Source organism: Cervus canadensis, chromosome 23, assembly GCF_019320065.1.
Source record: "Cervus canadensis isolate Bull #8, Minnesota chromosome 23, ASM1932006v1, whole genome shotgun sequence".
NCBI lineage: Eukaryota > Metazoa > Chordata > Mammalia > Artiodactyla > Cervidae > Cervus > Cervus canadensis.
Window position 1 is genome coordinate 55,544,744 of NC_057408.1, and position 71,806 is coordinate 55,616,549.

Sequence of the window (71,806 nt, forward strand, 5' to 3'; positions counted from 1 at the left end):
CACTCCAGCTAGACTCCTTGATGCCTGTCCCACTCCCATCCCACTCCACATCAATGCTTACCAGCAAATTTGACCTTCCAAAGCCCACCCAGCCCACTTCATCCCCATCCGGTCCATCCCTTCACCTGGACCAATTCTCTGACTGCTCCCCCCAGGTTCCCTCCTGCATCATCCGCTCCCACCACAGCCTCCAGAGCATCCAGAATAATCTTTGACAGGAGTATCTCAGGTCCCGCCATATTCCTGCCCAAGTTCCGCCTGTAACTCTCTGTTCTCCTTGGGAAAAGGGACAATGGTCCCATTTCTCTTAACCAGCTTCAGAGGCCTCTGTGGTCTCTGGCCCTCCCTGCCTCCTGACCTCCCACTGCCCTCCCTGTGGGAGCCTCCTTCTTGTTCTTAGCTGTCCCCAGCTTGCCCTCCCTGGGTCTGGACCACAGCATAGCTGCCTCTGCCGCTGAAGTTGTTCCCTCCAAGACCATGCCCTGCCATATCATCTGAATCATCTTTAAATTATTTTCCATAATAATAAAAAAGTTAAAAGCAACCTAACATCCACCAGTAAGAGATAACATAGAATTGTGAAATACAGGCAGACCTCAAAAATTATATTGTAGAAAAACACTTCACACTGAGAAAGTGTTCACTATTTAGACAGATTTTTTTAAACAAAAATTTAAAAAGGGAAAGTTTACAAAACAAGAGCTCATTTCTGAATATACATATGTATATTTAAGAAAAAAATACTTAAGAGCATGTAGCCAAATTTTAGCCTTAATTATGATTCAATCATGGTATCAAAGGTGAAATTAATATTTTTTGTGCTTACTTTTCTCTCTTTTTCCTTTTTTTTTGGTTAAAAAATCCACAACAATGAACATTATATATTATTTTTCCAGTAAGGAAAAAGATAGCGATAGAGAGCCTCCATGTATGTACGTGTGTGTGTATATATATATATATATGTTTTTGTTTTTTTTTTTAAGACCCTTAATGGTGAAGGACCAGCATCCCAGCTGAGGTCCCCCAGGAACCCTTGTGGAGGCAGAAACGGGGGAAACGGGACTAGAGGCTGGACAGGCCCAGGACTGGGGGCACCTGTGGTTTCCTATTACCTAGGGACAGGCAGCTGAGATGGTTAGTGAGAACCTCTTGGTTAGAACTTCTTCCAGTCCCTTTGCCAGGATGCCTTGGGGAGCCCATTACACTTAATCAAAGTACTGAAGCAATTACCATGTGGTGAGCACGGCTTTTGGGTTTTCAGCAGGCAAGAAGTGGCTCCAGCTAGAGAACCACATGAGCCAGCTGGGTAGACTGGATCTCAGATGCAAGCCGCTGCAACAAAGAGCATAAAGCTAGTGCTGAAGCAGACAGCTGACGGCCGTTCTCATGATGGGATGAGAATTGATTTAGGATCTCAGTGCTTCGATCTTGTGTCAACATCCTGGGAAGGTAAAGCACGGTGACTTCATCTGGCCTGGTCTCTTAAGTTGCTGAGAGCATGGGTTGACAAGCAGAGACCTGGGTGCCCTTATTAGCTCTGAGACTCAGACACGTTCTTAACCTCTGCGTGTTCAGTTTGTGCTTCCATAAAGTGGCGCAATGGTGCTTCAGAGTTGTTGGGATGCTGGCAGTAAATGAGGTGGCTCCTGTGATGTGCTCATGGCTTTATTCCTGGAGCATTACACAGCAGTGATGACAATAGCATGGCCACCTGGGATCGCCTCCAGGGGCCCGGCTCCAATCACAGTCTGCGCTCAACCAGGGCCCCAGTGGCCAGTGTCTTGGGGTTTGAACCCAGTAACTTCAACCGCCAGGAGCCAGGAAGGTCCATGTGGCCCAGGTCAGAGTCACTTTGCTCTTGATCTCTGGAGGGAGGGCAGGCAGTGACCGACCTCTGTCTCACAGGGCAGCAGGGCCCCGGTCTGGCTGGGATAGAGCAGGAAACCCCACCCTCTCGCTGGCTTGGCCTGATTACAGGCCAGCTGACGTCAGTCTGGGCTGCCTTCCGGTGGGTCCCGGCGGTCTGTTTCTCCTGTGAATTACAGCCTCTCCCTGCTCCTCCTGCCTGTGTCCCTGGCTCAGCCATGCTGCTGTGACCCCGCCCCACCGGGGCCTCTTGGGACCCCAGCTGTGTGCTTACAGGGCTCCCAGCCTCCTGTCTCTTTGTATCCCAGGCCACTCACCTGGTCACAATGTTAGCTGGGGGGAGGGGGGGCGGGGGGGGGCCTAGGATCTTCTGCCAAGTTAAATCCTGTCCATACTATCTTTTACACCTTCTTTTCCATTATCTGTGACCTTCTAGGGTTCCATTCACCTGGAATTTTGATGTTTAGTTCCCTGGGCTGGATTTGAACCCAGGCCCGGCTGTGTGACTCAAGCTGTGACCATCACTTAGCCTCCCTCCCTGAGATCCTCTCCTTCAGAGTGGTGGAACAGTACCTGTCACAGGGGCTGCCAAGGGGGTTTAATGAGGCATAGGGACTCACCAGGTGTGATGTCTAGTATACAGCAGGTGCTTAATAAATGCTCTTTGCTTCCTAGTTAGCTTTACAGCCCCCCCCCCTTTTTAATATTTATTTATTTGACTGCTCCAGGTCTTAGTTGCAGCATGGAGGATCTTTAGTTGCAGCATGTGAGATTCAGTTCCCTGACCAGGGATCGAACCCCAACCCCCTGCATTGGGAGTGTAGAGTCTTAACCACTGGACCACCTGGAGTCTCACAAGCCCCTTTAAACTTTCCATGCAGGCTTTTACCTCAGGTGCCATCGGTCAGGGTGTATTAGTTGCAGAGCCAGGCTGGTGCAGGAAGAGACACGAGCCTGGGCTAAGCTCATGCTGCCCCTTCCTTCCCCCTTCCCGGGGAGGGGGTGGTGGGTGACATCCCAACACCATGCTGCAGGCCCTGGAGGACCTGGTGACCTTGGCTCTTTGCACTAGCTGGGAGGACTCCTCCCTTCTCAGTCCAGGGGCAGCCTCATCAGGGGGACAACCTCCAGGACGCAGGCAGAATGATGGGGATGATCTTGAGTAGCTGTCTCCAACGGAAGGGGTTTCTAATACACTTTCCATCAGCACTCGCTGAAGTGTGCTCCGTAGACCCTCAGTGGGTGACTAAAACGAGAGCCCCATGGAGGGAGGAGGATGGAGCAGATTCCAATTATGCGGGACGTCCTGGGAGGAGGGCAGGCTGGGCGGGTGCCCTGGTTCAGGCCTTTCTGGGGACCCTGCCGATCTCTCAGTGGGAAATAGCTGCAGTCTGCCCTATGCACAGTTGACTGCAGAACTCCTTTTCACACTTTGTAGAAATAGGATCCTGCTGAGAAATATTGCTGGAAACATTGCTTCTTTTATACAACCTTATTGAAGCATATTTTACAGATCATATAATTCACTCATTTCAAGTATACAATTCAATGCTGTTTAGAAAGTGGAAGCGGTGTGATCATACATCAGTTTTAGAGCATTTCTGTCTCCCGCTACCCCCACCAAATTCTCCTGCCCATTGACTGCTGATCCCTGTTCCTAGCCCCCTGCCCCAGGCAACCACTAATCTACTGCCTGTCTCTATAAGTTTCCTTAAGAACCTTTGATTTGTTGTTACCATGGTAGAATAAATTGATACATATTGAAATTTACCTTTTTTTTTTCTTTAATTTGGCTGTGCTGGGTCTTACTTGCAGCACATGGGATGCTTAGTTGCAGCATGCAGGCTGTAGTTCCCCGACCAGGGATCAAACCTGGGCCTCCTGCATTGGGAGCCCAGAGTCTCCACCAGCCTAATGAGTGTGAAGTGGTAGGTCATTGTGGTTTTGATTTGCATTTTCCTTAAGATGAGTGATGTTGAACATCTTTTCATGTGTTCATAGGCCATCTGTATATTTTCTTTGGAGGAATGTCTATTTGTTTCTTTGTCTATTTCCAAATTGGTTTGCTTGGTTTTATGTTGTTGAGTTGTAGGAGTTCTTCACATATTCTGGATATTACTCCCTTGTTAGATACAAGATTTGCAAATAGTTTCTCTCATTCAGATGTTTGTCTTTTCATTTTCTTGATAGTATCCTTTGATGTACAAAATTTGTACTTTTGAAAAAGTCCAATTTACTTATTTTTTTCTTCTGCTATGTGTGATTTTGGTCAAAGAAATACTGCTTTTTAAAATTCAACCAGAAAAACAGAGAGCTTACCTTGAAATTAAACAAAGAGGAAATCTCCTGCTATGATAAAAGACATTTTTATCTTTCTTCTAGATATAGTTGGTTTTTTTAAGCTAAAAACTCCTGAATATTATGCTGTTTCAAACTTGTGACTTGGCAGATAGCTAAACAACAGTTGTTGCTGTTATTTAATATTCGTTATGCACCAACAGCTTGTCAGACACCATCAGAGATGAAGATTCAAGCAAGTCTCAGCTCTGGAGCTGTCTTAAGTGGGATAAGAAGCATATTTATTAGTAAAAACTTTCAGTTGCAAGTGACAGAAAACCAATTTAAAATAGCTTTGATAGGAGAATTCACCAGAAGAAACTCCTGGAGAAGGAGGAGAAGGACATTCACTGTAACAGTTCATGTCTTAAAAACATAATAATTTGAAGCGAATATGACAAAATGTTAACACCCATGTTCACCTGGAGTCATGAGTAAATAGATGCCTGGTTTTTACAAAGCATTTATTCACTTAAATTAATTTCCCATCTTTAGTGGGACTTTCTGATGTATATCCATTAATTACACATTAATTCTCTAATGACATACCACCATTACATGAAATTTTTAAATTAGAGACAGAAAGGTTTTTAAACTACTTTTCCTTTCCAGGAAAATGAACAGAACTGGCAGGGGGAAAAAAGGCAATTCACTGGCTCATGTTGAAGAATATAGTGGTTTTATCTAAATCCAGAAGCTATGTCTCAATTCTCTCTCTGTCTCTCTTGTTTATTGGCTCTGCTTTTCATCCTCCCTTTATGCATTGGCCTCTTTCCTTCCTATGGTGTATAACTTTCTTTATGCATCTCTGGTAGGGTCATGAACATATGTTACCATTGTATACAATTCTAGTGGTTTAGATAGTAAATCCCAGTGAAGACACTGAAAGAGCCTCATTGGACCTCATGTCCATCTCTGAATCAACCACTGTGGCCAAAGGGAATGGACTACTCTGACTGGCTACCCTGGGTCATGTGCCCAGCCCCCTGGCCTGCAAGGAGGGACTCAGAGATGGTGGACAGCGGTCTCTAAATGGGATGGTCCACGCTGTGACTCTATAGGGATACACAGGAGCACACCTGCTGGGTATTTGCTGGATTCCTTTTAGTGCAATCTTTCTCCCAATTTTTCTCATTTGTTAGGATTTTTGTGGATATGAGTGTGAGCATTATGGTTTTATAAAACTGGGGACTATCCTTTGATCCATGAAAGTTCCAATTGGAAGGAATACTTGAGGGGCTCTTTGGACTAAGGGATAAATCACTTTACAGATAGCAGAAATGTACATGTGAGCAGCACAGCTGAAGGAGTACAACACAGTCAAGTGAGAAGTTAGGGCAGAAAAGCTGAACGATAAAAATTAATCTTTCCAAAAACAAGATTGAGAGAAATAATTGTGAAAGTGGCTAAAAGGAGGAAATGTCAGGATTCTTTAGGTTGTGAGTGACTGACAACTGCTCGAACTGCCTTAGGCCAAAGAAGGCAGTCTTTCATTCCCATAACTGCAAAGTCTGAGGATGCTTTCATGTATAGCTTGATCTAGGACTTACTGTCAGCAGGAGCCATTTCTGAGCTCTGCATCCACTGGCTAGGCACCTTCTCAGGGTCTCACTGAACCTCCAGTGGAGTTCCAGGCACTCCACCTTATGGCTACAGCAGCTCCAAGCCTCCTATCCTTGCACCCCTGAGCCCAAGAACGAAACATGTAGGTTCCCCAAAGTGGGCCTGAATTCTCTGTGATCAGGCAAGCTGAGACTGTGGGCCACCCCTGGGTGAGTCAGCATGACAGGGGGACCTCTTGGCCCCTCCTCGAGCTACATCCCTGGCACTGGGATCTAGTAGGGGGCAGGAATACTCAAATTGACCCCTAGACTGGAAGATGGAGTCAGGCCCACTCAAACCCCATGGCTGAGAACAGAGGAAGGGCTGGTTTTAAATACCCAAACAAAACAAATGAAAACTTGATCCTCATCAGGCGGGGTGGGGGTGGGGGGAGCAGGGGGCGGCGGGGTGGGGGGAAGGTTCTGGCAGCAAACAGGTGTCCGCTACAGGGACCATAATCTGATTATTGAAGATGAAGGTAACAACAGAAGACGAAACTAAAGGACCAGGCAGCTCAGTGTTGAGTAACAAGGCACTACCGGGGGCTAATTGCAAGGTCAGTCCAAGTTCCAGGGATTGAAAATGTCATCCATGCCTGGCTTTGAGGAGGGTCAGATGAAAAGAGAGACTTGTATGGCTCGAGGTCCTGAGGATGAAATCCCCCCAGGCACCCCCACCATGGACACCAGGCCAGCGCTGGGTGGGCCAGGATGACCAGGCCGAGCCCATCGACATCATCAGGAGGTGGAAGCTGCTGGTGGGAAGGAAGCCCAAGATCTTGTCTGTGTCGGTGCTCTTGTGTTCTCCTCGGTGATGGCATGGTGCCACATGAGCGAGACGAGTGTCTTAAGCAGAGCAGCTTGGAGCAGAGCCACGGGCCGTGTGGGAGGGGATGTGGCCCAGAGCAGGTGTGCAAGGCGTCGTGTGGAGAGCTTCTAATACATCATCCAGTTGGGGTACCAGCCCAGGCATCTGGCTAATTGATGGACTGAGGTTGTTCTGAAGTACCAGCACAGACCCCATTTCCCAAAACTGGTCCTCTCTTCCTTCATTGGCTTCCCATTTTGATTGAAGACCTGTGCCTTTGATGCCAAAGACATATTCCTAACACAGTTTTCCTGGAGCATGTGATTTATTCTGTTATTTTAAAAATCCAGTCCATCTCATCATCTATTATTGTTGTCATCATATATATTTAAACACATTGCTTCAGTGGATTTAAAATGCTTTTATTTTATTCCCTTAATAAATATTCATTTCAAGGTGACAGCCAGATGGGCTTTAAGCAGAAAAAAATAGTTGATCCTTTGAGCAAATGTATTATTGGTGCATTTTCCTCTATGCCGTCATAAAGGCCAATCTCTCACTGCACATTAATTTTATGACTTTATTTGTACCTCACGTCAATGCCAAACTCCAATTCACTTTTCTATTTACTCACAGACCGAATCATTTTATTCTCCCGTGCAGAAAAGAAATATCATATTAGGCATGAATTTATAGCAGGATTAAAACTTAGTTTGCTGAGAGAGCTCTTCCAGGAGGCAATGTCTATTTTTGAAAAAAAAAGATTTCAGCTTCATTGTAGGACAAGAATTTTAGTATTTTTAATCATGGGATTTTCAGTAGAAGCCTTGCTTTGGTGTGCTCCGTCTTTGTTTACTGACTGTGTTGGGACTAATTATGATACCAGGTACCCCCTAATCCTCACTCCTCCGAGTCTCAATAGCTTACGTCCATTTCCTGCCCTCATTCTGCTCCATCTTCTGTGTCGTGATGATGCTGGCCGTGATGAGTGTAGAAGTGATTGGTCCTTGACAGCACAGATGAAGGAGCCATCAGGATCAGGAGGTACCCACCCCCCCCACCCCCCACCCCCTGCACGGCGCTTCCTGAGCACCACAGACTCCACAAGCATCTCTTTGAGGGTTTGCGTCTGCATCTAAAATCAAATTTCGTCTCCTCCTCCTAATCTAATATTTCTTTATTTCACTTATTTTTGGCTCTGCTGGGTCTTTGGTGCTGCGAGGGCTTTACTCTGGTTGCAGCGAGCAGGTGCTCCTCTCCTGTTGTGGAGCGCCGGCTCTAGGGCACAGGCTCAACAGTGGGGCACGGGCTTAGTCGCTCTGAGTCATGCGGGATCCTTCCTGAGCAGAGATCGGGCCCAAGGCTCCTGCATTAGCAGGTGGATTCTTTGCCACTGTGCCACCCACGAAGCCCTCCTGATCTTACTGAACAGTTTCTCCTTTTCTCTGTTCTCCAGCTTCAGATGCTTCCATCCTAGGGGCTGTGATAATTTGTACTACAAAAAATAATATTTACTATTTAAAACGTGATGAAGATTAATGCCATGCAGAGATAAAACTATTGCATTTAACCAGCCTTTTAAAGCTTGGGCTAAATTATTGGCACGCTCTGAGAGAGGGTCGAAGAGCACACATAAACCTTAAATCCACAAGCCTGCTTTTCTGTTCCCCTCCTAGCAGTGCACTAGACCTGACCTCCGATACAGCCCCCCTCCCCAGGCTATAACTGGGAAGATGCTGAAAGGCAGAGTGTCCAAGGACCCCCAGAGTGGGACCCTGCACTCGGCCCAACCTGCTTAGCTATTGGCACTAGGAGTTCCCCCTATAGGGGTTGCATGGGTCCTGTTGTGATGGACTGAGTATATGGATGGTCTGGAAGGAAAGCTATGACAAACCTAGACAGCATAGTAAAAGCAGAAATGTCACTTTGCCAACAAACATCTGTATAGTCAAAGCTGTGGTTTTCCCAGTAGTCATGTATAGATGTGAGGGTTGGACCACAAAGAAGGTTGAGTGCCAAAGAATTGATGCTTTTGAACTGTGGTGCTAAGGAAGACTCTAGAGAGTTCCTTGGACAGCAAGGAGATCAAACCAGTCAATCCTAAAGGAAATCAACCCTTAATATTCATTGGAAGGACTGAAGCTGAAGCTCCAATATTTGGCCCCCTGATGCGAAGAGCCAACTCATTGGAAAAAGCCCTAATGCTGGGAAAGATTGAAGGCAGGAGGAGGAGGAGGCAGGGATGAGACGGTTAGATAGCATCACCAACTCAAGGGACATGAATCTGTGCAAACTGAGGGAGACAGTGAAGGACAGGGGAGCCAGGCATGCTGTAGTCCATCGGGATGCAAAGAGTGGACACTACGGAGCGACTGAAGAACAAGCCCAGAGTTTTATGTTGTTCTCTGCCTCCCACCCACCCAGTGGCTCAGCCATCTCCCCAAAACCATGGATCCAGTCTGAGGCAACAGCCCACATCTGTTTCCCAGTTTCTCATATTTTTCTCCAGTGAATTTTATCTCTAAGTTGATACTCTCTGAGTCTTGTTAAGGAAAGTGTCACTTCTCAACTTCTTACCTTCTGTAGGAGTCTAAGTGATCTTGCCAAGATATTCCTAAAAATCATGGGCAGTGAGCAATCTTGACTGGGTACAATTGCACCCAAAGTCATCTGTAGTACGTGACCATATAAATATATTATGGGCTTCCCTGGTGGTTCAGATAGTAAAGAATCTGCCTGCAGTGCAGAAGACCCGGGTTCGATCCCTGGGTCAGGAAGACCCCCTGGAGAAGCAAATGGCTATCCACCTCAGTATTCTTGCCTGGAGAATCCCATGGATAGAGGAGCCTGGCAGGCTACAGTCTATGGGGTCGCAAAGAGTCAGACACAATTGAGAGTGTCCCTATATATATAGATAGATAGATATAAATATCCCTATATATATAATATATGTATATTATATATATATATATAATATATGTATATTATATATATATATATATATATAATACACATATGGATCCCTTTAAAAAGGATGGGCTTCAACTTCAGTTTTCAGAAATCAATCGCTTTAGTCACGTTCTCAACACTCTGCTTGCAGGTAAGTCCCCCTCTAGTCAAGTTCAGGCAGAAATTGTAGCAGCTGACCTTGATTTCATTGCATCCTTGGATGCTCAGGGTGAAGAGACTCAGGGGTCTGGGTCAGTGTGTGCCCTCTATGCAAGCCCATCTAAGAAAGAATTATTGCCTCCACTGTGCATAAAAACAACATACACAAGCCTTGTAAAGCAACTATACTCCAATTTTTAAAAAAAATAGAGAATACAGTGATGTCACTGAAGGGTTCAGAATCGACTGACTAATGTCACTTGGGATATATTATAATTTCCAAAATAAAATCTTAGGACAATTTTGTAAATGGCGCATAACTTCCAAATTACAGTACTGAGGCTGTTATCCAGTGCTTTGACTGCTAAAAAGTTGGTTGTGATGGAAAACCAGCACATTACTTTTATAGTAAATCAGAAATGATTTAAAAACACACACACACACGTACAGTTAAACTCCCTTCTACTACTTCTAAAATTTTAACTTTTTTTAATGGAAACCAGGAAACAGCGAAAGATGAAGAGCCAGTTGCTCATTGTGCTATGTGTGTTTGTTCCTTTTATCACTTGCCTAAAGCCACTTTGCATTTAGAGGCTTAAATTCTGATGCTTAAATGACCATGTCGAGATCTTCCTAAAACAGTAGCCTTAGCAATGCGTTGTAATTTTCATCTTCATAGTGAACTGAAGCAAGAAATATCTGCTGCCACATTCACACTCTGATTAGCTCTTATTCACTCCTCCCCATGGCGAAGCAGAAAGAGCATTTAAATGAGTGTTAAGACCTGAGTTTTTAATCATAAGTCTGCTCCTTCCTATCTTGGCTTCAAGCATATCACCTGATCATCTCTGCAGGAGATGTATCTTTTCCTTTGTCCACAGCCCACTCCACACCTCCTCCACACAGTTCTGTGTCCCAGGGGCTGACCTGGAAGCCAACATCAACCTCCCTCCCTGTTGTCTGGCTTTGTATTAGGTTCAGCCACAAAAGGGAGGTCACCACAGGTCAGAGGGCCAAGGGGAAGAAGGACAGGTGTGTGTATTTCCACCAAATTGCTCTGCTTGGCTGAGTCCCTGGACACAAAGCTCCCACCAGGCAGCCCTAGTAGCTCAGAGCTGCCTGCTCTGGGTTCTGCTAACTGCCTCCCTTTGCGTCTTCAGATGAAGAGAGGACAGCAAACTTTTCTTGGGAAAATTTCATGAGATGCCAAAATTAGATCACCTACCAATTAAGTGCTTAAGTGAAAGTTGCTCAGTCGTGTGAAAGGAAGGTTGTTTAACTCTAGCTAGTGTAGGTTATTTAACTCCAGCACAAAAATAAACTTCTAACTTTTTAAGCCCCTTTTACTTTATTGTTGCTATTGTATATAGCAACATCTACTCCTAATTGTAGGACCCAGATAAAAGTGAATTTCTCATCAAGCAGGTACATGATATTTCCTTTGCAATACTGAGTTGGCTCACAGCTGTAAGCCATGCTCTTCCTCATATGGGCTTCAGCTGCCGCATACCTTACCATCCTCAAACCTGCCCTCCCATAAAGTGGCACTATCTTTTTAAAAATATTAATTAATTAATTTGGCTGCACCAGATCTTAGTCGCTGCATGCAGAACCTTTCATCTTCATTGTGGCATTCGGGATCTTTAGTTGCAGCATGTGAGATCTAGTTCCCCGATAAGGGATCAAACCCAGGCCCTTGCCTTGGGAGTGCGCAGTCTTAGCCACTGCACCACCAGGAAAGTCCCCGCTTTTTTCCTTAATGTTAACATTTGGCAAGTGATTAAAGTCTGCCACAAGTCCTGGATCCTTCTGGATGCTTCTCACCAGAGCAACTGGCTGGTACATTCTGCTTGGACAGTGTCCTCGTGGCTGGAGCTAAACCTAGACTCCGCTCCCCGGGAGTCTGTGTGGGGAGCGGGGAGGACTTGGCGTGGGGGATCAGGTCTGGCAAACTTAGTGCCAACCTCCAGTGAAAAAAGACCAGGGATAGAGGAATTATCTGTTAAATGGGTAAAAACAGTGATGCAAACAAACACCTTTTCCTGTCTCATGTTACCAGCTGTGCTATTTTAGGACCAGAACACAGACTGTACCATCCTATTTTTAAACAATGGGTTAATGTAATAAAAATGTAGTCTGTCTATAAGGTAATTGAGAGACTGGGTTTTTTCTTTCGAATTAACCAACTGTTAGGTATTATAAGCATGATTACTAAATTGGTCCTGTGAAATAAAAGTAGCTGAGTAACCACGGAGATCACCTACACAGAGACAGACATCAAATCTTGAAGTCTGACAATGTGTCTGTCATTCCAGGACAGTGGTTTTTGGAAATTCATATTTAATGCCTTTTATCAGTTACAGCTCTATTAGAGAAAGGAAAAAGGAAAATGCCTCTTTTCTTCTTCTTGACTAGGCTAATTTAATCTTTATTGTTGTTCAGTTGCTCAGTTGTGTCCCGACTTTTTGCGACCCCATGGATTGCAGTATGCCAGGCTTACCTGTCCTTCACTGTCTTCTGAAGTTTGCTCAAACTCATGTCCATTTAACCTGGGCAATTATAAAAAAATTTTTTTTGCTGTTTTAATGAACTGACAGTGAATATGATCTAGCTATGTAAATCTAAGTAGAATTGCGATATTGTGTTTCAAATGTAGTGTATCAGAAAATGATGCATTTGAAATCAGAGCAAATGCTTATTATTACAAAGATAGTAAGCTGCGTTTGGTGGCTTTTATAGGCAGCTGAACCGTCTTTGAGGTGTTGCATATTAGCATTGATTCCTGAATGGAATTAATTTCTCTTCCCCTTCATATCTGGCTATGGGAGTACCCTGCTGCTTAACTTGAAGTTTATTTTTTTTTTTTCATTTATTTTTATTAGTTGGAGGCTAATTATTTTACAGTATTGTAGTGGTTTTTGCCATACATTGACATGAATCAGCCATGGATTTACATATATTCCCCATCCCGATCCCCCCTCCCACCTCCCTCCCCACCCCATCCCTCTGGGTCTTCCCAGTGCACTAGCCCCGAACACTTATCTCATGCATCCAACCTGGGCTGGTGATCTGTTTCACCCTTGATAGTATACTTGTTTCAATGCTGTTCTCTCAAAACACCCCACCCTCGCCTTCTCCCACAGAGACCAAAAGTCTGTTCTGTACATCTGTGTCTCTTTTTCTGTTTTGCATATAGGGCTATCGTTACCATCTTTTTAAATTCAATGTATATGAATTAGTATACTGTATTGGTCTTTATCTTTCTGGCTTACTTCACTCTGTATAACGGGCTCCAGTTTCATCCATCTCATTAGAACTGATTCAAATGAATTCTTTTTAATGGCTGAGTAATATTCCATGGTGTATATGTACCACAGCTTTCTTATCCATTCGTCTGCTGATGGGCATCTAGGTTGCTTCCATGTCCTGGCTATTATAAACAGTGCTGCGATGAACATTGGGGTGCACGTGTCTCTTTCAGATTGAGATGATCAATTCTCTCCCTTTGCACAGGGCAGGGTCTCAACCTCCAAGGACCCACCAGGGTCAAAGGTAGTGCAGACCCACATAGATCCCCACCTGCTCCTGCTTTCCAACACTATTGTACAATTTGCTGATCTAAATTAAAATGTCCTTTTTAAAATAAGAAACATCTATTTTTCTGTTTCAACGTTTACTTTAACAATTTTTCATAGAAATAATTTTTAACTTAATTCTAGAAATAATCACATCCACTTATAAATTGTTGGAGGCTTTTTTTAAATGGAAGTATAGTTGATTTACAGTGTTGTGTTAATTACTGCTGTATAGCAAAGTTGTTTAGTTATACACATGTATCTATTCTTTTTTAATATTCTCTTCCATTATGGTTTATCATAGAATACTGACTATAGCACCCTGTTGCTATAGGACCTTGTTGCTTATCCACTCTGTGTACAAAAGCTGACACCTGCTAACCCCAACCTCCCACTCCATCCCACCTCTGTACCCCCTCCTCAGCAACCGCAAGGCTGCTCTCTATGTCTGTGAGTCTGTTTCTATTTTACAGATATGTTCATTTGTATCATGTTTTAGATTCCACATATAAATAATATCATATGGTATTTGTCTTTCTCTTTCTGACTTACTTCACTTAGTATGATAATCTCTAGTTGTATCCATTTGTTGCTACAAATGGCATTATTTTATTCTTTTCATAACTGAGTAGTATTCCATTGTACATATGCCCAACATCTACTTTATTCATTCACCTGTGGAAGACATTTGTTGGGGTCCTTTAATGGACCGGAACCTGGTGCGACGGAGTCGACGATAAGAAAGTAAAAGAGAGAAAGAGAGAGAGAGAGACAAAAAAAGACCGGGGACCTAAGCTCTGATGGAGCAAAGGTGCTTTAATGATTTTTCTATGAGTATATATAGGCTGTGGTACAAGAAACTTCTTTCGGGAATGATAGAGATCAGAAAACCAAACGTACAGTAACTGTTACCAAGGGAATAAGGGGTAATGTTCTCCCAAGGTCAGGAGACAATCCATATCTCAAGAAAGGGGAACAAGACTAAGCAGTTTTATCCTAAAGAGAATGTTTACTAAAGGAGACCCAAGCCTGCCTCACACAATTACCTCGGTCCCTGGGAGCAGCGTGCTGTTCCGCTTGAAGAGGGACAGAGGACTCATGAGAGACAGCACGTAGGAACCTCCCGTCAGACATTCCCTGACAGACATTCAAGTTGTTTCCATGTCTTGGCTATTGTGAACAGTGCTGCTATAAACACAGGGGAGCATGTATCTTTTTGAATTATGGTTTTGTCCAGATATATGCCCAGGAGTGGGATTACTGAGTCATATGGTAATTTTATTTTTACTTTTCTGATGAAGCTTCATACTGTTTTCCATAATGGCTGCACCAATTTTCATTTCCACCAGCAATGTAGGAGAATCCCTTATCTCAACGCTGTCTCTAGCATTTGTTACATGAAGACTTTTTGATGATGGCCATTCTGGTCAGAGTGAGGTGATACCTCATTGTAGTTTTGATTTGCATTTCTCTAATAATGAGCAATGTTGAGCATTTTTTTCGTGTGCCTTTTGGCTATCTGTATGTCTTCTTTGGAGAAGTTTCTATGGACATACGTCTTCTGCCCATATTTCAATCCGGTTGTTTGTTTTGTTGTTGTTGAGTAGTGTGAGCTGTTTGTATATTTTGGAAATTAAGGCTTTGTCAGTCACATCATTTGCCCACATTTTCTCCCATTCTGCCAGTTGTCTTTTTGTTTTGTTTATGATTTCCTCTGCTGTGCGAAAGCCTGATAGTTTGATTAGGTCCCATTTGTTTATTTTCGTTTTTATTTCTTTTGCCTTGAGGAACCAACCTAAGAAAACATTGGTACAATTTATTTCAGAGCGCTTTGCCTATCATCTCTTCCATGAGTTTCATGGTGCCCTGTCTTATGGTTAAGTTTTTAAGCCATTTTGAGTTTATTTTTTGTGTCTGCTGTGAGGGGGTGTTCCGACTTCATTGATTTACATATGGCTGTCCTGCTTTCCCAGCACCACTTGCTGAAGAAACTGTCTTTTCCCTATTGTATATTCTTGCCCCCTTTGTCGAAGTTTAATTGAGCTGTTTACCGAGTGTTGGATAGGGTTAGTAACTTGGAACCATGACGCCAGCAGTGACCTCACAGACCTTGTTATCATTCACACAGTGAGAATAAATCATTGCCCAGACTGTCTTCAACTCAGGAACACATCTGATGCTCTCACAAAAGAAATTATTTTGAAAGTGAAATAAACAAGCGAGTGACTGTTCTAAATATGAAAGGTAATGCACACGGAATTCCCTGGTGGTCCAATCATTGGGACTCAGAGCTTCTAATGCAGGGGGGTGCAAGTTCAATCCCGGGTTGAGGACCTAAGCTCCCACATGCCCTTTGGTGCAACCAAAAAACAAAATTTAAAAAATCAATAAAATAATATATAAGTGTAAGCTATATTGTTACTATTTTTTAAAAGATCTAAAAAATAAGAATGTTAAAGTAACAATGATATATGTTAATGTAGAAGTGACTTACAGCTTATAGATATTAACAAAAGTGATGTTACTTGAGAAGCATCATTGCTCTTAAAGTCCATTGGTCATTTCCTTCCAAAGTCCACCTCTAACCCCTTCAGCCAATAGCACCCTTCTGCCCTCCTAACCCTTCCCCATTTCTCCTCTTCGCCACATACCAGGATTCCCAGACTTCATCTGCCAGGAGGAAACTGAAATTTTCTGGTTCCTAGTCATTCAGGGTAATCTACCTGTACCTTAACTCAACCATCTTCTCCCAGGCAAGACAGACACACATGCAAAAAGCAACCTCCTGTCAACGGGCCCATCTTCCCACAATAAGTGCTGAGGGAACCAGAGGGCATGGAGACCGAGGTTAGGCCCTAGTGTCTGCTCTAAGCAGACCTTGGTGGCTCGGGCTGCTGGATGGTCTACTCTGGCTTCCTAAGCTTTGGGTGTCTCTCGGCATCAGGCTTGACATCGTGCTATAGAGGGGTCACACACAGACCACTCTGGCCCCTGCACTGGTGGAGGCAGGCAAAGCAGAGTGTCTGAATGCTCTGATCAGGTATGCGCCTTGTGACCTGAGTCACTCTGCGGAAAGGAGAAGGCCCTCTGACTTGTATATATGAAAGCAGAAGGCATCAATATTTTTTCTTATGATATCTAATAACACGAGGAAGGCTTCCCTGGTGGTTCAGTGATAAAGAATCCGTCTGCCAATGCAGGAGACACAGGTTCGATCCCTGATGCAGGAAGATCCCACATGCCGAGGAGCATCTAAGCCCATGTGCCACAACTACTGAGCCTGGACTTTAAAGCCCTGAAGGTGCAACTACTGAAGGCTGTGCACCCTAGAGTCTATGCTCCAAAGCAAGAGAAGTTACCACGATAAGCAGCTGCACACCGCAACGAAAGAGCAGCTCCCACTTGCCACAACTAGAGAAAAGCTTGTGCAGCAGTGAAGACCAGGCACAACCAAAATAAATACATAAAATTGTTTTTTAAAAAAAGAATAACATGAGAAGAAAATGAAATAATGACACAAAAGAAGGGAAACAGGATGAACAGACAAAAGAGCAGTTGCTTTTTCATAGGGAATTGAAAACATCAGAAAGGTACCCGAGCCCTGTGGAGGAGAAGGTACTGAGCAGTATGGATGGGAGGGAAAGCTACTCTGGAAAGAAAGGAAAAGTCCCAGGGCTGAGGAGCAGAAGCAGAAAGCCTGGATCGTTGCCAGTTTGGGTGGGGGAGGAAGTGGCAGAAGCAGGAGCAAGGCCAGGGGGGTACCTGGAAGGACCAGGAATGACTTGCATTCTTGTGATCACGAAGGTGAGGTCAGCCAAGAGCAGACACAACGGGAGTTTGACTCAGTGAAACACCATGAGTCAGAATCTAAACTGGACCTGGCGAGGGGCCCCTCTCATTATGTAAATGGGCTGTCTCGAGGGGAACCACAGAAGTCCTGGTAAACAGTGATCACAGGCAGGGCTTGGCTGGGCCTGGTTAATCCCACCAGGGGGCCCATCTGGGAAGTTCAGTGGTCACCTGTCCCTCTGGGGAACACGGGGGAGGAAGGATTTGACTACTTTTTTTCCTTAACTGAGGTATAGCTGATTTACAATGCTGTTAGTTTCAGGTGTAAGCAGTAATCCAGGTATACATATTCTTACTTTTGGATTGTTTTCTACTATAGGTACTTACAAGGTATTGATTGTGGTCCCCTATGCTATGCAGGAGGTCCTTGTTGCTTATCTATGTTGTGTTTTTTTTTTTAATGTTTACAGTTTTTTAAATTTATTTATTTTTAATTGAAGGATAATTGCTTTACAGAATTTTGTTGTTTTCTGTCAAACCTCAACAAGAATCAGTCATAGGTAAACATATATCCCCTCCCTTCTGAACCTCCCTCCCATCTCCTGCCCCATCCCACCCCTCTAGGTTGCTACGAGCCCCTGTTTGAGTCTCCTGAGCCATAGAGCAAATTCCTGTAGGCTATCTATTTTACATATGGCGATGTAAGTTTCCATGTTACTTTTTCCATACATTTCACCCTCTCCTCCCCATGTCCATAAGCCCCTTCTCTATGTCTGTTTCTCCACTGCTGTCCTGTAAGTAAATTCTTCAGTACCATTTTTCTAGATTCTGTATATATGCGTCAGAATACGATATTTATCTTTCTCTTTCTGACTCACTTCACTCCGTATAATAGGTTCTAGGTTCATCCACCTCATCAGAACTGACTCAAATGCGTTCCTTTTTATGAAAGAGTAATGTTCCATTGTGTATATGCTCATCTATGTTATATAGAGTACTGTATATCTGTGAATCCTTAATTTACCTTCCCCTCGAGGATGTGGCTTATTGAAGTTGTGCGCCTGAGAGAACCACTGGGTTCCGCTCATGGGCTCTTTGCGGAGCTATGAGCTTCAGGGATACATGTGCCTGTGGTTCCACCTGCTCTCACCATCTCAAGGGAAATGGGCTAAGGCCCCATGCATGCTCCGGGAACCCAGGGGAAGTTGTCAGGGGTCCAAAGCAGTGCAGGCAGCCACAGCCCTCCCTCCATCCCTGCAGGGGGAGAGCTGACCCCAGGACATCTCCCTGCACAGTGGAAGCAGCTGCAAATGACATCATCTTTTTAGTCACATCCTCTTCCTTACAGTTATAGGTCCAGCCCAATCCAGTCTCTCCTTGTAGCCCTGATCGACATTCCAGAAATTCTCTGAACTCCGTGTTCTCCTGTTGAGATGTTCTCTGTAAGGCACTCCAGTTCCTTTGAGTGGAGGTGAAACTGCCTTTCTTGAGCAGGAAAACCTTCTATTTTTCCTAAATTAGAAAAGTATTTACCCCTCATTTAGGGTGAGACAGGCAATCCCACAAAGCAAAGCAATTTTCTACTAAACATTATTTACCATTTTCGGTGAGAATTCTGACGTGCTGGGATAAGCACAATTTAAATTTATTCAGAGACCAGATTTAACGCTAAGCAAATTGAAAAATCTAAAAAGCTCTCTTGAATATTCCTCTCTTCTGTCAACATGTTCCACCTGGCACAGCCACCATTCACAGCTGATTTTGTGTAACTCACAGATTCAGGGCACGCTCGGCAGTCATTGGGATCTGCGGCTTCTCCGCACGTCAGCACCAGCCTCAAGTGGTCAGGATTCTCTGCATACCCACGTTCAAGATGGGTTATAAGGAGCGTTTGTGCCCAGCCTCCGAATAGGTAGGGAGAGTGCGGTTTTGGAAGCATTCAAAAAAGTTAACTTCTGTGGCAGAAAGCCCCAGTTCCACGTTAACAAGCCATTATTCCAGATGAGATGACCAGTCCCCATGGAAAGCAGTGACTTCAGCCTTGGGAAATGAAGGTAAGGCAGCAGTAGAAGCACATGTGGTCTGGGTGACAGAGGGTCCTGCACCCAGCCTTCCTGCAGAAGCCCTGCTGGTCCTTGGGGGCCGCCCCCACCTGGAGAGCAGACAGCCCACACCTCTGACACCAGCAAACACGTGCAGTGTTAACACAGAGCGCTGTCCAGTTTAACCTTCAAGTTCGAATGCTTCCTTTCAAGAAAGGAAAAGAGAAAGCTGATTTTTTTTTTCTTTAAAGTATGAACATCAATACGTACATGTAAAAGAATATTTGAGACAAAGAAGAAAACTATACATAATCTCAATTGAGGTACAGTCTTCCAAAGTTTTAAATCCTTTCTGTACCTTCTCACTTGCTTACTCGCTGGACGCAAAGGGATACATTATTCATAAGGCCATCAGCAGTCCTTTCCTGCCTTCTGACTCTGAACAGCTGCGTGTAGAATAAGCAGTTTTGATGCACTCCTTTTTAAACCCCAGAGTGCAGACATTACAGGCATCCTCCCTTCCAGTTTGAAGCATGACAGGATGCAACCCTCAGCTGTCCTATGTTCAACGATGGATGAACCAACCAACAACAAAGTCGGTTTGCATTTAACATTTTTCTAGATTAAAAGCAGCTTGTAAGGGAGGATCTATATCTACTTTTTAAAGTTAAAGAAATAAAAGGGGGGATTCTGTAACAGCCCAGTGGTTAGGACTCCACACTTTCACTGCCGAGGGCACGGGTTTGATCCCTGGTCAGGGAACTAAGATCCCACAAGCCAGAAGGAAGGAAAGGAAGGAGGGAAGGAAAGAGAAAGAGAGAGAGAAGAAAGAAAGAAAGAAAGAAAAGGGGGGGTCAATTTGAAGTGTGTGTGTGTGCTAAATTGTGTCCGACTCTTTGCAACCCTATGGATTGTAGCCAACCAGGCTCCTCTGTCCATGGGATTTTCCAAGCAAGAACACTGGAGCAGGTTGACATTTTCTACTCCGCAATTTCCAGGGGATCTTCCCAACCCAGGGATGGAACCCATGTCTCCTGAGTCTCCTGCATTGGCAGGAGTATAATACAGTATAAAATTGAGGGTTTGGGCTGAGACCCTAATATGAGAAAGAACACAGGCCAACTTGAGGTTCCAGACAAAGGATGCTGACCTTTAGGGTTGGTGGTGAGAAACTGTCACCCTTTCCCCAGCAGCCTGCTTCCCACCTGCTAGAGAAGAGACACCTCAATGATATCAAGCTTGAGTTTAGAAAACTGCAGGCCACTGGAAATGCTCGTTTCTGTATTGAGATGATTTGCATGACTAAAGTGACTTCCAGAAGTCAGAACACTGCTCAGCTACACCAGCTTTCACTCAGGCACAGAGAAAAGCTAGTTCCACTGAAGAAATTTAAAAGAACAATGACAGAGTTATTTCATGATGGCAATTCATGAGTCATACGTTCTATGCATGATTCGTGTAACTGGTAACACAAGTGACAAGTGTTCAGAAACCTTGGCTGTCTCTTGAAATACCTCTCTTATTTTTAAATATAGGTTATTTTTTTAGATTATAAAAGTGAACTCTTGAGAATTTAGAAAATACACAAAAATGTTTAAAAGGAAAAACTTTAAAATACTCTCATTATCTATCCCTATTTCTTAAAGTATGAATAGAAAGTGCCTTTTCTCAATGAGAAAAAAAATGGCATTCAAATGTTCCAACTATTATCTTTAATGGCGTGATTGTAGGTTTTTCCCCTCTGTGTTGCCTGTTTGTGGAAGCAGAGGGCTGTAATTTTGTCTCCCAAGCTCACCGCCCCCGGCAACTCAACCACCTGTCCGCACTTTCAGAGAAGCAGCCTCCCCATCTGTGAATCACGGCCGCCGGGCTCCTTGGTGATGCCGCGTCTTCTGTGCCTCTTCGTGGTCTAAAGATGGAGCCCCAAGGAGCCAAGACAGTCAAGGGCATCCCTGTGAATTTGGCAACAGAACAAAGAGATGTAAGTTTATACTCTTTCTTTCTGGGAGCAGCAGATAACAGCCCCTTCCTCCTCTGGGAACTGGGAACAGAGCGAGATAAGAGATAAGCCCTGAAACCAACATCCAGAGTGGGGCCTAGGTGAGGTGGGGGGGCCTGACAGCATTGGAGGCCTCCCCAAGGTCCACGTGGCCTTTCTGAGCTTCCCTGCAACTGGCCCACATCCTAAAACTAAATTCCCCTTGTTTACCAAAGCTGGGCAGTTCTGTCATCTGAAAGTCAGTACAGTAGTTAATACTTTACATTGTTTTTAATAACTTGTTATTTCCTTTTCTGAAAAGAAGCACATACATTTGGGCTTCCCAGGTGGCGCTAGTGGTGAAGAACCCACCTGCCAATGCAGGAGACGCAGGAGAACTGGGTTTGATCCCTGGATAGGGAAGATCCCCTGGAGGAGAGCATGGCAACCCATTCCAGTATTCTTGCCTGGAGAATCCCACGGATAGAGGAGCCTGGCGAGCCACGGTCCATGAGGTTGCAGAGTCAGACACATCTGATGCAACTTAGCATACATGCAGGCATGCACACTTGCTTAGGTAAAATTTTCCAAGGACCTAGGACTGTCCCCTATTTACATGTAGGACCTGCATCCACTCTTAGAGGCACAGAAAAAGCACACTGGGGGTTTCCATTCTGCTCCCATGTGTGTGCATTTTATCTGTAAATAAAAGTAAAAATAACGGTACTGTATTTTAAAAGGGAAGAAGAATCACAAAAATGACAACTGAGAGGCTCTGTGTGGGCATGTATGTATGCATTCATGCGTGCCTATGTGTGTGCCTGTGCATACATCTATATGTGTATGTGTGTACACATGTGATTGTGTGTACATGTGTGTGCATGTGTGTGCTTTGGTGTAACCTGTGTACATGTGTGGTTATGTGTACATGTGTGGTTATGTGCCCATGTGTTTTATGTGTATGTGTGTTTTATGTGCATGTGTAAATATGAATAATCCTGTGTCATGTGGTTTCTGTACTGTGTGACTATTTTTTACATGTGTGATATGCATGTGTGTGATTTGTGTACATGTGTGATTGTGCACATGTGTTGCCTCTGTGTACATGTGTGTGGTTGTGTTTATATGTGTGTTGCATTGTGCACATTGTGTACATGTGTGTATTTGTGTGAGGAGCTCAGTCCTGCTGTCTCCCTGGTGATGGTTAAAGTCGTCACCAACTTCTTTTATGACTAGTGGTGTCCAGCTTTGGGGGTAGGCTGCCGGAGCCATGTCCTTTCCATGTCCTTTCCGTGTCCATTTGCCAGCCACAAGGAGGGGGGATGGGAAGTGTGGTCCAGCCCAGAGGGCCATGCCCCGCTGGCCTTGTCTGCCTGGCACCTGAATCTCTGTGGGGTGCTCACTCCCCAGGCTGCCTGCCTTCCCCCTGGGTCTGGGGGTCCCTCCTCGTGGGCATTTCCACTGGATCAGGGGAGGGTCCACAGGGCCCACCCTGAACATGTGACCCTCCTCACCACCAGCCGCAGCTCTTGTTATACCAACTGGACATTGGACCCAGCTGGGTGGGGCAGGTGCCCCCTTTTGGAGACTCCGGATAAGCTGGTTTCAGGCGTGGGAGCTGAGAGTACCGCCCAGAATCAAGCTGGTGAGACCACCTGTGTCACGTGCATATCACAGCAGAGAAAAACACCTGCCTGTGGACACAGAGAATGAAGCAGCTGAGCCAAAGACGTGGAGAGGAGCCTGCGGGCCCCACAGGGCAAGGGCTTTCCAGAATGAGAGGACCAGGAGTGTGACTGCTGCCTCATCTGTGAATTTAAACAGCAACAACTTCCAAGCCACTCTCTGGGTTCTGATTTTGAGCTAAGCCTCACACTTTTTGAAGCATCTTCTTCCAGCTGAAATCTACCTTCGGGCTCCCATCTGAGACGCCAAGCCCAGAATGCTGTCCTGTGCATTCCTGCATCACCAAGGCCACCTGCACAGACTCTTGGAAGTCATGCTGTAGGTCTCAGTTTCTGAATTTTGGGGCCTTGAATGTGCTGTCCTGGTTCGAATTTTTACTTTCTCAAGGAAAAATAGAGGATACATTTTGGACAGCGGTGTGTAAGGCCCAAGAGGTTTCAGGGTTGACCAAGGAAATAGACATGACCACCAGGGGGCACTAGCCCACACAGACTCTGCTTGGGCAGGTCTGCTCCGGGGAAGTCCCTGGGGTTGGGACCACCCTGAGGCTCCTGTGCCGGTGACCACAACTCGGAAGAGGAGGAGGGCGGGGAAACTCCACCAGGGAGACAGGGTTTACATGGTAGGTGACATCTCCAGGCAGAGAACTCCAAAGGGCACAGCAGCTTGGGATCTTTATAGCTGCTGGAAGCTTTATCTTATCTCTAGTGAGAAGATGTTAAGCACAGTTTCTCAGGGTATGCAAAGCAAGTACTCTCTAAATGGCTAAAAATCTGCTTACTGGGGCTATGTTTAAAACAACTGGATGTATAAACATTTGAGTTTGGTTCCAGCAGGTTTCTGAGCTAACACATCTCAGCTGCTGTGAAGAAATGAATAACCTGGGGCCAACATACCAAGGCCTCCTGTGGCTCAGTCCTGTAACAAGGAGGCAGGGGATTCTGCAAAGAAGGAAGAAGGTTGGTGAGTCATACACATTTCATTCTTTTAAAAAGAAAAGCCAGTAATTGGTGAAAAACAAAGTATTATGGAGATTCTAATTAAATGACGGAATGAATTCTGATTCCGGAAACTCCCTAGGTGGAGCTGAACTTCATTATCAATGAACTTTGCTGTTGTTCAGTCATGTCCGACTCTTTGTAACCCCATGGACTACAGCACGCCAGGCTTCCCTGTCCATAACCATCTCCTAGAGTTTGCTCAAACTCATGTCCATCAAGTCGTGATGCTCTCCAACCATCTCATCCTCTGTCGCCCCCTTCTCCTATCATCTATATTTATCTCCTTTGAAGAAAAAAGACTTACATTTAAACGTTTGACCCAAAGATGGTTCCCTTGAAACTCTATACATTAAAAGCATCATGTGTGTGAACACATTTCTTTTCATAATTCAGAGTGTAAGATTTTTATGTAGACTGCACCGTGTCAGTTACTTCCCAGATGTCTAGATTTCCCATCTTTTTGTCGGGAAGGAATAAGACACCATCACCCCACAGATATGCATTCCAAGGGACACTTGCTTGGGCATCATAATTTGCAGTGATGTGTTATCAAGTAATAAAAGGGAAACGAATATTGTTTTGTTGAGCCATTTCACAAAGGTGAGAATATTCAAGTCAAGTGAAAGATAACATTTAAAAGTTTCACCTGAAAATATTGTCATGTGGAAAAAATGGACATTCTGATACAACATAATAAAATATGCAGACAACGTGTCATTAAGAGGGCGGGAGGTGACCTGCAGAAATCCAACAGGGACAGAACTTAAGGATGAAAACACACACTCACTTCCTTCCTCTGATCGCCTCCTGTTGCCTCAAATGGGTCAAACCCACCAGGAAGGGAGCGGGGTTGGGGGTGGGGGAGGAGGGGCTGACACGCCGCCCCGACAGGTCATCTCCCGGGCATGGCAGGGAAGGCTGGAGAAGGCTCTGGGAATGTCTGCCCAGTGACTGGCATGGCCATCTTGTCCGGGATCATGGCCCCCAGACCTTGCACACCAGCAGGCCCACAGCAGGTGCTCGACGTAAGTGTACTGAATAAGTGGGTCGGTCTATCTGCTCTGTAGTGTGTCTCCTCTTCCAAAATTCCCAACCTGCTCCCTGGTCCCAGAACACATGCTGAGTTAGCACTTCCATCTCCGCATCTTGTCGGGGCCTTACTGTCCACTCCGGCTGTTCTTTTCCACATCACTGTGGGGTCAGAGTCAGGGGTCCCAGCCAGGAACCTGGGATGGAGAAACAGGAAACCTGGAGCAGGAGGAAGGTGGGCAGTCATGCAGGCCCGGCCTTTTCAGAGGATGGGCTGGCCAGGGTGGATCTCAGACAGAAAGGACACAGGCGTGGAAGGAGGCTGACCATGAGCTTTGAGTCTGAGGCTGAAACTAATCGGTTGGGGAGTGACCCAACATCCATTCTTCCCTTCTTCCTTGCTGGCAAAGCCCCAATTTTATCTGGGTGTCCAGCCCTCCCCTAGAGATTCATGGAGACTGACCGTGTCCCCTCACTGGTGGACCATTTCTGGCATCAGGACTAGCATTAGAATGTGCATGTGACCTCATTCCAGCCAGAGAGGTGAGTTGAGCCCTGCATCCCTGGGACCACGCCCTCCCATTGCTTCTAGGATTTTGCTCTATCAGTTATTCCCACAATAAATTTCAAACTCTTTCTTGTCAAAATCTTTTACAGAATACCCAAATATGAGACAGATTCTTTTTAGAGTATACATATTTTATACATCCATATTTAAATTATTGAGTCATCTTAATTGAGTAAAGAAGAGGAAAAGAGGAAAAGCTTACTTTGAGGTTGGTTATAAAATTGCGGTCTTCCCTGGTATCTCAGACAGTAAAGAATTTGCCTGCCAATGCAGAAGTTGCAGGAGCTGTGGGTTTGATCTCTGGGTCGAGAAGATCCCCTGAAGAAGGAAATGGCAACCTATTCCACTATTCTTGCCTGGAGAAGCCCATGGATAGAGGATCTTGGCAGGTTACAGTCCATGGGGTTGCAAAGAGTTGGACATGACTGAGCAACTAACACAATAAATTATAAAATTGCAGCACTGGTATTTCTGCAGCTACAGATTTATTGTAAGTCATGAAGCTTAAGCCTCAAGGCCCCTCATCTGCAGGGTGATCTCTTCCTTGAGTCTTTTCTTGAAGTACTTTTTAACCAGATACTCTATTTTCCTGAAGATTTCCCTGAATGTCTCTTTGGCCAGAGATTGGTCATATGTCACTGTGGTGCTGGAGAAGACTCTTGAGAGTCCCTTGGACTGCAAGGAGATCCAACCAGTCCATCCTAAAGGAAATCAGTCCTGAATATTCATTGGAAGAACTGATTTTGACGCTGAAACTCCAATACTTTGGCCACCTGATGCGAACAGCTGACTCATTTGAAAAGACCCTGATGCGGGGAAAGATTAAAGGCGGGAGGAGAAGGGGATGACAGAGGATGAGATAGTTGGATGGCATCACCGACTCAATGGACATGAATTTGAGTAAACTCCAGGAGTTGGTGACGGACAGGGAGGTCTGGCATTCTGCAGTCCATGGGGTCGCAAAGAGTTGGACACAACTGAGCAACTGAACTGAACTGAAGTTACCTACTGACAAGGAGAACAGAATCTGAGTGAGTGACTGAGACAAACCAACATTCCCCCCAGATCCTGATGCTTGGATAAGCTTTACCTGGAACAGATGGGTTCACAAGACAATGTGAGTCCATGGACAAAAATCCACGTTCAGTTAATGGAGAAGAACAACGCAATCTGATTCCCACCCTCACTGTGATGAAAGCTTTTCAAAACAGACAGCCCCTTCTGTGTGATTCTGATAAGCAGGAACTTTGGTTACCTCAATGTAGTTAAATAACTCCACTTATTAAATAGCTGGAGTTATTAAATAACTCCAACACCTACAATTCAAGTTTCTATGACCATGGTATATTAACTACACATGATTGCAAAATGCATGAACTTCACAGCTAGCTCTTCAGGGCACTACATAAGCACCAGGGGTGTACAGTAAGCAGTGACCATCACGTCTGCTGTGGCCACTCCAAGGAACAGGGATGGACTGCACCAGAACGTGGGTTGGATGTCGAGACCAGTGATGCCATGCACACACCAAGAGGGCATGCTTGACGTTGACATAATCAGAACATTCCAGGGAGTACAGGGTGGGTCTTCTAAGCTATATAGTTTGAAAATGACTTGAGAGCAGGGGAAGGAGATGCGCTGGGGGGTTGTTGTACTGGGATAGGGGTCAGGGAGAGTGGCTAGGGTGACATTTCCTACATGTGGCAGGGACTTGCATGGTTTGAATCTCCCACCAGCTCCACAAGAGGGAGGGCCCAGGCTTTCTTATCACTTGCCCGGACATGGGGCACTAGGGCAGGAGGCAGGGGTGAGGCTTAAAAGATGTCAGTAGTCAAACATCAAAAAATGGAGTCAGAGCCTCCTTAACAGTGTCACTTCTTTCAGAGTCTGTTGGTGACTGGTCCCTGTGAGGTTATTCAGTGCCCTACACCGACTCAATGGACGTGAGTTTGAGCAAACTCCAGGAGCTGGTGAAGGCCAGGGAAGCCTGGCGCGCTGCAGCCTGTGGGGTCATCGAGTCGGACACGACTTAGTGACTGAACAACGACAGCCTTCCTTTGACAGCAGAGTGGGTCATCGTATTGCCTCCTTGTCTCCCACGCTAAATCCACATGACATTTCCCAAAAACAGACAGTCGAAAGAGGAAACCAGTCACCAAAAAGGAAGGTGCATATCACAGAAATAAAAAGTGATCATATGGGAAGTGAAACTGAATCTGTATGAGTGGAGTTAGAGAAGAAATGGCTGAAGGGGCTGAGGTAAGGGATAGACGGGGAGTTTGGGATTAGCAGATGCAAACTACACATATAGCATGGATAAACAACAAGGTCCGACTGTATAGCACAGGGAGCTCTTCAATATCTTGTGATAAACCATCATGGAAAAGAATATGAAAAGGAATGTAATATATGTATAACTGAGTCACCTTGCCATAGAGCAGAAATTCACCTAACATTGTAAATCAACTTTATTTCAATAAAAGAAATCTAAAAAGAAACAGCTGACTCTGGATGAGTGACCCTGCCACCTTTCGAGAAGTTTCAGACATGCTGACAGAGGAGCTCAGGGAAGACAGGTTTATCGACACAACAGAGGAAAATGGTTGTGATGAAAAAGATGAAGCCAGCCCAGAGGAAGTAATGCCAGCAAAAAACCTAACATTTAGTGAACTACTGGAGATAATTCATAATGTTGAGCATTCAAAGAACAAAATGCTGGAAGCTGATCCAAGCTTTGGAAGGACTGCAACAATTCACCACACCATGGAAAGACATCCACGGCTTATCCTGAGTCTCATGACAAGAAGATGAGCACTGTTCAAGCTATTCTTGATAAGGTTTCTACAAAGACACAAAGCACTTTAGCAGCATTTCTGATGTGTTCAGTGACACTGTCCTAAATAACACTAGTTTCATTATTTCTTTCATTTCTTTATACTTATAACTGATGATGTTTTTAATATCTCAAGAAAAATGTGTGAAGGTCATGGAACAATCCTAATTTTCCCATTCATTATGAAGATCATTTTGAAGTGTTTGAATCTGCACAATCATCCTTATGGTGCCTCAATGCCACAAAAATTGAGGAGTACCTGTACTAATTTGACGTGACTTGTCTATAAGATTTGATTCTTGTGATCAGTCCTACCTGTGTAAACCACAGCCCTCCCTCCCCAGGACCCACTATCTCCAGAGTCCTCCTGTCCCCACCTTCCCCAGGTTCTTCGGCTTCTCTTCCTTTGCCTGTCTTTTGGGGACTGGTGACCCACTTTCCATGCCCTTCCAGTTCTGGTCCTTTGTAAAAGTTACAGCTTCTCTGGTCTTAGGTGGTGATGATGGCACTAAGCTGGTAGTGAAGGAAGGGGGGTCTTATAAAATGATAGGGAGGAATTTCCAGGGGAAAAGCAGGTGGACAGGGTATCTCCTTTATTTCACAATCTGGATTTAGGACAGCCTACAGAGACCGCTAACTTTATCACTATGAAATGTCCTTCAATCTTTTACAAATAGCTACTGAATTGTACTATGTATCTGGTTCTATGTGCTGGAACATTATGTAATAATAGATAGTGCAAAGCAACACTAAGGATTTTAACTGGGCCCTCTGGGGGTGCTACCCAACTCCCTGCCACTTAACCCATTAAGTATCCCAGTAGATGAAATATTACAGAGTTGCTTCATGAGGAAGATACTATATTACAGGCAAGAGGGTCTTTGGCTACACAACCCACACCACAAAATCTTGCCTATTGGAACAGGAAGTGCTACAAATCAGGATGGACCAAACTAAAAATCTAGAGATTACCTTTGCAGATGTGTCTTGCTTTGTGAAATTGAAATATCTCTGGAAACCCTTGGGTAAATCAGGTTCTTTAATTCCTTACATTAGTGGAGTGAGTTATTGTTTGTAACAAACGCTGCATAGATTGTCAGTAGGTGTTCTCCTGACAACGCTGAATAGCAAGAGGAGTCACTCTCATTCCTATAGAAGGGGAGAGAAATCTACAGCTCAGAGAGACTCATTGACTGTTAGGTGATGCAGCCCTGCTTAAAACGACAGAGATCTGATCATATTTTAAACATTCTAAGTGAAAGTATGTTAGTTGCTCAGTCCTGTCCGACCCTTTGCGACCCCATGGACGGTGACCTGTCAGGCTCCTCTGTCCATGGGATTATTGTGGCAAGAATACTGGAAACACTGAAAAGACTTCTATTGTGATTGCTTTTGGAGAGCTAAGAATGCTCTTATACATGTAAGCTTCCAGTTTACCCTGTGGGCAATGCTGCACTTTCACAAATCAGGTTAGTAGAGTAATGCCCACATGGACTAAGCTGGTACTAAACCTAGTTCTAAATAAAGCTGAAATTTGGTGAGTTACATGATCATGCTGGGCAAATGTGCCAGCTCCTATCATATTTAGAACCCTGTGTTCTGAGGTGCTCAAGTTCACCCTGAGGAATTTGCTAAACAGATCCCTGGCGAGGGATCAGAGCAGTGATTTTCTGAATCCTTAAATCCTTCCAAACAGAAATGGCCAAACACACAGCCCGAGCTTAGAGTCCCTAAACTTCTGGAGTGTCTGTCTTGGAGTTCCTTACTACTGTTTGAACTCACGGGCTTCCCCAAAGGAGCAGGCTATTTATTTTATTTACAAGTTAAACGGAATGAAAACGTATGCACTTTGTATTAGGCAGCAATCAGGACTTAAAAATAACTGATTTCGGCGAGTTTTCTATGGAAAATATGAGACAGACGTGGTCAGTCTGCCTTCCAAGAGGGGTAGGTGGGTCCGGGCCTGAGCCGGGGCGGGGGTGCAGGGGACCCCCCCCCCCCACAGGGGGCGGGGGTCGGCGCGGGGGCCGGTCGGGGATGGTCAGTGCGAGTTTGCAGCGGTGATCTGGAGCAGGGTGGGGAGGGGGACTATCTCAGAGTGCATGCAACAGATTTGGGGGACACGGCTATCGCACGGGCCTAGTATTTGTGGGCTGCGCTCAATGACAGCAGGGACAGGAGGAGGGAAGAAGGAAAGGAGGGGATGCGGATGGAGGGGAGGCAGAAGGTGAAAGTCGCAGAAAGAAAGGCTATAGGGCCAGAGGGCAGCGGAGGCCAAGGAAGGAGCGCCAGCAGGCAGCTAGAGGCGCGCGCGGGGGGTCCTCCAGCCGGCAGGGGGCGCGCGCGAGTCCCTGCCCCGCCCCGCCGCCCGCCCGCCCGTCCGCGCCTGCGCCGTCGCGCCGCCTCGCCCGGGATGCTGCTGCCGCTGCTGCGGAGTAGCTGCTTCCCTTCCTCCTCCCCCGGCGGCAGCGGCGGCGGCGGGGCGGACGCTGGGGGCCGGCCGGCGGCGCAGCTGCAGCGCGGAGCCCGCGAGCCGCCGGGGCCGCTCGAGCGCGCGCTCGCCCAGCCCGGGGCCGAGCCGCGGCGCTTGGCGGAGGCCGAGGGGGCGCGGGGGCGCGGGGGGCCGCATGCGTGCATGGATCCGGGCGCCGCGCTGCACAGGCGGCCCGCGGGCGGCGGCGGGTTGGGCGCGGGCTCCCCGGCGCTGTCGGGCGGCCAGGCCCGCCGGCGCAAGCAGCCCCCCAGGCCGGCCGACTTCAAGCTGCAGGTCATCATCATCGGCTCCCGCGGCGTGGGCAAGACCAGCCTGATGGAGCGCTTCACCGACGACACTTTCTGCGAGGCCTGCAAGTCCACCGTAGGTAAGGCGGGCCGGGGGAGGGCCCCCGGGGGCCCCTGCATCCCCCGGACTGGACGGAGCCCCCGCCCTGGCCGTCTCGAGGCCGGGGATGCACGGGGCCTGTCCGGCCTGGGACGGTGTGAGCATCTCTCCACCGGAGCACACCCCCCCCCCAACTCCTCATTAGGAAGAAGGGGGGCAGGCGAGCAGCGTGGTGGACACGAGCTGTGCCCTGGCTGGATGGCCGGAGTGGTCCCCTCTGGGGAATTGTGATGCTTTAGCTTTGCCTTCCTAGGAGGAGGGGCATTTCCACTGTCCACGCGACTTGTTTTTCTAATTTTGAACTCAATTTTATGTTGTGCTGAAATAATGGGAGTTTTAAATCCCCTGTGGAAGAGGGTCTGTGGATAATATTCGGAGTAAGACTAAGAAGTTTCTTCTTTAAACTATGAGTGTGGGCAAAAGGGCTTCAGCTGTGGTTTTCTGTGACTTCAAATAACCCAGGGGACCCCCAAGTGGGAAGGGCACCTCCCGCCCCCTGCCCCCCGGCGCCTCACTGCCAGTTGGGTGAAGGGGTCAGCCAGGTTATTACAGGAACCGCCTGGGCCTGGAAGTGGCCTGTCCTCAGAATGTAAAATTGAAACTGCAGGGAAGTTTTCTGATGGAGTCACATGTATAGGCCTTGGCTTTGAGGTCTGTCCAGTCACTGTGTAACAGTTGTTTCTCTGGAAAACCCCTTAAAAGCTGTCAAAGGGGAACCCCTCAGATGAGATAGTTGTTTGAGGGGAAGATCAATCACCTTCTGTAATGGGTGGGTGGGTGGATTCCCCTGGGGGGGGGGTCCAAGAAATAATACATAGTATATAATCATGAAATTCAGAACTGAAATATTCATTCCACACACCACTTGTGTATTTAGATAGTTCCAAGGTGATACAATTGGGAGATTAATTGGCCTTGTTGTCATGTTACAGAAGACCCCTCCATTTGAAATGGCTTATTGAAAGACTAATCTTACACTTTTCACATTATCTTTTTGTTTTGTTTGTGAGAACGTGTTTCCTTTCATACTTTTTAATAATAAATCAGTTTGGATGTATTTGTGCTCTCTGTACCCTGTTTGTTGTTAAGATCTTGGCCTTGAAACTATGAGATTAAAGTTCAGTAGTGTAGCTTAGACCTGTTTCAAATATCCAATTTTGGATCATATAAAGTACATGAAGTTATTCAACCATCAGAAGATGGTTTGTGCTGTTAAGTTTTGTACCTGGCATAAGTAAAATAGAACTAAAAGTAATTCAGAATTATCCATCTTTTATGGCTCGATACTTAAAAATATACAAAAATGAAGAATAACACAGTTGTACAATGTGATGTAGAGAAACCAGCACAGGCCTGCTAGGTGGATAATAGGGTTTGGTGCATGGAGAGTGAGACGGAGGGTGAAGATGTGCTGTAGAACAGGGCAGAGGGGAGGTGGGGAGGGGTTTCCTAAGCTGGGGCCACAGTGCAGCAGCACCCCTACAGTCATTAGGGGACATTGGGAATGAATGCTGGAAGACCTGGGCTGCCATGAAGCATGGAGGGCGGACCCTCTGTATCAGCTGGAGCCATAAAGGCCTCTGGGTACAGCCCTGGCAGGGAGACAGTTTCTTCGAGTACTTGGGAATCAGGAGGGGGCCAGGCAGTCAGTTTCTTTGTCCCCTTAACAAACAAACATAAATGCACATGTATACATGCCTCCCCAGCCCCAGCCGCTGGGGTCCCTTGTGCCGTTTGACTTTGTCTTGCTTGTTTTTATTTTCTCCATACATAGCCTGTAGTCCTTGGCTTGCTAAATGTTTATTTGTGGGAAGTTCAAAGAAAGATGATAACTTCTGGTCTGACCCAGACTGTGAGAACACTTTGAGGAAGTTAGCTAAACCTCCCTTCTATCTCTGCCTCTGAGTCGCTTTTCCCTTCCACGTATCAGATCACTTGTTGAGCACCTACTGTGTGCGGGTGCTGTGCTACCCATGGGGGCCTCAGTGGTGAGGAGGACAGTCTCTGTCCAGACTGAGGGGTGGGGAAAGGGGTTCCTGGGGATGCCCCAGAGCGATTAGGGCAATGTGATGTCTGCAGACCTTCTGGGGAGTGCGGGGAAACCCCCCCCCCCCCAGTCCAGGTGGAGTAGGGGCTGGTCAAGACCTTCCGCTGCTCTGGAATGCTGTAGAGATAAGTTCATTCCTTGAGTTCCTTAGAAAAGCAAGTGTACATGCGGCACTGGGTGTGGTGTAGCTGGGGTTGCCTCACCTGAATACCCCCACCTGAGCAGGTGGCTCGCAGGGTCCTACTGAGGAGCATGGTTGAGTTTCGCCTCCACGGACTCCGCACAGATCCTGTTCCGCCGGCCTCACCCCGTCCAGCTGCAGAGTCTGGAAAAGACCACCTACCTTGTGCAGGCGCTGTGGACCCAGGAGGGTCACTTAGGTGACGCCCCCAGCCCACCTCAGACTGGAAGCAGCACCTCCAGTGAGCATTTGATAAAGCCAGGCAGTCTCGCCGGACTTTCTGTAAAGAAGCATAGCAGAAACCCTGAGGGATTTGAGATAATGAACCTATTTTACCAAATTACAACTGAACAAAATGTTGGTTTTGTTATTGTTGTATTACTGATCAAACCAGAAGTTGTTTTGGTTTAAAAGACACGCGGAACTCACCAGGGTATGAAACTGAAAAGACTTTTAATAATTGACCTATTTAGTGAAAATTGTCCAGGTGAAGTATTACTTTCAAATGGGATTTCATATTCATGGAATTGAGTTAGTCTGATGTGGCCAGCATGGTTTGACAGATACAGCTTTTCAAAGTTTGAGAAACAGGAGAAAAAAATAACTGGTTGGCTGTAGAAATTCACAGCTCTCTAAATACCATGTCAACCTGTGTTTCTTATATAACTATTGGAAGCTTGCTGTTCGTTTTGTTTGGATCAAAATGTTTTTACCAGGCAGCACTCCTTACGCCACTCCCAGCAACTTTACATTTCTAGAAAAGCATTCTAAAAAGCCTCAGCTCTTGATTTAAGCTTTTCCATGAACTAGCTTGTGATTTTGGATAAGTAATTTATTTTGTCTTTGTGTGTAAAGGGTTACATACTGTTAGCAGTAGCTACAGTTTCTTGAGCACGTACTGTATACCAGCAAAACTACACTCTTTCTAAATCTCACAACAATCCTGAAGGTTTCCACATTTTACAGATGAGGAAGCAGAGTCCCAGAGGGTAGACAGCTCGCCCACAGTGGCCCAGCAGTGAACAGTGGTCAGGGCCCGGGCTGCAAGTGAGTTCCTTCTGTCTGTCTGTCCCTTAGCTTCCTTTGGGATTTAAGTTCACTTTACTCTGAAAATGTGGATGGGACTCTTTCCTGCTTGTCTAATTTGGCCCCGCGTCAACCCTGTGAAGGTGGTGAGTGATGCCATCAATGGTATCACTGAAACTGATTCTCTTTAACTGTGTCCCCATTATTTGTCACTTTCCTCTGGGAGTGATGCTTTAAAGGGTTCATTTCTAAATATTTAATCATTCAACTATCTGAAACTTTTAAAATATTTACTAAAATACATTTAAATACAGGGAAAGGAGGAGTGAGACCATTTGGACCAGAGTATCAGTTTCCTGAACAGTGAAGTTTCTTCCAGAGTGCCAGAGGCCAACATAGGATTGCCAATTCTTTTATTATTTTGCCATGTAAGGACATTTTTTTAAACAATCCACTGTCACCAACTTTTCAAAAAAAACAAAAAAAAGATAACATGAGGTAGACCCCCAAAATATGAAAGACAGAATATCAGAATTTAAAAGTTCTTTGAACTCAGTTTGAGGTCCTCACGACTGTCAACGTTTTCCTCATTTTGCAGCAGTAACTTAACTTCACAGCCTGGCCCTGAGTATAAGCGGTCTTAGCCGATGAGAGCGCTTGGTGGAGCCCTGTTTGTATTCAGTCATGTGCCGGGGTCTCTGTTCTCAAGCCCACCCCTTCAGGCCCTGTGTTCACTGCTCCCAAGGCAGGGAAGCCTGGCGCTGCAGGTGACTGGGATTCATCCGGCCCCGTAGTAGAGCCAGAAACAGAACCAGCGGGTCCAAGGTGCGGGTGGCCGTGAATCCCGTGCAGGAGTGGCTGTCTGTGGGCTGACCTTGAACGTGAGCGGGCAGGAGGCAGGGGATCCCACCACTAGGGTCTACTCTGCTTTGCCTACACACAGTGAGTGGAACCACTGTCAAGGGAAATCGCTTGTACTTTATTCTGGAAATTTAGGTCAGTGAGTTTTGTTCGGAAACCCAGAATGAACATTTCATACTGGATTAAAATGCTAAGCTGTGCGTTTTGTGTTGCTCCTCTGTGATCCTGGGCAGTCTTTGAAGCCATGGCTGAGCTGCTCGACTATTTCACTTACAAGGGAATTAGGGAGAATTGTCCCGAATTCCCACTCCAGAGCCCAGACCTCCAGCGTCAGCCCCTCCCCTGCTGGGCTGATGTAACAGGATGACTCAGGGAGACGGGAGTGGGCGAGGAGCGCCGGTTTTCATGCCAGCCTGCGCTGTGCGTTATGTGGTTTGGCTTATTTAATGAACTCAGAGCATGCTGATAGGCTTGTGCAGAATGCATTTGTGGAATAAAGTAGCTATCTTCCCCAGAAAGTGTGGAAAGTTGGCGATTGGGTTGTTGGGGCTGATAAAAATCTATTTAAAGACCTGGCTTACGTGCATTCGGCCTTTCTTTCGCCAAGGAGCTCTCTCTGGAGGAGAAAGGTCTGCCTCTGCACGATGAGAGGGACCCAGAACCTTCAAGTCTGCCTCCCCTGCAGCTGTGGGGTGCAGGGACAGCCTTCAGAAGGCAGCCTGAGTTCCTTAGACTGCTGGTAGGGCCAGAGCTTTCTCCAGCCTTGCGTGCCAGGAGCAGCGTTTTAATTAAGCATTTGTTTGAATCTGCAAAGAAAACATAGCCTTGTACACCATTCAGCAAGTGTTTTCTGAGGGGTGGTGTGTACTTGGGTGAGACTCCACCCACCGGCCGTCAGGGGGCTGGAAGCTCACCTGCTCGCCTGGCTGGTCCCTGCAGGAGGGGAAGCGAGTGGTGGAGATGCCGTGATGAAAAGCGGGGCCCATGTGCTCCGTAACCTCGGGGCGCCTCCACCCCCCTGCCCGCCTGTGAAGTTCATGTGCGGCATGTCTGTTCCAGCCGGGTGCAGGACCATCTCCTGTGTGTGTGCAGGTGAGGGACGCGGACGGTCTGTGTTTGCTGGGATACAGACCGCCCAGTCTGGACTGAGGAGGCGGGTCTTGTTAGACTCAGGGCAGATGCTGGAAATCCTCAGGCCTGTGATCGTTGTTTAATGACATGCAATCATTTAAACTATTCTAGTAGCACCTGTTTCTGAGGCGATCCAAGTATTTTACAGTTGCATTACTTCGTTCCATTGAGTTCTCATGGCTCGGCTTAAGTAGGAGAAGCCCCATGATATTAAACTGTGGTTCGGGACCCCCCCGGGGCAGTACAGGAGGGTCGTCTGCCTTGCCTGCCCTTTGTAGGGTGCTTTCCTGGGGGGATGCGTCTGTGCTTTCTCCCAAAAGACAGTGGTCATGTGGAAGGCTGGCCTCATGGTCAAGAAACCGCTTTCTGATAGTAAACGTTCCTCCGTCTGGGTGACCTTGACACATTTCTTAGTTTACTTTCTCACTGTCAACTCAGTGGAAATGCGGGGAAGCCTCCATCAGGGGAAAGATTACGTCCAGGATGGGGTGACACTGTGAAGGATATATATCCTTGGGAGAAAGGCCAGCCTGTGATCCCAAGATAGTTCTTATAAATTGGCAGTAACAGTTAATAACAATTTGTCACCACTGCTTGAACTGAGACTTGATTTCAAAGTGTGAAATCCTACAGCCTCCAGAACCTGTTTTGTTGTTGGTTATTTGCTGAGTGGTGTCCAACTCTTTTGGAACCCCATGGACTGCAGTATCTGAACTGAAGTCAACTAAAATCATACTCTCACACCAACCCCAAGTCCTTGTTGTTGTGGGGGGGGTGGGTGAGGGGGGACGAACACTCAGCTGTATCCCAGGCATGGGCCACTGGGTCATTTCTGCTTTTATTAAACTTTGTGCTGGAAGGGGATGTGAAGAAAGAAACTTCTGTTTATTTTTGCTATTTTCATTTTTGTGACTTTTTATGCCTCAGCAAAAAGTAACACGGTAATGTTCTTTTTGGATATGTTTCGCCTGCTGGGGAGCCTTGAAATCTTACCAGCACTGTGTACAATTCTTTATGCTCTTGCTGAGATTTATGAAACAACAGTGTACAGAGGTGACAGGGCCAGGTGAAGCTCTGTTCTTGAAGAGCTTCAAGAATAGTTACGGTGACCTGGGCCACTTGCAGAAGATTTTCACACTTTCCCTGTTTCCACATGTTTGACTTCTATAACAACCTTTGGTTGTGGACAGTGTTATAAATTTGAACCTAGGTTCTGCCACTCAGCTAGCAGAAGTGATCTGACCTTGGTCTCTCCTCTGTTCTACTAGCATAGCGCCCAGCTTGCTGGGCTCCTGAGGGAGCCCACATGTTGCATGCCGGGCTCAGGGGTCTGATAGACACTGTCATCATTATTAAAGGGAATTAAGATCAAGAAAGACTTGAATAGAATAGTCGTGTCTATACAACAGAAAGATTACAGCCTGTGACCTGTGTCCTTCCTGATGGAAATATTTTTAGGAAGACTTAGACCCCTGTTACCCAGCAGGACATTCTCTTAGTGGGTCACTTCCGGTCTCGATGACTGAGTAAACGGTTCCTGTGATAATCCCCTGGGGGATGGGGGGGGCGTGTTTAGGGAGAGGACCTGGGCATATGAAGACTGCCCCTCCAATAAGGGTGTTCCACCGGAAACAGGAGTTATGAGGGCTCCTCTGGGGGCTCAGTGGTGAAGAATCCACCTGCTGCTTCAGGAGACACGGGTTCAATCCTTGGGTCGGGAAGATCCCCTTGAGGAGGAACTGGCAACCCACTCCAGTATTCTTGCCTGGGAAATCCCGTGGACAGAAGAGCCTGGTGGGCTACAGTCCGTGGGATCACAAGACAGTCAGACACAACGTAGGGGCTAAACAACCACGAGCCGGGATTGTAGGAGAAATGGAATGCTCAGGTTCCAGGGTGATGCGTGTGTGCCAGGCACCCTGAATCCTGCTGCTCTGCCCGCCAGACGGGCTCACGACAGGGCATCCGTACTTCCTTCCTACAATTTAAACACACACCCAGCGTTCGATGGAGAAGAGGGGCGGGTCTCCATCAGATTTACTGGACCGCTGCCCTGTGCCAGGCAGCATTCTAGGCGCCAGAGGTGACTGTCCTGAGAAGGCGCCTGTTCTGTCACCTGGGGGAGACCAGCGGAGCCACGGGGCAGGGCTGGACGGGCAGGACTGGGAGGGAGGGGGGAGGTGAGCCGTAGGGAGGCGCAGAAGGGGACCCCTGAGCCTGAAAAGGCTTCTGGGCAGACGGGGAGGTTCTCCGGGAGAGGAGAGCAGAGAGGGCTCTGTTTCACCAAGTGCCTGTCAGTTTAGGTCTGGATGACTCAGGTCTTCAGGATGGGACTGCCTCTACCACCCAACAGAGTTGTAGCTGCTTGCTTCCCCGGATGGTCAGGACACTGTAGGAAATGGGTTTTCAATAAAAGCTACGACTTTTTTTGGTCCCTTGTCTGTTTATAAACATTGATCCTGGGCCCTCCTGTCCAGTCAGGAGACTCTGTGCTGACTTTTCCCAAAACTAATCCCCTCCTTGAAGTGGTTGGTGACTTTCTACCTTTTATTCAGGATCATTATAATTTCTGTGACCTGCAAATGTTAACAATGGACACTAAGAGATATTTTTTACCTAATGTAAAAAAGCTTTTTAAAAATGTGTAGCTGTATACTTTGATGTAAAGATTTGTTTCTAAGCCATAGACTGGAGTAAGTTTCCAGCCATCAGTAGCTAACCTAGTGGCTCTTATATGGTAAAAGAGACTTCATTTGAGAGCAAGCACTATTTTAATGAGCTTTTTCCTTTCGTGGAATTTTAGATTTAGCCACTGGATATTTTTCTATTGTTGTTAATGTCTTTAATCTACTCACTAAAACTAGGTAGTTTGGACTAAACACGTTCTTCATCCTGTTTGCTGTTTGTTCATCTTTGCTTAGCAGTGTATTTATAATCACATGATAACATTACCACTTATTCCTACTTTTGACTATTAATACCCTTTCCTTTATTTTTATTCATTAAACTTTGTGATTACAAAATATAGTTCAGGACTGCTAAAGTCAGAAAGTTGTTCAAGTTGGTTGAAAAAAAAAGACATGATCAGACTTGAGAGCGGTTCTTAGCAGAGAAAACAGCCTACTCAAAACAAAAATTATTTGTGCTGTTTCTAGAGATTCTTGTCCTTAACTTGAAGCAGAGCTCACAAGAGAAGTTTATCTGCTAGCTCTTTTCAGTAAAATGTGGCAGCCGCTGCAACAAGTTGTAACAAAAGTGGCCAGCTCCCCTAAATAAAACTGGAAAAAAAACCAAACAAACTAGAAACAAAAGTAAAACAGAATAGTGGCCATGATACAGTGTGAATTAGATTTGTAAATCGCCCTCACAGAGTAACAGGGTGAGGCCCTAGCTTTATGCTGATATCAGGAAGAAGGGGTTTTGTCTGAGCTGTGCCTTTTCAAAATCAGACCATAGCACATAGGTGCAGGCTGGTTTCTGTGACTCGTAGAATATCGCGTTAGGCTCTGCGCTTCCCTGTGGTTGAAGCACAAAGGATTCCGCTTGGTCTCTGCTTGAGGATGTTGGTCGTGTACAGACACGCTTCCCGTTCCAAGGCTGTCTGAGAGTCATCTGACTTGGAAAAGCAAAGCTGTTCCAGAACTGAAAGTGAAATTGGCTTCCCCAGCATTTGCATGAGCTTTGAGATCAGGGCTAGGGGAGCGAGTAAGAACCAGGTGCGAGGTGCCGTAGCCTCTTCTCCAGCCATGACTTTTATATTCCTGCCACGTTTCTCTGTTGTACAGACCTCAGTCCCACCCAGGCTTGTAAACACATCTTCTGGTTGCATTGATGTCTGCAGCATGTTGCTAATTATAAAAGTCAGTCACACGCCTTGCCCGTCACCTCAGGAACATCATCTGACTTTGAAGAGCTATGCCGTGCCCCCTTCATCCTCCACCTCGCAGCATCGGGACCCTGGATCCATAAAGCAGCCAAAAAATATTAATAGTTCCCATAGAGATTAGGTTTCCACTTCCCACATTTAGCTGGCGTTATTTTTTTTTAGCTGGTTATTTTTTTTTTCTTAGTTGTGAGAATTGTGTAAAAAATACTGTTTTAGGAGGGGAGGGGAGGGAAAAAGAAAAAAAAATACTGTTTTATATTATTTCACAAATATTGTGAAATTTGTATTTAAAAAATATTGAAGTTTTCTGTAACTGACAAGTAGATAAGGAAATATCCACAGGTGAAAATTTGCTCTAAAAAATTATCTGAAGCCTTAAGGGCTGAACTGGAGAAGGATGGAGGTTTGTCATGGTTTGCTTGCTACTATTTAAGTAATTTTAAAAATAAAATTAATGTGTATGAGTAAAATTTTTCAAAAAGAATTCCTCTTCCACACTATTGGCGATATAATAAAGTCACTTTTGTGAATGCTAAAGAATTTATTACAATAATTTCTTAATTCGGACTGTGGCTGTTTGAAATCAAGATTGAGTTTCCAGTGCTCCACGTTAAGAATTTCCCCCCAAGATAGCATGTGTATAAAGCCATTGTTTGTTTGTGTAATGATTCATTGTGATTTTTAAGTGGATTTTAAGCTGCACCTCCAGTAGTGTTAAACTCGATTACAAATAGCAAGTGCTTCATCTCCAGTTCGGGGTAGAACCTAACATACGCTAATGCGTTGTGCAGAGAAGCACAGAGTGTACTCGACTCGGGAACCAGCAGATTTCTTCTCTCCCATTTTGGAATTCAGTGTGGTCAGTTTTTTGGTTTTTCCAACGGCATACAAATAGTACTGCTTTTCTGACAGATTGCCTTGTTTTTGCTTCATCTTCGTCCGTTTTATTTACAGGTGTTGACTTTAAGATCAAAACCGTAGAGCTAAGAGGAAAGAAAATTAGGCTACAGATCTGGTAAGTGGGGCCCTGCACCCGGTTATCACCGTGTGTGTTCAGCAGTCCACACGCTTGTCTAATACAATTAACCGTCGGAGCTGGTCTGTCTCTCCTGCATTTCCTCTCCTCCGCTCTCCTTCAAGGGAAGTGAACAGAGCTTCCTTCTAGAGAGCATTCAGGAAAGAGCCTATGTAGCTCAGCCCCGATTGCCACGGGGGTCGTGGAGAGACTGTTGTGATACTTCCACGGTGTCTGGCTTGGAGCCTTTAGTCTCTAGTTTGACGTCATCCGACAAACCGTGATCGCTGAGCCGGTCCCTCCAGTGCTCGTCTACACGTGTTCAGAGTTACTTACTCTGCAAGCACCCGGAGAAAGGCCAGCGTGCTCCCTCCCGCCCGGCCCCCACATCTTGGGCATGTCCCCCTCGGGCGTGTCCTCGGTGGGACACGCGTGCCCTGAGCTCCTCTGTGCCCCGTGCGGGGAGCCCAGAGCCCCCTCCCTGCACCCCAGGAGCGTGTGAAAGACTAACCCAGCCGTGCGGGGGCCGCTCAGCCACCCTTCCTTGGGGACCCGGGAGGAGCCCCTCTGGAGCAGGGAGTGGCATCTGGGCCGCCCTTGTTGCTAACACCGTCTCGCCGCAGCGTCTCAGCCACTAACTCCTCTCGCAGGTCGACCTCAGCTCTGTCTGTCCGCCGTGTGTGTGTCGCTTCCATCGCGTTCATTGCTGCCGCGCCGGCGGCTCCATCGCCACCTAGTGCTTCCGTGTTAGTGCCATGTCTCACCCCCACCCGCGCCCCTGAGTGGGGTGCCCGCCGGCTGTCAGGTAACGTCCCGTGGGTCATCGCTGACTGTTCCACCTGCCTGAAGGACTGGGGGTGACGGGGGTTGCTTTTTTGTCTTGTGTTTTTGTTTTTCGTGTCTTTGGGAAGTTCCTTGATCATCTGTGGTTAGAAAAAGGACCATTTTCCCATCTCTGCTTGAAGTGTGTCTACGTGTATGTATATAGAACTTGGTGTAAGTATAGCTAAAATAAGACGTCAACCCGAATGTAGATTCATGAATTTACATCCACATGGTGGCTCAGTGGTAAAGAATCCGCCTGCCAGTGCGGGAGACGTGGGTTCGATCCCTGGGTCGGGAAGATCCCCTGCAGAAGGAAAGGAAGGAAAGAAGGAAATAGCACCCCACTTTAGTATTCTTGCCTGGGAAATCCCGTGGACAAGGAGCCTGGCAGGCTATAGTCCTTGGGGTCACAAAGAGTCAGACACAGTTGAGTGACCTAACAGCAGCAGCAGCACCTATCCTGGAAATTACTCACAGAGGCTTCCAGCTGTTGTGTTGAGATGGACTTGAAGCTGAGAAGCTGGCCTCCTGCGTCAAGACGAACACATAATTAAGATGCTCCGTATGGGGGACTTCCTTGGCAGTCCAGTGGAAGTTCCCCCTTCCACTGCCAAGCCCCTGCGGAGCATCCAATGCAGGGGGTGTGGGTTTGATCCCTGGTTGGGAAGCTAAAATCCCACGTGCTGCATGGCATGCCCCCCACCCCCAAAAAAAAGGTGCTCCATAGGAAGGTCTCCTGTTCGGTCCAGTGCTCACTGTTGGCGAATTTGGTTTCCACTGGAGTCCCTGTGTTGACATCAAGCTTGTTTCCTTTCATTCTCTGCTTGAAGAGGTGGAACTTTCATACACTGACATTGATTCCTGCAAATTAAGAATTGTGTCATTTCACCAAATAGAGTAAGTACAGAAAAATGATGGTTTTTTCAAAGCATGGTTGTAGTACCAAACTGGGGGAAAAGGATGGCAGGAAGTTTTCAATTTGCCCCCAAAGCAGAGAGAGACATAATAATAATAATATCATATTCCACCCACAATAAATGATGATTTGGCTGATGGTAATAAACTGTAAATCTCTGAAAGTCAACTCTCGGTCATTACAGTGGAAACTAAGGTTCTTTGAGATAAAGGTGGGAATGTGAGGATTCTACATCTCGTTGGATAGATAAAAGCCCGACCGGGGCATTGGTATTGTATTACTGTCCAGCTGTGTGAGACGTGGAGACTGGGGTGGAATTTTTGCGGTCCTGGCTCAGAGTAGGAATTTAATAAATACTTGCTGAACTGAATTGGATTCTATTTACCTTGCTCTCTGACCATCTGTGAGAGCAGATAATTCAGTGGGGAAATGATCAAATAAAGGAGCCTTGGAGAGGAATAGAAAATTAAAACTCTGGCAACCCAGATATTTTGGAAATATGGATTATTCTCTTCAGTGGAGATGCTTTTCTGCCTCACACAGTCAAGAACTGGTCACAGAGATGGAGTTTAGGGAATGGCCTTGATGTTTCCTCGCTGGCGTCTTGTACGCTAACCGTTTGTTGTTGTTGAGTCGCTTCAGTTGTGTCCGACTCTTTGCAACCCCCTGGACAGGACTAGCCCCCTGCCAGGCTTCTCTGTCCATGGGACTTCCCAGGTAAGAATACTGGACTGGGCTGCCGTTTGATTTTCCACGGAATCTTAATATCAGAAATGCCTATTACTATCCCAACTCTTTGATTGTTGGGTTTTTATTAAAACCTCTCCCAGGGATCTGCTGTGCAATGTCATGCTTGTGGGTAGCGGAGCTATGTTGTTCCTGCTTCTGAGGTCAGACCTCATGTTAAGTGTTCTTACCACAGCAGCCTCGAAATGATTTTCCAAAAGCTTGTATTATGTCTAATGTCTCTGTTCTTCAGCCCCCAATTTCTGAATCCTAACTGAATGTTTAGAGAAACAAATGTGAAACTGATTTACGCTAAAAGCCATCATAAAACTACTTAACCATCTATACTCACGAGAGCACATAATTCCCCAAATGCTTGGTGAAGACTTTATACCCAGTTGCTGTTTTAAATTTGTGCTGCAGCTATAATGTGCTAACCCCAGACTTCAGAGTGGAAAAACATGTTATTTTTGCTTTTTAAAGAAGTGAGAGCTGTGTTATCAAACCCTAACTTGAACAAGCCAGCACTGTGATAGGAAGAGAAACCACAGTCAGGAAGATACTTTTTTTTGAAAGTATTAATTATGCCCCTAAATGCCTAGGGTCCTGGGAATAATTTTATTCACTGATTCCTCCTGTGAATGAAGCAGTATCTGAGTCAGTTCCTTCTCACCTGATTGGAAGGTGCCTTTTAGTGTCTGCAAGTTGGTTTTATTTTGTCCTGAATTCTTCAGGAATCCAGTTTGGGGGCAGTTTTGAGTCAAAAAATATTGCCTTGAATTGGCATCCACTTTCTGTATTTTGGACATGTAGCCTTTTGTTTTGCCTTTTGTTTTGCATATGTAGATGGAGGGCCTGTGGTAGGCCAGGCCCCCTGGACCCTGGTGGACAAAGCAGACCAGCCTAAGCCCCTGGGCCTTCCAGCCTTGGAAGAGCACAGGGGAGTCTTCAATCCCCTGGGGCAAAGTGTCCGCGTTGCTTTATGTGAAAAGGAATTTGCCGACAGGCTTCATTGTTTGGCATGATGACACATCCCTAAGGGGAGCTAATTTGGTGGCGAGTCTAGCCTGGAACAAAGGCGTAAACTATAGTACCTTTGCGATGTGTGTGTTAGGGACATTAGGGACACGACCCCACAAGGTTCACCCCATCCAGTGCACTTGGAAGAGGTTTCAGTGTCTCCCCCTTTCGGAAGCTCAGCGCTGTCCTGTGAGAGTCTGTGAGCATCTTGCAAGGAAGAACCTCGTTTTCTGTGTCCCCCGCTGCCCCTTGCTTTCTCCACCACAAGCCACCTGTGTCACGGGGCTCCCGGAGTGTGCTGAGAGTTAGGGTTCTTTGGGAAAAGCTAAATTACAGATCAGCTTAAAAGAAATCATTTTACTGGTCAGAAGGCCTGCTCTCTTGAGCCTCATTTGTACATTTGTGATAGTTCTCACGCAGTTCTCAGCTTCCTAGGTGGAGAAAGTGGGTCCCGGCCAGCTTGTGTGCACTGTTAATACATGTATGTCTTCCTGTGGAAACGTCAGCTTTTCCTGGAGAAGAGAGAAAGCTTTAGATATCAAGGTCACGGTCAGAGAGTAGTCAACCTGACTGTGTTTGCAAAGTTTGGGGGTCCTCTTCCTCCTTTACCTGTTTGAAGGACCAAGAAAATGACAAGACCATAGCACTTTTCGTTAGTGGGGACTGTTGGTCGTCTTATCAGCAAAATCAGATAAGATACTCACCATTGAGGTTGGTTAATAGAGATTGCTAGGCTTAAATTGTTTAAATTAAATGTCACCCGTACATTTTGTCATTGATAACCATCAAGTTATGGGGTGTTGCACTTTCCACTGTTATACACGACATTTACTTCTTTTCAGAATCTTGGTGTGGGAGAAATTGGGACTTCCTTATGATTTTTGAACGCACCTAGCTCAGAGAAGCTGCCCCCAGTAATACCGAACGTGCACAGACCTGTGGGGAGTTGTCACGGTTGGGCTGAGTCTTCCCTGTGCGCCCTGTTCGGGGACTGACTTTTGCTGCTGTTTCTCAGGGACACGGCAGGTCAGGAGAGATTCAACAGCATTACCTCAGCTTATTACAGAAGTGCCAAGGGGATCATATTAGTCTACGACATCACTAAGAAGGAGACATTCGATGATTTGCCAAAATGGATGAAGATGATCGATAAGGTAGGTGTTGGCGTTTCTCTCCCAGATGTGAACTCTCCGCTGTGGGTGTTAATAGTGACAACAGGAAGAAGGGAAACAGTTGTGGAGCGTGCTTTTCCATCCCGAACGTCACTTAATCCAGACTGCATTCAAAGTAGGTGCATAGTCCTGCATCACAGGTGAGGCAGAGAAGAGCTGGAATGTCTTCAGGATCAGCTTGTACATGAGGAAGCCTGGATTGGTGTTCTGGTCCCTGGGCTGTCTGACATCAAAGCCCACACATGGTCATCCCACAGGGGCAAGCTGCTTCCGTGGAATCAGATATAGGACAGATTTTATTATTTCTGCAGAAAGTTCACGTGAGCGCTCTCTTTGCGTGTGTCCTCAGAGTGACAGCCTCCAGGGCCTGCCTTCTCCACTGTGCCTGGGGGCATGCTGAGGCCTCAGTCACCCACTGGACCTCTGCCCGCAAAACTAGAGACGGCCTTCACCCCCTCATTTTGAACTAAAGATTTTATCCTTTGGATCACAGTTGACTATGTAGAAATAAACTGAGTTTATATAACCTGTGGGTCCCCCACTAAGAAATGAGTAGACAAAGCCGTTGAGGGTGAGATGTGTGTAAACAGTGGCCACATTTGAGAGTTGTTTCCCCCTCGTTTAGTAATTTGAGGTTTAGCTCCTTTGCATAACAAGCACACTTCGTATATTATAAATCTGATTTCATTTACAGATTGTATTAAACCCGTCTGTTAGATGATGGTGGAGAATGTTTCTTTGCAGGTCTTACCGAGCGCATTTTCAATGTGTGTCTCTTTAAAGTGTGTTGGAGACCCTGGCTGCCAGGGTTACGGAGATGTCAGAACCAGGGTTGGGTCTGTACTCTGGGATTCTGGGGCCGCAGGGTGTGCTCCCAAGGACCCCAGACAGGGGCATCCTCGCTGCCGGCTCAGAACCAAGTGACGTAGCTACCGGGAGGCAGTGGCCTCGGTGTGAAGGGCACCTCTGTTGGGGAACCTGCCCTCCTCCGTCTGATCCCCGGCTCTCGCTCCTCCCTCTGTGCAGCTGTGCTCCCGTTTCTTCCCCTTACCAGCCCCGTTGGGGGCACTGTTAACTGTCACCCCATTACTGGCAGGGAGACGAGCTCCCTGGTTAACCTGGCCCGAGGTCACCACTCGGGTACCCATTGTGGAAGTCCGTCTCCCATCATGTGAACTCAGGGAGTTACTTGAGACAGCTTTGACCTTTTTAAAGAGAGAGACTCTTCTATGCCTGCATGTTTTTTTAAAACTTAGAAATGCAGGTTAACTTTTCCTGACCATAAAATTAACAGTACCTTGTCAGTATAGAAGATTTAGAGAACCAAGTAAAAGCACAAAAGCAAATTGAAACAGTCTGTAGCTGTCACCCAGAAAACCCAGATTGCGTCTGTACTGCGTGTCGTTTCAGGTCATGGTTATTTCACTAAATATTCTATCCCGGGCGGCTTCGTGTGTCACCTTCCTGTTCTTCCAGAGCATATTTTCTGGTTTTTTATGGCTTCACTCTCTTATGTACCTTAACGTATTTCATTCTTGACCCACTTTGTGGGATCTTTAGGTTTTTTTTGACTGAGTACAAAGCTTTGCCTGTATTTCGAGTCAGTCCTTAGGCTACCCTAAGGACTGACTTCCTGGGAGTCATGGGTCAAGAGCTGAGAGCATCCGTGATTCCTCGTGCCTGTGACCACATTGCCCTGCGCCCAGCGGGAGCCCCCTCTAGGTCAGAGCAGATGCTCAGAGGGGTGAGAGGTGTGGCCTGGGGCTGTGTCTCCCTCGTGTGTGACGTGCCGGCTTTGAGATTTCGCTCCTGTTGTTGCGATCCCACAGTATGCTTCGGAAGATGCGGAGCTTCTCTTAGTTGGAAATAAGTTGGACTGTGAAACTGACAGAGAGATCAGCAGACAGCAGGGTGAAAAGGTGAGAAGAGTGGGCAGTGGGGGGGGACCCGTGTCCGTGCAGTGAGCCCCCTGCGTGCTTTCCCTTCTAATAAATTACTTTACGGTTCAGAATTGAGAAAAGTGCAGTCAGTCACATCCTTCGTCTTTGTTTGCGTTGGTTAACTTCCTGCTCCGTTAAATTCATTTTTCAAATGGAGGAGAAAAGACACATGAAAATACACAGCATTGTTTATTGTCCTACCTGACATCTTATACAGAGAAATGTTCTTTTAACCCATGTCATTGCATTCATGATGTTTTCCTATTCTAATGCTAACCTTCCTCAGAAAATCGATGACACTCGCATTTTACTTTTTTGGATACATTTTAAATGTTGGGTACAGTACAGTTTAAACACTTGTGCACGTAATTTTACTTGAGGGTCCTGGTGTCACCTCACAGCCTGTGTTTTGTTGATTTCTCATCATGTAGGAAGTTGCTGCACTTTCCTACATTAAAGTTCAAATGTAAATGAGCTTTATGTTTGAGGATAAACAGGACTTTCCAGACCTTTCGTCCCAGCCTTTGTCTGAACGCCAAAGCCTGAGAACTGTTCCCCCTCCCAGTTATGGACCCTGTGCTTATGCTAGACATGTGTCGTCCCCTCCTCCCCCCCCCAACACACACTCACACATACACACTCACACACACACACGCACAACAATAACGTGTGCTCTCAGTTTGCACAGCAGATAGCCGGGATGCGGTTCTGTGAAGCGAGCGCCAAGGATAACTTCAACGTAGACGAGATCTTCCTGAAGCTTGTCGATGACATCCTGAAAAAGGTAAAAAAAAAAAAAAGAATCCTGTGTCCTGACAGCACATAACCTGGAACCTCTTCATCATTCTCTTTGCTGTTTGTGGTTGGGAACCTCTCCTATAGAAAGCAAACCCCAGCGGTGGTCAGGCTGGAGACCTGGGGGTGCAGACCCAGCCTGAGGACTCAGCCCCCCGCAGCAGCAGCCTGTCACCACATCCTCAGGGCCACGTTCCACATCCTCACTCAGCCTGGCACACGGGTGCAGTGGCTGTGACCATTTGTTGTTTTTTAGTTGCTCAGTCACGTCCAACTCTTTGTGACCCCGTGGACTGTAGCTCATCAGGCTCCTCTGTCCATGGGATTTCCCAGGCAAGAATACTGGAGTGGGTTGCCATTCCGTTTTCCAGAGGATGTTCCTAATCCAGGGATCGAACCTGTGTCTCCTGCATCGGCAGGCGGATTCTGTACTACTGAGCCACCGGGGAAGCCCAAGGGAGACTGGGCTGTGTTTGTTTGACATTCGCTCCTCTCCTGTTCGAGTTTTCTCACAAGAACCCTGTTAGGTGCAGACAGTGAGGGTCTTGCCTCCCATCGAGGCTCTTCCTGTCTGGTGCGGCCTTTCATGGCGCCAGACCAGGAAGATGACCTCATTGGACAACAGCACATTGTTAAGCATCTTTGGGCTTATATCCAGAGATTCCTTAGATCGTTAAGTGTTTTTATATTATTTTACACATAATCGCCTTGGTGCAATGTAATTCAGAAGCGTCTAATACAATGGCTGTCTGTATAGCTGCCAAGAGAAGGTACTTCTTCCTTTAGTAATGGTATGCCCCCTGAGAACACAGAACCATTTTTTTGTTTTTTTGATACTTAAGTTTCCATCACCCTGGGCTGTGAAAGTAAATGTTGATGAGGTCCGTCTGCGCTCTCCGCCAAAGGGTGTGAGATGGGCTGCACGGCCTTTGTGTGATGGTTGAAGCTCCCTGAACCTGGTTCTTAGGTTCTGGCTGAATGTATAACTGAACTCTGATGATTAGAGAGTTTCCTGTAAAAAAACACTTTGGTCCTCAGTAATTGTATAGTCTGCAGAGTCTTTACATTGTCGAGTCACAGTGCGTTTGTCTTTTCCTTTATCCCCAAGATGCCCCTGGACATGCTGAGGAACGAGCTGTCCAACAGCATCCTCTCGTTGCAACCCGAGCCCGAGATCCCGCCAGAGCTGCCCCCGCCCAGACCGCACGTGCGGTGCTGTTGACTCGCCGCCTTGGAGGCGAAGTGGGCGCGATTCCTGGACGGGGGGACGGTCGCATTCTGCACTACAATCATTTTGACAATTTCCTCTCGCACTTTGTAATCCACGTCAGAGCTATACACTAACTTGTAAATATGCAGATATGCAATCCTGGGTAAGTTTGGGTTATAAATGACATATTTCCCTCCAAATTATTATATTTCATTCATCATCCCAATGCCTAGTGTGTGTACACTGGGGAACGTCGTACTTCTGATACAAAGAACAGGAGAAATGAGAGCTATAATGTTTCTGGAAATACATAATATAGTTGTCCTTGTTAACTATATTATGAGGATGGAGATATTCTGATAAAAAGAAAGACCGTGGTGCTTTGCTTACTGTTTTAAAGAAAATTTGTAAAACTAAAGACTTTGGGGGAAGAAAAATGACCTTGAATGCTTTTTCTTTATTTACATTTCTCCCAGCTGTAGCATCTTTGAAGTATTGGAGTGTTTCCCACAAAGCGAGCTCCATGCTTGCTTAAAGGTCTTGAAGGTTATTTATTCACATTAATGATAGAACATAACTAGTTAGAATGTAGGACTTGAATTGGTCCTGAGGCCTCAGAATCTCTCTGGTTTCCTAATGAACGCACTCTGTGCTTTTAAGAACTACAAAGATTCAATAAAAGAAATGTTTTTGAAACTATAGAAGATTTTAAAAGAACGCTGCTGTCCTACACAAATCCTGTTTAAAGGAATTTTAAAGAGATGCATTTTACTATATCAAAGAACCTACACATATTTGCCTAAACATTCTATATACCTTTGTAATGATAAAACCTCTCCCCTCGACGGTGAAGCTTATTCCTATTAAGCCTAGACTGTGTTTTTTTTTTCCCCCCTGGTCTGATAATGAATTTGTGAACTCTTATCTTTGGTATATCTTTTATTAAACTGCACTGTTTGTTTAGTCAAGGTAAATAAGTCATTATGTATTTGAATAACTTGGCGTGTCTTGAGTGTTGTGATATGAGAAGCATTGTGGTCCTTCTACACTAATGAAGTGCAAATAAAATTTTGTATTTATGAATGACAGTTGAGTTGCTACACTTATTTGTGCAATCATAAATTACGTATCTGATGATATTCTTCCAGAACTCCACATCTTAATCTTTTGAGTGTTTTTGATAAGGAAAATGTAGCCTCCTTCACCATGGAAAACATTTCAATACTTTCTCAAAAGATTTAGACATAGAACTGCAGTATGACCCAGCAATTCCAGTCCTGAGTGCACACCTCCAAAAGTTGAAAGTTGGGGCACAAACAGATGCTGTACATTAATGTTCACAACTTTATTCACAGTAGCCAAACGAAGCATCCCAAGTGTCCATCGGCAGGAGAATGGACAGCATGGATGAACCTTGAGGACATCATGCTGAGTGAGATAAGCCAGGCACAGAAGGACAGACCCAGTACAGGGTCACTCACCAAGGGGCCTGGAACAGTCAAGGCCAGAGACGCAGCCTGGTGGGTGCCAGGGGCGGGGGGTGAGTGTTTACCTGGACAGAGTTTGCCTTTGGAAGATGAGAACATCATGAAGGATGGTCGTGATAGTTGTACACCCATGTGCATGTACTTAGTGTCACTGGGCTGCACACTTTACATGGTGAAATATGTGTGTGTTTGCAGATAGCGTCGTCATGAAAATGTTCTTTGTAACGTCTGTGCCCTTTACCATCGGACAACTAGGCGTGGATCATATCGATTACTCACCTGCTGTCTCACTCCACGTCACCTTCTGGTGCTCTGGCCCTCCTCTGGAGGACACCTGCCCTTCCCCTTAGACCTGCTACTGGGAGGGGCTCTAGGGGCTGGGAGGAGTGGATACGGGACCTGCATTCCCGCTCCTCTCGGGCCCCTGCAGTGACCTCGAACTGGCTGCTGCAGCTCCTCGAGGACCCTCAGCTCAGCCTCACCACAGGCACCAGTGGTTACACCGCTCCCTGCAAGTCGTCTTGTTCTCCTTCCTGGATCCCTGAAGTGCCGGGTCAAATTGGTAGGTGGTTTTGTTTAACTCACGGTTTAAAGTTTTGAATGTGAAACTGACAGGTGACACTTCCCGGCAGTCCAGGGGTTAAGGCTCCCCACTTCCATCACAGGGTTCAGTCCCTGGTCAGGAACTCAGGTCCCACATGCCAAGCAGCTCAGCCAAAAGATTTAAAAAAATAAAAACTCAGAGGCATGCATATTAGTTGAGGTTGCAACAAAACAAGAAATTCTTGTCTTGCTTTCCTCAAGCTGTAAAACCACCTAAAGTTGTTTTTTCCTCCACAAGCGGCCTGTGTTAGCAGGGAGAAAGTGCTTGCCGTACAGATTATTCATTGCCTAGAACTTGTAAGTAGACCACAGACTGCAGCTGAGGGTGGGTCAGGACGTGACATGCAGGCTGGTGTTGACGCTGTGATGCTTTGGTGATCACAGGTGGTTGCTGTAAGGCCAGCCCTGTGCTTGGAGCTGTGGGGGTGTGACCAAGAGACCGTAGACAGTCTCCGCCTTTAAGGATAACCATCAGGTGCCCCAGACAGACCCCTCCCGGGAGTGCAGGGCAGAACTTCTGACATGGAAGGGTGGGTGCAGAGCTGGGGAGCCCAGGCGGAGGTGGGGGCTCTTCCTCGGCCTTCAGGAAGGAGCCGCGCCCCGGCCAGTGGCAGCACAGACTAGAAGGACAGTGTGTCCACAGGCTGTCAAACTGGAACCTCTGGAAAAAGTAGACCTTGTAGTACAGCATGCACTGCCGTCCTCCTGGGTTATGGCTTTTGAACAGCTGGCCGCTCCTTGGAAATGGGTGATGTTCTCGTGCTAGAGACCAGGCAGTGCTCCGGAAATGTAGTGAACCGTCTGCATGCAAAACCTGAAGCGAGTCTCGTTCCTGTAATGGGACAGTCACTACTGAGAAGGGTTCTGAAACCTGCCTCTGGGAGCTGATGTGTTTAGTGAGTTTGCCAACAGGTCCACTCCGTTCCGTAGGCTTAAGTGATAACCCTTTTTGACAGGCTGAGAACAAGATGAACCAGCCCCAGTCCACCCACTGTTGATAACGACCCACCGCACATGCCCAGCATGGGGAGGTTCCTCCAAGAGAGACAGCAGGGCCCCAGGGCAGCGAGGAGGAACTGGGGATTATGGCTCAGTGGGCAAGGCCAGCAGTAGGACCCCGAAATTCTGCTAGATGTCTTTCTTTGAAAACCCACCAGACCTTTCTAAATACAGCTTCACAAATGCTTGTGGTTATAACGAGGGGGATTTCATTATATGAAAAAATTCATTATCCGAAAGGCAAGTCGGGGGTGCTCTCCCATCCCCAGATGCTGAAGCCTCTGGGAGAGACTCAGGGTGTGTCTCAGATTCAGCAGGCCCACGGGTCATCAGCTCTACCTATAGAGTCAGACGCTGAAGCCCATGGTTAGCTTGGGGGCTCTCAGCCCATTAAGGATCTGCCCCAACTTGTTGAAATGTGCTTCAGCCCTGAAAACAGCTCTTCACTCCATAATTTGAAACAGAAGACTTCATAAAGATAATAAAGGTAATAGACCAAAAATTGTATCCATACAACAACAACAACAACAAAAAAAAAACCTTTTAAATGGGTAGAAAGTGATCATTAGGGAAATGCCACACTGAGATGTCTTCACACCCTTGAGGATGGCTGTTACCCAAAGAACAAAACAAGCGTTGGCAGGGTTGTGGAAAAATTGCCACCTGTATGCACTGCCAGTGGGAATGTAAAATGGTGCGGCCGCTATGGAAAATGGTATGCAGTTCTTCAAAATATCAAACAGAAATACCATGTGATCCAGTAATTCTGCTTCAGGGTATATGCCCCAAAGAAGTGAAAGTAGAGAGTCAATAGATACTTGTACATCCATGTTCATAGAAGCATATTTCAGAATAACAAGAAATTGGAAGGAACCCGCATGCCTGTTGATGGATAAACAATGTATTCTGTGATATATAAATACAATGAAATATTACTCAGACTTTAAAAGTAAGGAAATTTCTGACATGCGCTACAGAATGGATGAACCTTGAGGACATTGTGGTAAGTGAAATAAGTCACAAAAGCTGACTGACAGATACTGTATGATTCCACTTAGATGAGGGGCCTAGAGTGGTCCGATTCCCAGCAACAGAAAGTGAGATGGTGGTGAGCAGAGACCAGGGGATGGGGGTGGGGAGTTAGCATTTAAGAAGTGCAGAGTTTGGGAAGTTTCAGTTTGGGAAGATGAAAATTCTGGCAATGGATGGGGTGGTAGTTGCACAGTAACTGTATTTGTATACAAATAATGTATTTGATGCTGCTGAGCTGTGCCCTTACAAATGGTTGAATTGGTAAGTTTTATGTCATGTATATTTTACCACAATAAAAAAGTTAAATATGGGGGAAAAGAGTATCTTTATTTAAAAGATGAGCAAAATTGACAAACCTTTACCCAAGCTCACCAGGAATATAGAGAGAACAAGTTACCTGTATCTGGACTGAAAAGGGGGACATCATTACAGACACTTCCGACATCAAGAATGACAGTGAAACATCAACAAATGTTGTGTGCCCATACATTTAACAACCTAGATAAAATGGACACGTCTTAAAAATACAAACCTTTTTGTATTTTCTGAAATACAAAGTTTTCAGAATGAAAAAAAAAAAAATGGCACTTTCTCAACCTGCCAAGGGTAACCTATAAAACCCAACAACTAACCTGTACTTGGTGGTGAAAGACTGATCACTTTTCCTCTAAAATTAGGAACAGGGCAGGGGTATTTGTTCTTCATCATCATATTAGAGGTCCTAGCCTGCAATAGGGCATGAAAAAGAGAAGGAACTAGAACAATCTCTGTTCTCAGATGGCATGATTGTGTATGTAGAAAGTCACAAAGAATTTACAACCAAACTATCAGAACTAATAAATGAGATGACAGAGTGAAGGTGGCTGTCCCTCCCCTCCACCCCTTGTCAGTTCCCTTCATCTCGCCTGGGACTGACCCAAAAGTAACTTACTGCAGCCTGTTTTAGAAAAGCTGACGAAGATTCTGTGATTGTGCCTAAACTGAAAGCCAACAATGGTGACAAAGGAGCCACCCATTATCAGGCTTTTTATTTTCCACCAGAATTGAAGGTACCCTCCCCATCTGTTGGTGCTTTTAAACATATGGACTGCTCTTCATCAGCTGTGCTGTTAACCACACTGTTGAAATATCTGCCGCTCAACTTTATCAAAGATTATGTGGCACATAGGGGACAAATCGTAGGTTCGGTTCCCTTCCTTCATACGGTTCCCCAAGTCAAAACCCAAAGGAGAGCTGGATAAAGAACCCGTGGTCTTGACTGGGGAATTGTCTTCACTGTGCTCTGATGTCCTGGGCAACCCCAGGAAACCTCGGGGAATCCATCATTACCTCCAGTGAAGGGATGTAGATGAGTGTACTGTTGGCGTGAATTTCTTTTTATCCTTCCCCCCAACCCCCACCCCCGGCACTGCCCCGTGGAAAGCCACACGGTCTATATTATACAATGAAGTATCAGTGGTCCCAGGATAATCTTGGAAGGGCTTCTGCAATGATGCAAACTACCCAGTAGAGGGAGCCAGAGTACAAATGGAAAAATTACTGCATGTTTAAAAATAACATCCCTTACAAATTGCACAATTGTTTCTAAATTAGAGTGTTTACTGTTTTCACATTTTCCACTATATATATATAAGGCATACGTAATTTAAAAATAACATTTGAATATATGGTATAATTTAGGACAGGAATGTAAATCTTAAAACTTAATGCCCTCCTTTTTAGCAGTACTTTGACCGGACCTAATGAACTTGGTTTGAAATCAGGGGAATTTTTCTAAATCAAAGACTGAAGTTTTTTAGGCCTAAAAAACTGTTAGAGGCAAACAGTACAGCAAGAGTTTTGAAGGTAATTCTTTCGGTAAAATGTATTGCTGACTTTTTATATGTCACTGAAGGAAGACAAAACTGTATTTTAGTTACTAAATCTACCTGCATTTGCTTTTTAAATTGTAGCCACGGACCAGGCTCAGAGATTAGGACTCACAGCTGTGGGCATTTATCGAGGGGCCTTAAGGAAAGGCGGGGGTGGACACAGAGAAGGTGCTGGGTCTGGACTTCACAAACTCCTGAAGGAGGGCAGCAAGGGGCCAGTTTCCGCAAAGTGTCAGAGTCCCCATGAGCCCGGGGAAAGCGTTTAAAGAGGACACGTCAGTGTCAGGAGCAAAGAGGCCGGAAGCACAAAGCCTTCTCCTTGGAGGAAAAAGAGAGGTCGAACTCGCCTGGATGCCAGCGGGAATTTTGTAAGTACGTGACCTAGGCAAGGTTGGAGGGTTGTGCTCTAACTTACACCCTTGGGAGGTGGAACAGAACTCTGGCTAGACTCGCGTTTGGTGATGAGTCAATTTAGGCGGTGGGAAGAGGAGAACTTTGCTCTGGTTTCTGTACTCCGCAGTTGGGTTTAGACAGACAGAGTGCTTGGCAAGGCAAAAAGGAGAAAGGAAAGAAATGGCAAGTGCTAAGGAAAGGTCATCATCTGCTGGTCTCTTAGAAGGCAGGGCGTCATCAGCAAGTGGCCAGGGATGGGGGAGCTTCAGGGGGACAGGGGTCCTGTGGACTGGGCAGAACTGGCTTCTTAGCTGGCAGGCTCTCCTGGAGGCTTTCTGTTTGGTTCTGTTTTGTTTCTTTTGTGAGGGGGGCGGGGGGGTTATTTGGTCTTTTTTTTTTTCTTTTTTTTTCTTTTTTTTTTCTTTTATTTTTATTAGTTGGAGGCTGATTACTTTACAATATTGTAGTGGGTTTTGCCATACATTGACATGAATCAGCCATGGGTGAACATGTGTCCCCCATCCTGACCCTCCCTCCCACCTCCCTCCCCATCCCATCACTCAGGGTCATCCCGGTTCACCAGCCCTGAGCACCCTGTCTCATGCATCAAACCTGGACTGGCGATCTGTTTCACATAGGGTAATATACATGTTTCAATGCTATTCTCTCACATCATCCCACCCTCGCCTTCTCCCACAGAGTCTAAAAGTCTGTTCTTTACATGGTTCTGTTTTATATTCAGTTGTTTCTATGGCAGAATCACATACAGAGAAGGACACAAGGGACTTCCCTGCAGTCCAGTGGTTAAGACTCTGAGCTCCAAGGGGGCGTGTTTGATCCCTGGTCAGGGAACTAAGATCCTGCATGCCATATAGCTAATAAAGAAAGGACACAAATCGTAAGTTGTACAGAGGATAAAATGGACAAGCAAGAATAGCCTCAGGACCCTCCCCCCGTCCTACCCGCGAACACCAGGCCCCAGGCTGCCTTCTGTTGAACTTTGCAGAAACGAGTCGTGTGTCAGGCGCTCTGCTGTGCGGGCCTCCTCCGCTCGGAGGCAGTGTGAGCTCCGTGTCGTTGCAGTCAGTTGGGCACGTTCGTGCTCGCGGTGCACAGTGATTCATCATGTGAACCAACCACGACTCATCCACTCTGTGCAGGAGGACACTTGGATGGCTTGGGGTTGCTCAGTGCAGGGTTGACACAGACATCATTCTTGCTCTTTCTTTTGGGGAACATGGGTGTGCACCCCTGTTGGGTACACTGGAGGTGGCTGCTGGGCCCTAGGGTGTGCTTTATACTTATAGGTACCAACCAAGACATTTCCCACAGGGCTGGGACGATTTAGTGTCTGTGTGTTCTATAACCGGAAGTGGGGTCTGGCTGCTCACCACCCAAAAGTCAATAAAGAGTCCAGGTTAGTGGAAAGGAAAGTTTGCTTTATTTTGGAGGCGGACAACCAGAGGGGAGGGTGGAATCCTGTCTAGTGGCCAACTCCCCCCGACTTCAATGGACAAGGGCTTTTAGAGGGGAGTTTCAAGGATGTATAGATGGAGGGGAGGGGGCTACAGCGGCTCTGACAGTCATCTTGAAACTGGTCACCGGTGGTCTGGTCATCCTCTTGATTGTTTTAAGTACCGTTAAGTCTTCAGTTCCAGGGCTCCCATTTGCTTGAGGCCCGGTCTCAGAATTGTGGCAGTCTGTGTCATGGCCACAGTCCAGTCATCGTGTGGTTAACTTCTTCCACTTGGTGGGGTTTTTCAGGGTCTAAAAGACAGCTCACAGGAGATGGCTCAGAGTATTATCTGTAGCCCCGGAGGAGGAACTAAAAGTCCTTGACTGTACTTAGTGACTCAATGACTATTTGTTCTGTTGGACTGTTTTCCTTTTGTTTCTGCATTTTCTCACTTCTCTGACTAAAGTTTTTCTACAGACAAAAGGCAGCTGAGGACATGAGGACATGAGGACTTGTTTCAATACCGGCAGCTCTATAATCAAGCTACTGGCATGTTAAATTTATTACTTTATAACAAAATGCTATGATTATTCAAGTAATAAGATAAATATTCAAATGATTAAATAATCATTAATGATAATTATATTAGTATAATCTCTTAACAACTTGTGTATGGTCAGGCCACTCAGGATGGCTGCCCTCTTGCTCTCTGCCCGTCCCTTGTCCGAGCAGTGCCTGCTTCACCTGTATCCTGTGCATGAGACTGACCTTCCTATGCCCTTGGCCCAGGCCCCAGCTGGTGCTCGTTCTTATCAAAGGAGCAGCGAGGGGCATGAGCCTCTGCTGGTTTCCCTGGTAACTAATGAGCACACCTGACGTCAGTTCCTCTGTAACTGGTAATTTCGCCCTGATTCAGACATGTTGGCTCCCCATCAGTTAAACCGTTGATGTCTCTGTTTCCAACTCCAGGCTCTTTCTTTGGTCTTGAAGCTGGGCAAGCACAGGCCTTTCAAGCCTGTGGGGTGCAGCCCCACAACTTGAAATTGCCTGTGTTTCTTCATTTTATCTGTTCTGATGGGTGTATTGTGGTTTTCATGGGTTTTTTTCACTTCTTTTGCCCTTTTTTTTTTTTTAACTGAGTTGACTACCTTTTGCTTACTGATCCTGCATACTCCGCTGAGGGGATGGTGGCTCGGTGGTAAAGAATCCTCCTGCTGACACAGTAGATGCGGGTTCGATCCCTGGGTTGGGAAGATCCCCTGGAGGAAGAAATGGCAACCTGCTTCAGTATTCTTGCCTGGAGAATGCCATGGACAGAGGAACCTGGTGGTCTACAGTCCGTGGAGTCTCAAAGAGTTGAACACAATTGAGCAACTGATCAGAGTCCCCTGAAGTATTCTTACAGACATATAAATGCAAATTCACAATACAGAGAAACCAGCGTTTTGGAGCAGACAGAGCCTCAGGGAGAAAATTGTAGATGGTGAGCTCTGCCTTGGCAGCAGCTGGACTTCCCAGAACTGGTGCAGAAGTTGCAGGTGCCAACACCACTGTAGGGTCACTTCCAGGAAACATGGGCATAAGTTGAACTCAACCCAAAGGGACACGCGAGTCTGTTACTTACTGGACAGCTTTTTTTGTTGTTGTTGTGTCTTCCAAAGACAGTCACTGTGTTTGAGAGCAAGCTGTGGAAGGAGGCAACCTTCAGGGTATGGTCCACATGTTTGTGCATACTCAGTCATTCAGTCGTGTCTGACTCTTCAAGACCCCGTCGGCTATAGCCCACCAGGCACCTCTGTCCGTGGAATTCTCTAGGCAAGAACACTGGAGCGGGTTGCCATTTCTTCCTCCAGGGGATCTTCCCGACTCAGGGATCAAACCCGTGTCTCTCGAGTCTCCTGGGTTGGCAGGCAGGTTCTTTACCACTAGTGCCACCTGGGAAGTCCATGTGATCTGTGGGCAAAGCAAGCATGTTTCATGTCTGGCTGATGACTTGCTTTAGAAGGAGCCCCACCTGACACTAAGCAGAATCTGGGCCTCGCTTCACTCTTGGGGAAGCAGTGACAGAGGTTCACTTGGAGGAATGTATACCTGCTGGCCAGGGTCACTCCAGAGTTAGGCCTTTCAGGTTAGGCTGCTGGGCATCAGGAGGGCTGGAGACTCTCAGGGGTGCCCTCAGGCTCGGGTTATAGAGCCGGTGTCTGCAGCGTCCAGCAGGCTGCCCGGGGGTCCTCTTCCTTCCACAGTGACAGGCACTCACCCACCCGACCGGCTCCTGGAGGATACGAGCAGTCGCTTGGAGAACAGACTTGATAAAAGGCAGGAACCCCTGCAGGTTTGGCCTCATCTAACAATAAAGCAAAACTGCTCAAAACCAGCCTGACACTTTTTATGCATTTTGACCCTGGCATAATTTGTGATGACTGTTTAAAGCTGTCATTTAAACTGAAGCCATTTTCACATTGCAAGAAAGGTCTGAGTTCATAAGAAGAAATACTTTAAGTTGAAGGCAGTGCAGAATCCCCAGGCATCACCCGCGGTGGTACAAAGCAGCTGGTGAGTCCCTGGGTGCGGGGGGGCCGCAGCGCTTTCATGTCTGTCACAGGCCTGGCTTTGTCAGCGCCAAGGTCAGTCCTCGCGGTCACAGGCTGCCCCAGGCTGCAGGCTGAGCAAGCTGCCTCAGACTCTGTCATTTCCTCTTGCCTTTGGCTCCAAAGACCCAAGTTCCTTTTTTCCTTTGCCTTTGCTCCTTGGGTAGGGATTTAAATTGTGCCCTGAAGTTTTCTCACTGTCCCACGCCTTCATTTTTAATGTCTAGCACCTGGTCCCTTTCAAGTTTTTCTCTTACCTCTCCTTTTCTTCACCATTCATGCAATATTTTTCATCATCACTATTTTATGAATTTTTCCTTCTTAAGGAAAAAAAAAAGGTTGGAAGTTTTACAGGTACTTGAAGTTCATTTGGGGCTGATAAGCCCACCATGCCCTTCACCTTTCCCCTACCCCTGGCCCTCTGCTTAGCAGCTGCCAGGCTTTTTCCTCATCCTAGGACCCCACCCTTGGCAGGGGTTGCATTGCCATGACAACCAGCAGCCTGCCAGTCAGCTAGCTCAGGGTGTGTCTGCTCAGGCCTGGGGCACTGGCCCAGCCTGGGGACCCTCCTCGGCATTACCGGAATCGTCCCCGTTCAGTCCCCCCGAGTCCTGGTAGGATCTGCCGGCTCTGTGCGCACTGGGCTTGGCAGCTCCTTGTCAGGGCAAAGCCCATGGCCGGGCGAGGGTCCACAGAAAGTGATGAGTCTTTTCTCTGCAGGGATCAGTCAGCACTCTGTCCTCAGAGTAAGTTTATCCTAAAGAAGGAAAGCCTTAAGCAGCCGTGATGGTCACCACTTGGTCCTGATGTTGGAGGTGGGGTGGGGGATGGGGGAGGGTGGAGAGGAGAGAAGGACTCTCAGAAGGTAGAGGGGGAAAACTGGACAGATCTTATGCCTCATTTGCAGGGGCAGTTTTTATTATGTTTTGACATCTTGCCATCCTTAAGCCATAGTAGTTTTGATCTCAGATGGCCTCGGCCTGCAGCAGCTTGAAGCAGAGCTTCAGTTCCCAGCCGGGTCCGGCAGCGGAAATGAGAGCTCGGAATCCTAGCCCGTCAGACCAGTGGTCAGTGACAAGGCCCTGGCCCTTCAGCTTTGCAGAAATGAATTCCCACAAGGAGACGGAAAGTAGTGAAACAAGTGCAGTGTTTATTAGGAGGAAGAAGGGTACCTGTGGATAGACACCCTCGGGCGGGCTCAGAGAGCATTGCACCCTCATGATGGTTTAATTCACTTTTATGGGGCATTTCTTCCGGGTGTCCTTTGGCCAGTCATCTCGCCCCACCGGGCTCTGAGCCTGTGTTCGGTTTAGCTCAGGGTCCTCCCCGGTGTGTGTGCATTTCTCAGCCAAGGTGGATGCCAGTGAAGAGGCCTATGGGCAGTTGACATCACCTCCTATGGGGTGGCGCCCCCTCTTTCAACTTCCAAGGAGACTCACTGTGCATGTGGGGAGGTCTCCTTGACTTTGACAGTGAGGGAACACATGGTTTCTGTAGCTTATCTGGGCAGGACAAGGCTTCTCGCTGCTCCTGCTCTTTGGGAGTTTCTGTCCATGGGAGGAAACCCCAGCTGCCTGGCCTGGGGCCCATCTGTCTCCCTTGCAATGTCGCTCTTGAATGCTTCTTATCAACCGCCTTGAACACAACATGGATGGATCACATGTAAGCCACTTTGTTACTTTGTAAGCTCACTGGCGCTGGTCACTGGGGACACTCCAGAGGCTGCTGGGGGAGCAGTGGGGGAGGGAGGTCGCCTTTGCCAGGACGGGCTGTCCTGTGCCACCCCAGAGGCAGAAGCTGACGCTCTGACCTGAAGATAAAATCGCTATTGATCGACAGCTGTCTGGGCACTTATAGATCAGGAAGCAAAAGGCCTTACACTTCACCTCATGTGACTTTGCTGCTAACAATGCTGAGATTAATAGCCAGCCTCAGACTGAAACTCAATTTCCTCCCAGGCTGCAGAGGGAAGCAGGGGCGGCTGGGGCTGGCGCAGCTCGGGGACGGGCAAAGCCAGCCCAGCCCAGCGTGTCCACCGACTAATTAGGGGAAGGCCCTGGACTCGACAGGGCTTGGTGGTAGTTCTAGCCACTCAGGAACCAGGAATTTGGAAAATTCACCCAATTCCCCAAAGTGCCGATTTACTCTCTATTAAATGAGATTATAAGGATGACAGGTGACACTGGTGATAAAGAAGCCGCCTGCCAATGTAAAGGACACAAGAGACATGGGCTTGATCCCTGTGTCAGGAAGATCCCCTGGAGAAGGAAATGCAACCAGCTCCGGTATTTGTGCCTGGAGAATCCCATGGACAGAGGAGCCAGGCAGGCTACAGTCCGTGGGATCACAAAGAGTCAGACACGACTGAAGCAACTTTCATTTTCACTTCAAGATCATACACGCAGGGGCCTGCCAGAGACAAACACCGGCTGGGAGGGTACGTATCCCACCGCATCTGGGCTGAAAAGAGGGTGAGTCTCTGGGAATCAGGTGAGTGCCATTGCCAGGCCTGGGTTTGGCCGCCCAGCCGCCCTGGCCCGCGCTCTGCCTCAGGTTCTCTGAGGCCCAGCTGTGAGCGTGCTCAGGGTCCCCTGGTCCCTCTGAGACACTCCTTGCCACCCGCAGTCAGGAGAGCCCTACATGTGCCCATGGCACAGGCAGGCATCCTAGCCCATGGCACAGAGGAGGACTCTCAGGGTGGTCCGGGGGCCGAGTGGTGACAGAGGCCCAGGCTCCCCCTGCTCCGGTGGCGGGAAGCTTGCTTGCTCCTTGCCTGGCAGCTCAGATGAATGTCCTCCACCCTGGCTCCCGCATTCCCTCACCGCGGGCGGTGTTTCTCAGCCCTGGGTTGGTCTCCACGCTCAGCTTTACTGGAAAGGCATTTCTCACGCTGTCTTGGACAGCTTGTCCCTCTCTGACCCCTGCCACTGCAGACCAGCTATGCGGTTTCTGAACATCATACCACTGGACTCGCCAGGTGTACTCTTGGTGGACGTTGACAAAATGCAGCATACCTTACCATCCGCTCTGGAGTTGGAGGCTGGTGAGCTCCTCACTCCTAGAGCCTGACTGCCTGCAGGTTCAGACAGGACCAGCTTCTGGAAAGAGAAGCCTTGAAAAAAAAAAAAACTTTGGACAGAATGCCTAGTGAGAACGGAACACAGCCCAGCGGAGACTGTGGCCACTCACGTGGCCCTGAGCTGACTTCTGCGTGCCTCAGATTTGACGTGGCTTCCTGGGTGGGTCTCTTGGATGTTATCAGACCTGTGGACTCAAAGCAAATCCGTATGTGAAAATCCAAGGTAGTCCAGTGGTTAAGACTTCACCTTTCAATGCAGAGGGTGCAGGTTTGATCTCTGGCCGGAGAGCTAAGATCCCACATGCCTCATGGCCAAAAATCCAGAACATAAGACAGAAGCAATATTGTAACATTCAATAAAGACTTTTAAAAAATGGTCCACATTAAAAATTTAAAAATCTAAAAAGGAAAAAAAAAAATTGCAAAGCACTTGAGAGCAAGGGCAGTTTCAGTTTCTGTAAATGTCTCTGACCCGGAGTAGACATTCAGTGACCCTGACAATAAATGTGTCTGGCCAGAAAAAAAATGAAAGTAGGGGAGCAGGGAGTGGGAGCAGGGAGCGAGGGAGAAAAGGAGGAAGAAGAGTGAGCAGGGCCTGTGCAGAGCTGGAGCAGTTCTGTACGCATGTGGATGGATACCCAGACACTCGTAAACCACAGGCCTGCAAAGTCCTTGAAGAAATGCTCTTTCTTTTTCCTGCGGAGACAGAAGTCTTTATACTCACACAAGCTTCACATCATATTGTAACTTGAGAATTTATCTTTAACACAGAAAGCAAATGTAACTCACTCGCGGAAACACAAATTGCACTGTTGCACTGTTTTGACCTGTGAATGCAAAGTGCATAATAAATGGCGAATAATCAAACTTGCCATTAACTAAAATGGCAACTAAGATCTGGTGCAGCCAAATAAATTTTTTAAATAAATACATTGAAATAAATAAACCTGCATGTCACTTACTTAAAAGAACACTTGCCATCGATAGTATTAGCTGGGAGAAGGATTAAGGCCCGCGATCCTCAGTGATGGCTGGAGGTCAGCCTTTACTCATTAAGAGGTCAGCCCAGCACACCCGCTCATTTTTATTTTCAACTTTTACCTTCTTCTCCTCCCTGTGACTTTACCCAGGGAAATAGCCCTGCCTGTCACCCAGGAAACTGGCTGTCACTCTGGCAGGTGGAGATGGGTAACCCCCTACCAGGTCGTATTACAAATTCACATTTGCAGCTGGGCTCCAGTGACCAGACAGAAAATAATTCTCTTGATTCCCAGCCCTACCCACCTGGCCTCCAGAGGGCTGGGCTATTGGCGGGAATCTGCCTGTTTAAGCTGTGAACACGCCGGGGTCTCCTCTTAAGAAGCAGGCCACAGAGTGGTTTTGTTTCGAACAGAAAGGAGAAAGCAGCCTGATGCCCTGGGTCCTGACTTGCAAGGCCCTGGACCTCTAACCCTGACTGCCTTCCTGATCACCGGTCCCAGGTTAGCCACGAACTTGAGGCTGGGTGAGCTGAGGACAAAGGCCTTGGGTCCCACTTTAGTTATGTTAATTGAGAGGAAAGACGGGGTGAGCCCCTCACAGTGGGGCCAGACGGCGGTGTCTGCGGCTGAGTCTTTATTCTGCGGCCTTTGGCGGCGTTGGCTGGGGACAGAGCCGAGCTCCAGCTGTATGCAAAGTGCGCCCCGGGGCTCCGGGAGGGGCCGGCCCCTGGTCGCTGCGTCACCCCCGCCCTTAGCCCTCCCCTCCTTTCTGTAACAAAGGCAGCCAGCACCTGTGGCTGGTGAAAAGTCTTCACTCTGAGGACAGCCAAGGGTGGGCCGTGTTTGTGCTGATTTCAGACTTGGGACCACAAGCTCCCAGTCTGCCAGGCTGCCCTCGTGGGAGGTGGGCCCAGTGGGAAGCGTCCAGCTCCCTCCAGGTGGCTCCTCCATCCTCACTCGCTGTCGACCCATCTGTCCCCTGCCATCGAGGGTGACGAGCCAGGTCTGGACCCAGAACTGCCGCACCGCCCTGCTTGGCACTCCCAGTCCTGAGCACGACCAAGGCCGGTGCTTCCTGGAGGACCATCTGGATCCCAGGAGAAGTCACCTCGTCCTTGTCTAAAGAGAGGCTGAGGACTGCCTGGTGGTCCGGCGGTTAAGAATCCACCTTGCTGCAAAGGGCACGCGGGATCGATTCCTGGTAAGGCAACTAAGATGCTACATGTCACGGGGCAACTAAACCTCAAGCCGCAATGTGAGCTGAAGCCCACGTGCTCAGGACCCCATGTGCCTCAAGGAACATCCCACATGCCGCAACTAAGACCCGCCATAGCCAAATAAATAAATTATAAAAAATAAAAATAGAGCTGTATGTGTGTCTTATACAAGGAGAACAGTGACGGAATCAATGAGTCTAACAGGCATTTTAGGAGCAGCTCTGAGCCAGGTGATGCTCTAAGAAGATGGCCACTGGGATTCCTGCCCCGGGGGCTCACCTTCCCAGCACATGTGTGCTAAGTCATGTCTGACTCTTTGCAACCCCATGGACTGTAGCCTGCCAGGCTCCTCTGTCCATGGGATTCTCTAGGCAAAAATACTAGAGTGGGTTGCCATTTCCTCTTCCAGGGATCTTCCCCACCCAGGGATGGAACCTGAGTCTCCTATGACCCCTCACTTGTCTCATTATGTCTACTGCACTGCAGGCAGATTCTTTACCACTGAGCTACCAGGGAAGCCCATAAAATGTGACATGTTTCCCTAAATTATGCATGCTGAGTTGCATCAGTCATGTCTGACTTTGCAATGCCATGGACTGTAGCCCACCAGGCTCCTCTGTCCATGGGGTTTTCCAGGCAAGAATACTGGAGTGGGTTGCCATTTCCTTCTCCAGGGGATCTTCCCGACCCAGGGATCAAACTCAAGTCTCCTGTGGCCCCTGCATTGCAGGCGGATTCGTTACCGCTGAGCCACCAGGGAATCACTTCCCTAAATCAGTGGTTGACTAAACTTCCTTAGGTTAAGGAAAGGTTTTAACTTATTAATTAGTTAGACCTTCCTTTACAAAATTGCCATCTTCCCTTTATAAAAGAGATGAGGTAACTTACAAAAGTGTTTCACTCTTGGACGTCAGACCTATGCATTTCATCATCCCTTGAAATTCTCACCTGGAGTTACGGCCACAAGTAGCAACGTAGGTGGGATGCAATAGCTGTTGCTTCCTTTTTTCCTTCAAGAATTTCTCAGTGCTTTTTTTAAATTTTGCTGCACCATACAGCATGCAGGATCTTAGTTCCCTTACTGGGGCTTGAGCCCACGCCTCCTGCAGTGGAAGCACAGTCTTAACCACTGTACCACCCAGGAAGTCCCTAGAGAGAATTTTCTTTTTTTTTTTTCCATTTATTTTTATTAGTTGGAGGCTAATTACTTTACAATATTGTAGTGGTTTTTGCCATACACTGACATGAATCAGCCACGGATTTACAGGTGTTCCCCATCCTGAACCCCCCTCCCGCCTCCCTCCCCATCCCATCTCTCTGGGTCTTCCCAGTGCACCAGCCCTGAGCACTTGTCTCATGCATCCAACCTGGGCTGGTGATCTGTTTCACCCTTGATAGTATACTTGTTTCAGTGCTGTTCTCCTAGAGAGAATTTTCAATGTGAGGGTGAACTTGCATTTACAAATAAATAGGGGCTGGCAAGGTCTGGTGGAAAGGAAATTGTACAGAGATAAGGAGATACAGGAGGCTGATGCATAGTTAAAACCCTCATATGCTTTGTATACTTTCATTTCTAATTATGACGCACAAAATCTTTATTTTTTTCATATAATTCAGTGAGAGTGTTTGTAAATGACTGAAAGAGGGATTTACATATAAAGTATTTTCCCTCTTTTTTAAGACATCAGGTTTGAGGCCCCGGCTCCTCTCCAGACCCTCCCCCTTCCAAACCCACCCCCAACCCCTGTGCAAAGTCCCAAGAGGACTCAGGATGCTGCCAGGGGAGGGGGAGGGGAGGGAAAAAGGAAAGGAGTCCTCCTCAGGAGAATGCATGCCAACGCCTCAGGCTGATTTTTTTTTTTTCAGGCTGATTTTTATAAGCCATTGTCTCTGTTTTTTTTCCCCCTTAAATTGGCCCAAAGTGACATTCATGCTATGAATTCCACACCTTCAGTCAGCACTTGGATCACAGTTAACGATATGGTTTAGACCCTTGAGAGCAAGGTATAATTTTACACAGTCATAAGTTTTCTGTCACCTTTTCTGCAAAATAAAAAAAAAAAAGTCTTTGACAAATTGTGAGGAGGAGAGATGTGTGGCTCTTCCCTGGTGCCCTGAGCTGGCAAACCTGCTCCCTGAGGAGCCGGGGCTGCGGACACGCCCAGCCCTGACACTGGTGCTGTGGCTTTGAGGGGGCGGATCGGGGCTCTGAAGACCCTCCTACCCCCACCATCCTCCCCGCAGGCTTAACCAGAAGGCTCTTCCCGGGTTCCCTAAACCCACCCACCCAGTAACAAAAGTGGTCTTTAACACAAAAGTGTTTGATTAAACAGCACTTTTCTTCTCATATCTGGTTGAACAAGCATCATTCAATACCTTTTCCTTTTCCTACGAAACATCCCCGGCAAGAGTGAATTGCACTAAATCTCTAACTCTGACGGTGACCATCTGCAGAGCTTGTTTAGGCACAGGGATCCATCTTGCGCTGAGGCGGCCATGGTCCACCTCCGTCTCACCTGGGAGACAGAGTCTCCAGGCCCATCGCAGGCCTTCACCGGGAAACGGTGAAGGACAGGGAAGCCTGGCGTGCTGCAGTCCACGGGATCGCAAACAGTCGGACACGACTGCGCGACTGAACAACAGCAGCAACTGTAGGCCCACGACTGGGCCAGGAATGGGCCTCCGGGCCATGCCGCCCCGAGGACTCGAGCTTATAAACCTGGCTGCGGGAACCTCCCAGGTGTGTCACTGGGCAGGTTGTGTAAAAGTGGAGACACCCATCCATAAACCACGATTCCATATTCTTCTTGACCCAGAGAGGCCTCGGTCTCCTGGATAAATTCTCCCACTGAAAGAGGCCCGGACAGGGACCCAGTGAAAAGCTGGCCTGCAGTTCACACTTAGCCGGCAGGTGTGTTCAAGGAGCAGCCACCCCATGGTAACCCCAAGCTGTCAGCTGCCCGGTTCCCCACTTGGAGGAGGAGGTTAACAAGCAGCCTGCAGAGACCACCTGGTGGGGAACAGGCCCCAGCAAGTCAGCAGGGCTCCAATCTGCTGGCAGTTCTCAGCCTTGCAACACCTCCCCCCACCCACCCCACCCCAAGTGCTCCAACACCTTTAGCCTGGGGATAATGTCACATCCCCAGGTCTTCCCAGGTGGTGAAGTGGTAAAGAACCCGCCTGCCACAAACGCTAACGAGTATGAAAGAGGAAATTAATAGTAACACAATAATAGTGGAAGACTTTAATACCCCACTCACAACTATGGATAGATCAACTAAACAGAAAATTAACAAGGAAACATAAACTTTAAATGACACAATGGACCAGCTAGACCTAATTGATATCTATAGGACATTTCACCCCAAAACAATCAACTTCACCTTTTTCTCAAGTGCACAAGGAACCTTCTCCAGAATAGATCACATCCTGGGCCATAAATCTAGCCTTGGTAAATTCAAAAAAATTGAAATCATTCCAGTCATCTTTTCTGACCACAGTGCAGTAAGATTAGATCTCAATTACAGGAAAAAAATTATTAAAAATTCAAACATATGGAAGCTAAATAACACGCTTCTGAATAACCAACAAATCATAAAAGAAAAAAAGAAATAAAAATATGCATAGAAATGAATGAAAATGAAAACACAACAACCCAAAACCTATGGGACACTGTAAAAGCAGTGCTAAGGGGAAGATTCATAGCATTACAGGCTTACGTCAAGAAATAAGAAAAAAGTCAAATAAATAACCTATGTCTACACCTAAAGCAACTAGAGAAGGAAGAAATGAAGAGCCCCAGGGTTAGTAGAAGCAAAGAAATCTTAAAAATTAGGGCAGAAATAAATGCAAAAGAAACCAAAGAGACCATAGCAAAAATCAACAAAGCTAAAAGCTGGTTTTTTGAAAAAATAAAATTGACAAACCGTTAGCAAGACTCATTAAGAAACAAAGGGAGAAGAACCAAATTAACAAAATTAGAAATGAAAATGGAGAGATCACAACAGACAACACTGAAATACAAAGGATCATAAGAGACTACTACCAGCAGCTCTATGCCAATAAAATGGACAGCTTGGAAGAAATGGACAAATTCTTAGAAAAGTATAACTTTCCAAAACTGAACCAGAAAGAAATAGAAGATCTTAACAGACCCATCGCAAGCACGGAAATCGAAACTGTAATCAGAAATCTTCCAGCAAACAAAAGCCCAGGACCAGATGGCTTCACAGCTGAATTCTACCAAAACTAAAAGAGACACGTGCACCCCAATGTTCATCGCAGCACTGTTTATAATTGCCAGGACATGGAAGCAACCTAGATGCCCATCAGCAGACGAATGGATAAGGAAGCTGTGGCACATATACACCATGGAATATTACTCAGCCATTAAAAAGAATTCATTTGAATCAGTTCTAATGAGATGGATGAAACTGGAGCCTGTTATACAGAGTGAGTAAGCCAGAAAGATAAAGAACATTACAGCATACTAACATATATATGGAATTTAGAAAGATGGTAACGATAACCCTATAAAAAAAAAAAAAAAAGACACAGATGTACAGAACAGACTTTTGGACTCTGTGGGAGAAGGCGAGGGTGGGATGTTTCGAGAGAACAGCATCGAAACATGTGTATTATCTAGGGTGAAACAACAGATCATCAGCCCAGGTTGGATGCATGAGACAAGTCTTGGGCCTGGTGCACTGGGAAGACCCAGAGGAATTGGGTGGAGAGGGAGGTGGGAGGGGGGATCGGGATGGGGAACACATGTAAATCCATGGCTGATTCAGGTCAATGTATGACAAAAAAAAAAAAAAGAAGAAAAATAGATTGGGATTAAATCGGTTAAAGCCATACTTCAAACAATAAAAAATAAAATAAAATACAATTCAGTGTGGAAAAAAAAAAGAACCCGCCTGCCAATGTGGGTTCAATCCCTGGGTCAGGAAGATTCCCTGGAGGAGGGCATAGCAACTCACTCCAGTATTCCTGCCTGGGGAATCCCAAGACAGAGGAGCGTGGCGGGCTACAGCCCATGGGGTCACAAAGAATCACACATGACTGGGCAACTGAGCACACACACATTGTCACACTCCCCTGTCAGGAAGCTCAAACTTGGCAGGTGGCAAAAGCTAACATTTTTCTTTGGAACGAGGAGCAGGAAAGGGACTTGATGGAGGGAATGCAAATTTGGAAAAGACAGAAGGGGTCACCTCCTTTCTAGACCGTCCTTCCCCAGCCCCTCCCCCTTTACCAGCGAAAGCCGTTCACCCTTTCCTCTGTGCCCGACAGCACCCCCTCCCTGACACGGGGTATCTCGTCCACCTGGCTGATACGCAGGCTCCTTAGCAAGAGTCTTTGAGGCCAAGCAATGATTAGTCATCTTCGTGTTCCCTGTGCTTGGCAAAATGTATTTGCTGAGTGAATGAGGCTTAACTAGGGCTGATTCAGCTATTTGGATGGAAAATGGAGCCAGCCAGCAGGTCTGAGACACGTTTCGGCAAAGCTTCCCAAATATACAGGTTCCTCTTGGAATCAGCGTGCACATGTGTGCACACACACAAGCACAAGCACATACACACATTCACATACACACATACGAGCACTTCTTTTAAAATTGAAGTCTAGTTGATTTACAATGCATTAGTTTCAAGCGTACAGCAAAGTGATTCACTTATATATACAAATATTATTTTTCAGTCTTTTTCATTATAGGTTATTACAAGATACTGAATATAGTTCCCTGTGCTATGCAGTAGGTAATCTATTTAATATATAGTAGTGTGTATATGTTAATCCCAAACTTCTAACTTATTCCCCCCCCCCCGCCCCGTTTTCCCCTTTGGTAACCATAGATAGGTTTGTTTTCCATGTCTGTGAGTCTGTTACTGTAAATAAGTTCATTTGTATCATTTTTTTAGATTCCACATATAAGCAATATCATATGACATTTGTCTTTCTCTAACTTACTTCACTTAGTATGATGATCTCTATGTTCACCCATGTAGCTGCAAATGGCGTTATTTTGTGCTTTTAATGGCTGAGTAATATTCCATTGTATATATATACCATATCTTCTTTATCCATCCCTCTGTTGATGGACGTCTGGGTTGCTTCCATGTCTTGGCTATTGTACACAGTGCTGCTATGAACTCCTATGAATAGGAGTGCATGTATCTTTTCAAATTATAGCTTTGTCTAGGTGTATGCCCAGAAGTGGGGTTGCTGGATCATATGGTAGT

The 71,806-nt window shown here is 46.7% G+C and overlaps 1 protein-coding gene across 1 annotated transcript; it reads left to right on the forward strand.

The window, feature by feature from the left end:
- Positions 1–30,619: 30,619 nt before the first annotated feature.
- On the forward strand, positions 30,620–50,941 carry RAB12 (RAB12, member RAS oncogene family). The gene is made up of 6 exons (XM_043443995.1): positions 30,620–31,082; positions 41,189–41,249; positions 45,752–45,890; positions 47,738–47,827; positions 48,528–48,632; positions 49,752–50,941. The coding sequence occupies exons 1-6, from the start codon at positions 30,635–30,637 to the stop codon at positions 49,863–49,865; spliced, it is 957 nt and encodes a 318-aa protein (XP_043299930.1). The 5' UTR covers positions 30,620–30,634; the 3' UTR covers positions 49,866–50,941.
- The last annotated feature ends 20,865 nt before the right edge of the window (positions 50,942–71,806 follow it).

Bases quoted from the DNA above. Each gene is read 5' to 3' on its own strand.
- RAB12 (XM_043443995.1), top strand. From the start codon at position 30,635: ATGCTGCTGCCGCTGCTGCGGAGTAGCTGCTTCCCTTCCTCCTCCCCC. The intron at 31,083-41,188 runs GTAAGGCGGGCC...TTTTATTTACAG, and splicing joins GGCCTGCAAGTCCACCGTAG to GTGTTGACTTTAAGATCAAA. The intron at 41,250-45,751 runs GTAAGTGGGGCC...GCTGTTTCTCAG, and splicing joins AAAATTAGGCTACAGATCTG to GGACACGGCAGGTCAGGAGA.